Below are 72,089 nucleotides of genomic sequence, written 5' to 3'. Positions count from 1 at the left end.
CAGATCGATGGTGCTGAATAAATGGTGTCTGACCTGACTTGGAACTATGGCCCTCATTCAGAGGCGGTCGCAAGAAGAGATCGCTCTCTGAATGAGGGCGGCCGCTTCTTTTTTTTTAGTGCGGCCTCCTGGTCGCTAGCTAAGCTGTGGGTTACCAGCCACAGCTTAGCGACCGTCCAGGTTGATGGTCGCGATGGTCAAGACCATCGCGGCTTGCGACGAGACCCTAAGGTTGGGTCTCGGCAACCGCAAGCCCCAGGGAGCTTCCTGCTCTGATCGAGCAGGAAGCTCCCCACTAACATCACTGCTGATGTCAGTGCGGCCGCCAACAAAACGGCAGGCGTTCCTTAAGGAATGCCTCCGTTTGTGAAACCACCCCCCAGCCCACAAAACGGGCCGAGCTGTCGATCAACATCGACAGCCGGCCCTTTTGTAGTGAGCTCCGGAGCGAGAGAGTTTCTCTCTCGCTCCGGAGCTTGTGCTCACACAGTGCGGCCGCTGCACGTGCGCAGGGGATAAACATCGACCCAGTTACGAGCGCTCAGCGCTTGCGACCAGGTCTGAATGAGATCCTATGTCTGAAAACCGAGGTCGGACCCGGATTTTTGGTGGAAAAGAGGTATTATTCTGTAACCCATAGCAAACAGTTATTTGAATTAGTCTAGCAGATTTACTAGACTAAAAGTGCCCATACACAGTGCGATAAAGCAGCCGATCCGACGGATTGGTACGATATAACCGCTACATCGTACCGTGAATGGGCATGATATCAGACAGAACGCGCTCCCATAGGGTCGTACATCGCACCTCCAGATCTTACTGCAGGTTCATTTGATCTGGGGATGCGATGTATGATCCCATGCAGCTCTCTGCAAGTGAGGGAGGGGGGGTGCTGGCACATCGGGTGGTCGGCCACCCGAACACACCGTCTGTGGAGACCGCCCGATGTCGGCCGTCGGATCCCCCATCGCGTCGCAAGGTGCGTACCGCACGGTGTATGGGTGGCTTTCATTTATGTTCTTTGCTTACACATTACTTGTAGTAGGTTAGCAAATAGCCCTTTTATTTGGGTGGTTTTGCCCATTAATAAGAATTAATTTAAAATACGACCCTGTTTAGTGGTCGATTGTAAACCGCAACAGAATATTCTGATGCTATATAAGTAAAATATTAATAAATAAATGTGATCTGGTAAAAACAGAAAGTCTCCAACAATTCAACAGAGCTCATGTTGCCTCAATGCCACCATTTTGAGAGCTACAACAATGTTCATGATAAAGAACATCAATAATAAAAATAACAATTTGACTACGGACCAGTCGCAAGTCTGAGTCACCAATAACAGCTCAGGCTATCAATACACTAGGAACCAAGGTATGGAGTGGTGTCGTGGCTTCTTAGTAAATCATATCTGCTGACAAACAAGTTTAAAAACTATTCTAGTACGGAGCGCTGCCACTAGTAAAGGAATATAACAATTCAATCTATATAGTAATTAATTTAATAAATGAAAAATAAATAAATCAAATAAAACAAACAATAAGTCAAATTACATCAATATAAAAACACAGTACATAATATTTATTGAGCCTTATATCTTTTATTGGGTCATATTATGTACTGTGTTTTTAGATTGATGTAATTTGACCATTAGTGTTTATTTTATTTGTTTATTTTCAATTATTAAATTAATTACTATATAGATTGAATTGTTATTATATTCATTTACTAGTGGCTGCGCTCCGTACTAGAATACTTTTTTCCCTGTTGGTCTAGAGCAGGCCTGGCCAACCTGTGGCTCGCCAGCTGTTGTGAAACTCCATGTCCCAGCATCCACTGCAACTGTTTTAGCATACCCTAACAATAAAACTGTGGCAAGGCATGCTGGGACTTGTAGTTTCACAATAGCTGGAGAGCCACTGGTTGGCCAGGCCTGGTGTAGAGGGTCAGCAGCAGCACATGTGAGGGATTTTGAGGAAATATTACCATACACATCAGTATAGCGCCTCCTATTTTGTTTTTTGTCACAAATAGTTCAACCTGTTGCTGCCCAATATAAACACAAGCCCATAGTAGTGACACCGGCTGTATAATTAAGATCGAGATACACACGATTTCCCCTGTTTTCAGAGACCTATGATCTCACCATTTGACCCTGCTTTGCCATTTTCTTGATGTCTCCGATAATTTTTTTCTCCTGTTGCTCAAGTTTCCCCCTTTCCCGATCGAGCTCCCTCATGGCCCGAGTGAGCGCACGCTGGTTCTGCCGCAGCATCTCCTCTGGGGTTTTCCGGCGTCCAAATAATAAATCCATTTTTGCTGATTAGACCTGAGGAGAGAATACATGCACAGCTTGCTATGAGCTCGGTGAAGTTCCTAACGCAGAAGCCAGGATGGTCTGACACTGTAAAATTTTCTGAAAAATGACTTTCCTTTTAATGGATGAAGGTTTTATGACTAGCGTTCCCGCTAGGCTGTTTTAGCGGGGCGCGGCACCCTGCCCTCTTTCTGGAGGGCAAAAAGCACCCTGCCCTCCGGAAGGAGGGCAAAAAGAACCCTGCCCTCACAGCCTGCGGGTGCAGTGTCCCGCGGGTGGGGAAATGTGCGGTGACCCGGTCACCGCCGGAGAGTAGACGCTGGGCGCATGCGCCCGGCATCTATTCTCCCTGTCGGCAGCGCTTGGGGGCTGCCCGGCGTGTCCATAAGTGCCGGGCGCACCCCCAAGAGTGATGAAAATGGGACGCCTATTATAGAAACGCCCCCTTTTCAATGGCCACGCCCCCTTTTCAGGCACACGCGCACGGAAGTGACCTCTCTAGCTCCGGCGCCCTGCCTGCCGCCTGAGCTAGAGTGAACACTATTGACCGAGGGATCATAGTAACATTGATATTTTAAATGTCTGTAGTCTATTTACTGATATATGTTGGTGCTATGTCCAATTCTTAAATCAGTTTCTATTCGAATAATATTCAATTTCTTCTAAACAGAACACTGAACTACACAGGTTCAGGAGAAATGCAGTCTTGAAGTCAGCCAGCAACAGAACCTGTGTAATTCATGAATGTCCCAATTTAAAGGGAAAATATATATATATACATATATACATATACACACACACACATACACATACATACTGCAGCCTTAACTGTGTGGAGTTTGTATATTCTCCCTCTGCTATGCGTGGGTTTCCTCCGACACTCCAGAAATATACTGGTAGGTTAATTGGCTCCCAACAAAGTTAACCCTAGTGTGTATGTGCGTGTACATGTGGTAGGGAATATAGTAAGCTCCACTGGGGGAGGGACTGATGTGAATGGCCAAATATTCTCTGTAAAGCGCTGCGGAATATGTGTGCGCTATATAAATAACTGGTAATAAATACATTTTATAAATAATAATATAAAGCAGAGGTTCTCAAACTCCCACACAGGTCACCCAGCAGGAGCACAGGTGTACTCATTACTCACTGACACATTTCAAAAGATTCACAGATGGAGCTAATTATTTGACCAGTGATTCTGTGAGGAGACCTGGAAAACATGCACTGTTTGGGGTCTTGAGGACCGAGTTTGAGAACCTGTGATATAAAACATGTCACCCCCTCCCTAGCACTGACTGGTACAGTCCCCCCTGTAGAGCAGTTGGGGCTCCTGTGTCCCTGTAGGGGGGAGGCCTGCACTCACCTGTACCGGGGACGATGGATCACTGGCGGCGGTTGCTCCTCTTCCTCTCTCTTTCTTCCTGGTTTGGCCAGTGACGTCACCGTCACGAGTGGACGTGGGAGCGCCGCCGCGTCACGAGTGTTGTGGCTGACTGTGAGCAGATCGCGAGGTGAGACTCTCCTGCAGGGCTCCGGGTGCAAGGAGGACACGCAAGTATATTTGTTGTACTCATCACACGAGCCAAAGCCCCGTTTGCTGCCTATATCCGCCAGCAGGAAACGGGCTACAGGAAAATGGCCGCCGCCTCACAGGCAGTCAGTTTTCTCTCTAGTGGTGACACTCGTTGAGGGGCGTGAGTTTTTTTCCGGCCGAGTAGTAACTTTGTTGCTACAGTTCCCCCCTGATTAGCACCTTACAATGCCAGGCTGTCTGTCACCTGCCCTTGACAGTGCCCAGGGTTTGTTATACTATACCTAGGGTTTGTTATAATGTACCTGGCACATAATGGCCTACTCTTTTCCCATTGTATTTATATTTTAATCTGGGTTAAATTAACTCTTTGACATAAAAAAGTTAGCTGAGAATAAATGTATCTAAGGAAGAACAGAAGATCAAGACGGTCTCCGTGATACGGTGGACAAAGATTCCTGACCTTGGACGCCATGTGGCACTTGAAGGAATTGCCCAGATGGTATGGTGGCCACCTAGGGCCGCCTCAATGTATGGTCTCCGAACTCCAATTCTGAGAAAAAACGCTGCCAGACCTTACTATATTAAAAATCAAACAGTAATATATATCTATACATAGGCTTACCATACTATGCCTTTAAACTGTGACACTCATGAATTACACAGGTTCTGTGGCTGGGTGTCTTCAAGCCTGGATTTAACCTGGTTTTAATCAGCCACAGAACCTAATAAGTTTAATATCAGTAAATATCAAAGGTTTTTGCCATTCAGACCAAATGAGGGCACTCATCAGTTTGAACAGTTAGAAGGTTGTTGATGCTTCAACAGTATGCAAGCAGTAGTTATACTGCCTCTGCCTTCAGACCTCCCATATAGAGCACCAGCCAAATAGGATAACTGAGTAGGAAATTACACATGTACTGGGTCATCAAATAACCATCATTGTGTGAGGGTAAATGCATCAATCAACTAAATTAGACAACATACAAATAATAAATAAACAACATATCGTATAGAAGCAGAAGGTGCTTCATAAAATAATACAGCACTGGTCCCAGCAACCAGGAAGTAGCAGCGCCCAGAAGTACGTCACCGTGCATCCACATTGGACCAGAAGTCACTATTCACACAATGCCTGTGCGTTCCACGTATAGGAAACTCAGTTACCCTGTGTTTGCTAAGTAGCAAAAGGCAACTATAATCACAGTAACCGCACAGCACCCAATCAGCAAATATCATAAAGAAACTATGACTAATACAGCTTAGGCCAGTAGCGCTGAACTTAAATAAAGAGCAAGTACATATGATACACAATATAAAATATACCTAGGACCGGATGTCGTTGTCACACACAGTGTCTATGCATTCCACAAAGAGGGACGCCTTGGCACTGTGCGGTAGCTAAGCAACTATACAAAGTTGCTGTGGGAATAAAAATGGCTATAGAGAAGTAAGTAGTACACTATAGAACAGGCTGGCTAGCCAATATCACATAAGCTGCAGTAATTATAAAATCAGCGGCACTATAAGTACCTAAGGCATACATAACATAAATTACTGGATAAAATATACTAATATACTGTATGTGAAATAGATTATAAATTGCCTATGTTCAGGAAGGGGCCACTAATGGAATAAACTAAACATCATGCAGGTATTTAAGTCGAAAAGCGCCTACCACCTCAGCACAGTCTATATGCCAAAGCCCAACATCAATAGGAACAGTATGTGGGTTAGGGAGCCCTGGCGGAACCAAACTTAAACGGGCACATCAATACAAATACACAAAAATACAGCAAAGGTCGCAGAGAAAATAACCTAAGCATCAATACATAAATACAAAGAAACTAGTAAAATATTGTAACTGTACTTCTTAGAAAACATAAAATAAAACAGACAAAAATGAAAAGTCAAATAAAAATAAAATAATAATATATAAAGTGAAAAAGCCATGAGCCAAACACCCAAATTTGATCGCCAAGGGTTTTAATACGGAGCCCCTGGCGATCTACATTGATCAATTTCTCCAACCATTGGCTCAAATACCCCGCCATCTATGTCCATGATATTTCTGATTTTTGGGGGGACAAGATTAGTAGATTTGAAGTGATAACCACTGAAGTTTGACTTGCCACATTAGATATACAATCTCATTTCAGTCATTCCACATTTTGATGGTATTGAAGAAATACAAACACAACTTATTGAGGCCGCACACATCAAACCACCGATTGACTTTCTTACTACCTTAACTGACTTGGTATTAAAGAATAACTACTTCATGTATGGATCAGACTATTATGTCCAAATTAACGATACGGCCATGGGCTCCAATCTGCCACCAGGATACGCCAATCTTTATATGGCCAGCTATGAACGTAAATACACACTTGATGAGTTTAAAACTAAACTAATTTTGTATATGAGATTTATAGATGATATTTTTGTAGTTTGGTCTGGTACTGGGGATGATTTTTTTGGACATGATTAATCAGCTAAATTCTCTCCATGAACCAATTCAGTTCACCTATAATATTGATCAGTGGACCTGATACAGACCCGCTCGCTAGAAGCGTTTGCTCACACCCAGTGTATGCAAATATGTGAATGCAGGCAATCGCACGGCAAGGCATTAGCATGCCCACTATGTCTTGGCGTGCGATCGCTTTGTGTATGCAGATGCCCACTTGCGCATGTCATCTCCAGGAAGTGTATGCAACCTTTGGTACATCGGTTACCATCTGAAGCGCTCGCAGCACTTGTGGTTTACCATACCCTGCCGCAAGCACTGCGAGCACTTCAGTGAAAAATCCAGCCAGGTGACGTGTACAATGATGCTGCCTCTTAATTATGCACACCTCTGAAATGGCGTTAAGACGTTCAGGCATGCCTGCGTTTGCAACTCCACTCCCCCATTTCTACCGGCCAGCCCCCGTCACCACCCACAAACTGCTGGGTTGTCTATGCGAAGCGAGCGAACACTTCCCAATCTCTCGCAGTGGTTCGCGCATGCACACTGCGATGCGTACGCACACTGCGATGCGAACGCATGCGTAAAATGCGAAAATTGGCCAGCTACGAACGAACGCATTCTAGCGAGCGGGTCTGAATCACGTCCATTGTTCGGTTAACTTTTTTAATACAGCACTTTCGTCAGGCACAATACATAATTTATCTTTATGTATTGTGCCTGACGAAAGCTCCGTATTAAAGGCGCTGAAACGTTGCAAGACATGCCTGTCTAAAGTTTCTTCATTTGGAGTGGGGTGCCGCTTGTGTTTCCATTGCATGTTCCGGTTATTTAGCGGGCACCCCTCAAAGTATCTTTTGCCAAACGAAGGGAATGCCATTATTCGGTTTGTTATATATATACATATATATATATATATATATATATATATATATATGTGTATGTATGTATATATCTGTTTTGAGAGAGAAAGTGAGCGCCAAATAGTGTAGTAGTTTAGCAATCACTGTAGCAGACTCAGAATAAATTATGCGTACCATAATGACGCTATTAAAAAGCGTATCAGCAGAGATCTTTATTACTCCGTGCCGAGATGAGCCAGGATGGGAACTCATATAGCCTCTGCTTCAGGAGAGCAACATGGCTACTGACAGCCATTTCTATTCATGGTTCTTATGTGTGTATCAGACATGAAGTGGTATCAGGCATGAAATGGTACAGGAATGTGGAAGCAGACAGGCCATAAATCCTTTAGTAGGATACTATATAAACGAAGAACAAAGAAGCTTCCAGTGGCCTGACCTATGCCTGGACCAGAGACTGCAGCTGGTGGCCAGGATATTGTTCGTTCCAGCTCTATTCTGAGAGGAGGCTCCTGGATCGTGTAACCATCTTATATTCCGAAGCTAAGTAACTATTATTCTTCCATATCTTGTTATCTGTTGTAATAAATTATATCTTTTTTCAAGATACTTGGCTTGTGTGGCTTAATTAACCTTCTGTATCCAAGAACCTTATCTCGTTCCACCGGGAACATTAAAGTGGTGTCAGAAGTGGGATACAGAGAGTTAATAGTCATAAATCTGCTTGGAATGTGTAGCCGATTGTTTTAGCATTGCTGTGCAAACGTAGTGTTGTGCAAATGCAGGGTTGTGCAAACCCATGTAAAAAATCCTCTGTCTCATAAGTGAATGAGGGAGGTGTGACCTGATCAGTCACAGAGTGTATACTGTACGTCACAGTATATCTGTATGTTGTCTGTTTACTGTCTTTGTGTTTGTGTTTACGAAACTAACAAGAATAATGCATTTTAAGATTTTCAAGAAATATGCAAATATGTTAAAAAATTAATTAGGATTTCAGCTGGCTGATTTCCAGAAAAAGCATAATGTTGGTTTTTCACTGCCTGGTATTGATAAGAGTAAAAATAGTGAGATTTTGCATAGACCAATATATGTTGAAAGAAGTGTAAAATCTGTTGAGAAGAATGCAGTGATAAGAAAGCCTGTCTCACAGACAGAGAAAGTAAGCCTGAATTCACATTGTCCCAGAAATTCCATAGGGAGGGGGAGTGAATCCTCACAAGCAAGAGTTAAGATGTCAACTGGTGATTTACAGACATCTTGCGTAGATATTAGTGAGCTTGAAATACAAAGAGAAGTGTGTAAAGTTACGCAGAAAGAACTTGAAACATAAAATGTGATTGATTAGAGGAGTCATTTTTATGTTATGAAAATATTTGATGATTTGACATGTGAACAAAATGTTGAAATCCATGAATTCAAGGAATATGTCCAGAAGGTAGAGTCAAAATTGAATGTATGTTCTTGGCCATTCAAAGGGGTGTCGCTAAGTGAAGGGGTGGTGATGATGCCTTTTGCCTTGCCCAATGAGACAAAAGTGAAGGGGTGGGAATTATGACAACATTGTGACAACATTACTTTTACATGGCATGATCAACGTGTCATTGTTGAGTTTAACAATGCAAAAAGTGAACAAGATGTGTATTCTGATGAAACATCCATAGCAAATGATGTTCATGGTTTACTTGCTCATTGTGAAGGAGGGGTTGGTGGGTACACACTGACCAACCACAAGGGGCATACATGCAGTACAGATACACTGACTGTGGGTTTGTTTAGTGACAAAGGTGCAGATTTTGTGTTTGGTAATGAAATTCGCATCCCAGTGTATTTCCTTACAAAGCCTTACCAGCCAAAGGTTTTGAAGCAGCTGAAAGACACACAGTTGCTAATGACAACGGCAGAAATTCTCATGCTAATTGAGGAGATCAAAGCACTACTTGCTGGCCGAGTAAAATTGAAACCAATGTTTGAACTATCCATATTGGATTTCTTTATGATCGCAGCTCCACGGTGGTGGGAAGATTTCCAAGACAGAGAGCATTATGGGTTCATGGACTATGGTGCTACCTGCACGCACACATGACTTTTGTTGCCCATTGCTGAACCAAAGCAGCTTTCTTTACAAGCTGACAGCCGAAAGACAGAAGAAGGGGCTAGCGAACTTGTTGCATCTATGACTGTTTTCCAAGTCACTGACAAGACTGGAGACCCTGTAAGTCTTCACACTGAGAAATGGACATTTGACACAAAGTCTATATGCGCTGCTGTCCAAAGCTGGAAGATTGACGTGGGACATGCTGATACACACACCTACAGCTTCAATGGTGTGTGCACAAGGGAACTGAGCACAGAACATGGTGTGCAATTCACCGCAAAGACAGCACTGATGGAGCTAGGAGAACTGTTAAGCCATGACGGAGCTGACACTGCATTCGAGCAAGCTCAAATCAAAGGGATTCCTTATATCCAAACCATGGTCAGAGACTTTGTAAAAACCTGTTACATTTGTCAACAGCTGGAAATATGGCCTACCTTGCTTGTTACTGATAAAGGCCCATATACTGTGAAATAACTGCACAAGTCTAGCAGTTTGAATTCATCGTTTGCCACCAAGAAGATGGAGGACGAGTGTTGTACTGAACAGCTACAGAACACTGTCATTCAGGAGTGAAGTTGTCTTAAGCAGAGTGATACAAGATAAGAGACTTTCCTGAAGAGATGTGACACAGACTGATTTGTTGATATTATGGGATGTCTGAGAAGATTCAAGCAGACAAAGACACCCATTTTACAGAAATAACATGGAGTATATTGGATTTTCTATGCTTCATACCATTCACAAAACTGACAACAGTATAATTGAATGAGTGGATGTGTTGTTTTGGAAACAGGAATGTTCATACAGTCAGGTCCATAAATATTGGGACATTGACAGAATTTTCAGATTTTGGCCTCTGTTCACCACCACAATGGCTTTGAAATGAAACAAACAAGATGTGATTTAACTGCAGACTTTCAGATTTAATTTGAGGGTAATTATATCCAAATCAGGTGAACGGTGTAGAAATTACAACGGTTTCTATATGTGCCTCCCACTTTTTAAGGGGCCAAAAGTAATGGGACAAACTAAACAATCCTAAATCTAACTTTCACTTTTTAATACTTTGTTGCAAATCCTTTGCAGGCAATTACAGCCTGAAGTCTGGAACGCATAGACATCACCAGACGCTGGGTTTCATCCCTGGTGATGCTCTGCCAGGCCTCTACTGCAAATGTCTTCAGTTCCTGCTTGTTCTTGGGGCATTTTCCCTTCAGTTTTGTCTTCATCAAGTGAAATGCATGCTCAATCGGATTCAGGTCAGGGGATTGACTTGGCCATTGCATAACATTCCACTTTTTAGCCTTAAATAACTCTTTGTTTGCTTTTGCAGTATGCTTCGGGTCATTGTCCATCTGCACTGTGAGGCGCCGTCCAATGAGTTCTGAAGTATTTGACTGAATATGAGCATATAATATTGCCCGAAACACTTCAGAATTAATTCTGCTGCTTTTGTCAGCAGTCACATTATCAATAAATACAAGGGAACCAGTTCCATTGGCAGCCATACATGCCCACGCCATGACACTACCACCACCATGCTTCACTGATGAGGTGGTATGTTTTGGATCATGAGCAGTTCCTTTCCTTCTCTTCTCATCACTCTGGTACAAGTTGATCTTTGTCTCATCTGTCCATAGGATGTTGTTCCAGAACTGTAATGGCTTTTTTAGATGTTGTTTGGCAAACTCTAATCTGGTCTTCCTGTTTTTGTGGCTCACCAATGGTTTGCATCTTGTGGTGAATCCTCTATATCCACTCTTGTGAAGTCTTCTCTTGATTGTTGACTTTGACACATATACATCTACCTCCTGGAGAGTGTTCTTGATTTGGCCAACTGTTGTGAAGGGGTTTTTCTTCACAAGGGAAATAATTCTTTTGTCATCCACCACAGTTGTTTTCCGTGGTCTTCCGGGTCTTTTGGTGTTGCTGAGCTCTCTGATGCATTCTTTCTTTTTAAGAATGTTCCAAACAGTTGATTTGGCCACACCTAATGTTTTTGCTATCTCTCTGATGGGTTTGTTTTGATTTTTCAGCCTAATGATGGCTTGCTTCAATGATAGTGACAGCTCTTTGGATCTCATATTGAGAGTTGATAGCAACTGATTCCAAATGCAAATGTCACACCTAGAATCAACTCCAGACCTTTTTTTTGAAAACTGTTTATTGAACAGTAAAAGAGAAAATTTACATAGTATATAAATATGCAAAATATATAAAAACAAATACGTGTATCACGCAATGGTATCTCAGTTGATATAACAAGGTATGCAGTCTTGTAAGAGTTAAGTGTTACCAGCAGGTTTTTGCAAAAAGTTCCCATGTCATACTCGGGTCAAAAACTTATAATATCAGAAAGTATAAGTACAGATCTAAGCACTTAAACCCCTAAACCAGGCACCTATCCATATAGGAGGTAGAAAAGAATAGTAAAAGTGTAATTAAACGAGTAATTGAACAATTTGTCTCTGTAAGAACCATTCCGTATGTTCGAATACCTTCCAGATGTTATCTTGTAAGTGATCGGGTAGCTGAGCTATATATATTTCCCATTTTTTGGAAAAGGCCAAAATACCTCTTTCTATATCATACGTGGCCATCCGCCTCTCATGATATAACACTTCTAGCATAGCAGTTTTCCACTCAGCTAAGGTAGGTGCCGAACTGGAAATCCAATGTTTGAGGATCAAATGTTTAGCTACTGTGACCACTACAGTCAACAGGGATTTCCAAGGTTGTAAAGGATAGATTTTCTCCCAGGAGGAGAATTCCGCAAATAGGAATGGCGCAGCTGTTTTGGGTAACCGTATGTGTAACATGGAATTTATGTGCTCCAATAATTTGTTCCAAAATTTAGCTACTTTACCACATTGCCACAAATAAAGGGATAGCGAGGCTTCAGACTGACCACACTTAATGCAATTGCCAGAATCAGAAGGAACAAAATACTTCCTTTGGATGGGAGCTATATAAGTACAATTTAAAATACGGATGTGTACTTCCTGTAAACGGGCAGATTTAAGGGCTGGTAAAATCTTGTCTAAACCATCGATAATTGATTCAAATTCCGGTAAGTCGGTTAATTCTAATTGCCATGCCTGGATGGTGGATGACCACGTATGAGGAGACGCTTCGACTAGATGAGGGTATAGGTGTCTAATACGAAACTTAATTAGTTTGCATGGAGATAATATTGATAATAATACATCTGGGGGGCTGGAGGTAGTCAGAGGAGGATCCAAGGATTGAATGTAGTGGCGGAGTTGTAAAAACATGACAAAATGTGCCTGGGGGATATCATACTTCTCCCGCAAATCTGAAAAAGAAAGGAGATGGCCACCTGGATCAAATACTTCTTTAATAGACATTATGCCTTTCTGATACCAAGTTCGAAATTTCGAGTTAGTGAGAGAGGGGATGAAAGATGGGTTACCCCAGGAAGGTATTTAAGGAGATGAGAAAGGGCTCCTCTTTAAACTTTTATTTATAGTAATCCATGCCCTATAGGTGTCCCAGAATAATATATTAGATCTAATCCCTGAGGGAATTTGTGTAGTAGGGGTGTGAAGTAGAGCTGCTGGTGCATACGGATGGAAAAGGGCTTCTTCTAGAACAGAGTCAGTGAAGTTGCTAGTGCGTAGCAGCCAATCCGTTATATAACGAAAGAGGGCAGATCTGGCAAACCCCTCAATATGTGGAACACCAAGTCCACCTCTAGTTTTAGGTAAATAAGTGCGGGAACGGCTCATCCTGGATTTATGATAGTGCCAAATAAATTTAGAAAAGACCTGCGTGCATAATAGAGCATCAGCCTTCGTAATCATAATAGGTAGCATTTGTAGCAAATACGCCAACTTGGGAAATATTATATTTTTAACTACTACTACTCATCCTAATAAAGATAGTTTAAGGTCTTTCCAGTGTAGTAATTGGGATCGGATTTTATGAATAACAGGTGAAAAATTATAACTATATAATGATGAAAGTGTTGTTGGTATGAAGATACCCAAATATTTAAGTTTATGCGGTGCAACTGTACATAGTGAGGCAACATGAGGATGAGAGTTTAAGAAAGAGGGTGCATTAATTGAAAGTAGTTCTGACTTATCTATGTTAATACGGTAGCCTGCAAAGGAACCAAACATATCAACAATTTTTAGTATGGCTGGAATAGAATGCAATGGTCTTGAGATGAAAAGCAGCATATCATCTGCAAATAAGGACAGCTTGCATTCCTGGTGTCTAACTCTTATACCAGTGAAGTCTTGGCTTTGTCGTAAGGCTATGGCCAATGGCTCGAGGGCAGCTGCAAATAAGAGAGGGGAGAGGGGACATCCCTGTCTCGTACCCCTTTGTATGGGAAAGGAGGGTGATAAATAATTATTGGTTAAAACTTGCGTTTTAGGGGAAGAGTATAAAGAAGAAATTAAGTTAATAAAAGCGGGGGGCATGCCAAACCGTTTAAGAGTCTCGAACAGATGATCCCACGTCACCAAGTCAAAAGCTTTTTCAGCGTCTGAGAGAAGAAACCCGGGATCATCCGTCGGAGAGTCACGAAGGAACTGCAAAACAGCAAGAACTTCCCTGATATTAATGGCTGAACTACGGCCCCATATGAAACCGGTCTGATCCGGGTGTATAATAGAGGGGAGTATAATTTTAAGTCTTTCTGCCAGTAATTTAGTAAAAATTTTATAATCTACATTAAGTAGAGATATGGGCTTATAGGACGAGGGGAGAAGAAGGTCTCTACCAGGTTTTGGTAGCACTTTCACTATAGCTGAGTTAAAATGTTGCGGAAGGGGTTCCCCGGCTAGTAAAGAATTATAAAGATCAGTCAATGGTTGTACAATATGCGGACGAAGTATTTTGTAAAACTCCCCACTAAAACCGTCCGGGCCCGGTGACTTCATGGGTTTAAGCGATTTTATAGCTTGATCGACTTCATCAGTAGTGAATTTATTGGTTAAGTTCTCCATTTGTGTTAGTGATAGTTGCGGCAGAGAGACTCCACTCCAGAAAGATTGTTTCTGTGGTTCAGATATAGGTTCCTGAGAGTATAGCTTCTGATAATATCGATAAAAAATATCTGCTATTTTATCTCCCTTGAACTGAGTGTTTGAGTGTTCATCCCTAAGTGCTGCTATATTAGTATGACCCCTTTCTCCTTTTAACATATTCAATAACAAGCGGCTAGACCTGTTACCATGTTGAAAAAAAAGAGATCTACCAGACCGTTGATATCGGTCATCAATCTGGGTAAGAACTTGGTTAAAATGTTGCCTACATTCATAATAAGCTGTTTTATTAACCAAAGAGGGAGATGCTTTAAATGTTTGAAATGCTTCAGTCAGGGATGATTGAGCAGATTTGTACATGGCTTCCTGATCCGATCTATATTTTTTCATGAAAGAAACAATATCACCACGTAGAGCTGCCTTAGCAGTTTGCCAAAAAAGACTAGATCATTTTTATGGCCTTGATTATTAATCTCATACTCAGTCCAAGCGGCCTCCAACCTAGCCTTAAATTTAAGTGAGGAAGCAAGTTTAGCTGGAAACCGCCATTGTGAGCACGGACCCAGAAGAAATTTCCCCTGTAAATCTATCCATACTGGTGCATGATCTGAAATAGAAATGGGCTCGATGGCTGTGTCTAAAACCATTGGGGATAAAGAATTAGAAAGGAAGAAATAGTCAAGCCTGGAGAACGCATTATGGGTAGCTGAATAGCAAGAATATTCCAATTCATTCGGGTGTCTCACTCTGAAAATATCTGCTAAATTTAGTTGGGACGCCATATGCTGAAGCCCAACTTTGGGCTGGTTAGGACGAGTGCGTGAAGTAGATTTTCTATCCAGAATTGGAGAAACAACTAAATTAAAATCCCCGCCTAATATAATTTGTGTATCAGCGAAAGGGTATAATATATTTATTAAATTCAAAATAAAGTTTTTGTCATAACTGTTAGGACCATAAACAATGCACAATGTGTATCTTGTGCCATCTATGGTGACATCTGCCACGATATATCGACCATTTGGATCTATAATAGTTGAATGTACAGTATGAGCAATCCCTTTTCTAATTAATATAGCCACTCCACGTGCTTTGGTAGAGTATGAAGAAGAAGCCAGTACTTTTTGATGTAACATGTTTAACTTGTCATGTTCAGAGGGGGAGAGATGGGTTTCTTGGAGATATGTAATATCTGCTTTCAATTTATTTAAATAAGTTAATATTCGCTTCCTCTTCATCGGGGAGTGAATTCCCCTGACATTCCAAGTGCAGAATCTAAGTTTGGAAGTCATGACGAAACATAAGCATGGAATAATCTACGGATCAATAAGTAAAATCGATTTATATAACGTTTTCTATATGACCCCTTACGAGGGAAACTTAATTTTTGAGGATCACCAAGGAGACAGCATAGACAGCAGGAGTGACATGAGTAGCAAGAGAACTCAAAATATTTGAAAGATAGTCCCCTCATGCCTCACAAGCTCTAGTAATTTACCACTGCTGGAAAACACATTTGAAAATATCATATACAGAAAAAAACAAAAGCTAAAACAAAAATAACACCAAAATAAAATAAGAACATGGTAAAGAGAAGGTGAATTTACCATAACAGCGCAGTCACAGCCAAACATATAAACTATCAAGAAGTTAAAATTGACTAGATCAAAATCGGTGTATAGGAACTAACTAGAGAAGTTCCATTCAGAATGACCAAAAAATACTAGGAATTATCTAATGACGGGCTCCTTCAAATAGAACAAGAGAGCCACATGTAACCGAGATAAGTATAAACCTCAAATTATCTGTAAGCAAGAAAAAATTAGCTAAACAAATATCAACAGTAAATGGTTACTTAAGTGATATTGAGCTGAAGATCAATATGAATCCTGAAGGGCTAGAGACTTATCAGTCAGCTTGATCCATGTTAGGTGAACCGGTTGCTTGTTCCATTTCCCGTAGGTAGGCTTGAGCATCCGACACCTCTATAAAGTCCTTTATGCCGTCGGGCGCAAAAATACGAAGCCTGGCTGGGTACATAAGAGTAAATTTGATTCCCGCTTTAATCAGTTGAGAACATAGAGGTGACATATTTCTACGAGCCCTTGAGTCTTCGGCTGAGTAGTCCTGGAAAATCAGGAGGCGTTGGCCCTCATATTGCAAAGGTCCCTTCTGTTTTGCCGACATCCAGATAAGTTCTTTATGTTTGAAGTTTAGACATTTAAAAATTACAGCTCTGGGTCTGGAGTTATTAGAGTCTCTGAAAGGTCCCAAACGATGAGCTCAATTCCGAGGACAGGCCCAACAAGCCAGGAAGGTCTGACATCAAAAATCTGGTAAGGTCTGGACCCTTTACAGACTCCTTGAGGCCTACGAGTCTAATATTACTACGTCGAGATCTATTTTCTAGGTCGTCTACCTTAGCTAATAAATGTGTTTGATTAGACGTTAGGGACGAGACCTGTTGCTTCAGTTCAGAAATCTCATGGAAATTAGTTCCGATTCTATTTTCATTCACAGATACTTGATGTGTTATTGAGGATATTTGTGATTTTAAATCGGCTACAGCTCCCATAAACTTGTCTGCCTGCTTTTGAAGCATAGGTTCCACCGTTTCCTTTATGGCTCTGAAGATCTCAGCATAGGATAGTGATGGTGTCACGGAGGTAGAACTGGCATTACGGTCGGTGGTGTTAATTGAGGGGACCGATGTATCATCTGCGGTGTCCATGGTTTGATCACCCTTTCTGCCACCGCCCCTAGCTCTTTGTGTTTTAGGGGTATTTGGAGCAACAAATTTATCCATAATGCAGTCAGTATGTCAAGGGTAGAAAGAGCAAAAATGACATGTATTTGGAAGTCAATATCGCAGTAGGATGGCTGTGACAATGCTCGTCACGAAGCTTCACATAGCACTATTCAACGACTCTTAAATGAGGTGGGTTATACCACCATCTAGTGGTGAATAATAAAATTATATTTGCAAAAGGAAAAAGGAGATAAAAAAAAAATATATATATATATATATATATAATTACAGCCAAATGTAATATGATCCCTCATATAAGGAAGCCTGACCTGCAGAGCCCCACTTATCAACAAGGGACAGCAAACTTGGCTTATGGGGGCTGGGTGATGATAGTACCTGTGGCAGGGAGTGCGGGCAAGCACGCTTCAGATAATTTGTGCAGCTCAAAGCCTCCAAGCAGTGTCTCAGGCTACAGTAGAGATAATTTCTCCGGTGCTATTAGGAGTCGGCTTGTTGGTAATCCGCGCGGCCACAGATCCACACACAGCTATGCAGAGTGCAGGGTCATGCGTCTCCGCGTCTGCAGAGTGAGGTCGCGGCTCGAGAGATATTGACGAGCCTCGGCTGCCTCAGCGACCCCGGGGCTCCGGGGATAATGCAGAAGTCCGCGAGTACCACACAGTCGGGAGTGATAAATATGAGCCGCAACTCCGGGAACCACCAGCTCCGAAGACCCCGCAAGGTAGGCTATGTCCAGGCGGCGTGATGAAGGCGCGTTGCGGTCCAACAGTGTTCAGTGTCTCCCCAGGTCTGGCGCATCACCCGAGGATGGGGATGCCAGCAGTTGAGTAGGCCGCGATAGTTCCGCCACTCCGATCCTCTCTCGGGAAGCCAGGCAAGGGGACCACTAAATCACTGACTGTGTCTTATCAAATTTCAACCCTCAGGGTTAGCGCAAAACGGCAGATTTAAGCCTTTTATTCGTTTTAACTGCAGGAGCTGCGTGGTGGCACTTCTGCTCTGCTTGCCCTCCAGGCCACGCCCCAACTCCAGACCTTTTACCTGCTTAATTGATAATGAAATAATGAGGGAATAGCTCACACCTATCCATGAAATAGCTTTTTTGAGTTGATAGTCCCATTACTTTTGGTACCTTAAAAAGTGGGAGGCACATATTGAAACTGTTGTAATTCCTACACCGTTCACCCGATTTGGATGTAATTACCCTCAAATTAAATCTGAAAGTCTGCACATCTTGTTTGTTTCATTTCAAAACCATTGTGGTGGTGAATAGAGGCCAAAATCTGAAAATTCTTTCAATGTCCCAATATTTATGGACCTGACTGTATATACAATGTTGGGTTTTTAGAGCAGGCTGTATACAGTACATATGTTTTGTTAACCGGAAGGTGGTAAAGGTCGAACTTTTAAAAGTACGATACCTGGTGCACAGACACAAACATTTATGATAAGGTTGTGATGAAATGTTTAGTAGGAAGAGATATAGAGACAGGTAGAAGAGATAATTTCAACAGGATAAGTAAATGCTTATTTTGTTTTGTTGTTATGGTTTATCTCACACTGTTTCTTTGTTTAAGCCAACAGGTTGCTGGTTGGAGCAGGAGATGAGAGAACGTCGCTGGAGGTGTGCCTGAGATGACGATGGCCTGAGAGTGATTTCTTATACAGGAGAGAGACCAGGAGGACAACAGAGTTAACAGATCTGACAGCACAACCATTACATACATCTATGTGCATTGTGCAAGACTGAACTTGTGCCTTATATTGGTTAGATCCACACTCACCAATATTCTCAAGACTTTTTCAAGATTTCACTGATCTGAGTTTTACTTTGCTGATATTATCTTATAAGTAACTGATATATTTGATATAATTATATGTATTATTCACTGTTTTATTAGAGTATTCACATATAAAAGGGGATTGTTTATGTTTGAGTGCATGATGGGTAGGAAGATATTTTAAATACGGGATGTAGGAGCTCAATTGGTTAATACTGTCAGGGAATGGTGGGCTCTGTTAAACATTACACGTAATTGTAGTGATACCCCAGACATGATGCAATTAACACTTGATCCTGATAAGAGCAGAGATCTTTTGGCCAATGTATACACTGTGGTGGCTAATATGCCACACATTTTTCCAGATGTTGTGTATTACCTTAGTGGGAGAAAGGCATACAAATGGTTGCCCTATGGGGATTGGTAATTGTACATTGGGACGTTTGATACCCACCACATTCTTTATAGATGAGAATCAAGTTAATACCAAGCAGATTCCACATAATTTGTTAACCAAGAGAGCAGTGCGGCCTTTAAAACAGTATTATGAGGAAAGTTGGTTACAGTGGTTCAACCCTGTTCAGAAATAGGGGGTTGGTTCACTGGTTTACTGCATATGCTTATTTATGGAATCATGATTATAATATGTATGTATCTTGGGATCAAGGTATTATTTCTTTGTGTAGGGAAATGTTGTAATACGCTGGATTCTGTTAAATTGATGTTGATTAGGAGGAAAGATTCCTATGAGAACATGATATACATGTCTTCCACACCATAAGCCCAAGGGTGAATTGTATTGGGAGAGCAACATGGCTACTGACAGCCATTTCTATTCATGGTTCTTATGTGTGTATCAGACATGAAGTGGTATAAGGCATGAAATGGTACAGGAATGTGGAAGCAGACAGGCCATAAATCCTTTAGGCGTTGTCTACTGCGATGTACGCTTGCATTAAGTTTTAGAAGTCCCTATCAGTAGTTAACCAATAAAGTAGTTTGAAGTAGGTTTATGCCCATATTAGTAAGAGTTAGATGGGTATGCAAGTAGGATACTATATAAATGAAGAACAAAGAAGCTTCCAGTGGCCTGCCCTATGCCTGGACCAGAGACTGCAGCTGGTGGCCAGGATATTGTTCGTTCCAGCTCTATTCTGAGAGGAGGCTCCTGGATCATGTAACCATCTTATATTCCGAAGCTAAGTAACTATTATTCTTCCATATCTTGTTATCTGTTGTAATAAATTATATATTTTTTTCAAGATACTGGTTTGTGTGGCTTAATTAACCTTCTGTATCCAAGAACCTTATCTCGTTCCACCGGGAACAATAGTGCAGTATTTTTGTAACCTAAAAGTATTTATTTTGCACATATACAGACTGGAAAACAACATACATAAAAACAGAAAGAGGTTTCTTAGCTTATCCAAGATGATTTAGTCACCAGGTCCGTGATTCTACACCAGTAGTCACCTTTCTGGAATAAGCTCTTTGCAGGAAAAGAGGATAGTATGGCATCAATTCAACACGTTTCACCGTTCAATGGCTTCCTCAGGGGTATTCTATTGTGTGCCTCATATGGCCCTATATATACCTAGACCTATTAGGCCCTTAATCACATAACAAATGACCAATTTGGCACCAACCGGAAATGCGCTGTCCCTCGCAAACCAGAAGTCCACGCTTCACACTAGCACAGAGATCTGGTTCTATGGGAAAGTTGCACCCTCAGATCAAACATATACTCATCTATACTACCCCCATCAACACCCAATCACACCTACACTACAATCACCTATACTACCCACACTAAAGCCCCATTCACACCTACCCACATTAATACACTCATTCTTGCCGTACGGTGCTGCCACACAAAGCGCAGAGCATGACCTCATGTGCTCAGTGGATGTGGCCCTAAGTGGGTGCAATAAAGCCCCGTTACGGTGCTGCTACCAACTCTTATACACCTTCACACCTAATCTACTCCCACCTATGCTAGACACATTAATGTACCATCACATCTACCCTACTCCTATCAATACCACTCACACCGTTCATTATCAAATTTACCCTACTCCCATCTATACTTCCTACACTAATATATGCTCACACCTACCCTACTTCCACCTATACTACCCACACTAGTGCACCCTCACACCTACCTACTCCCTCCTATACTACCCACACTAATGCACCCTCACACCTACCCTACTCCCTCCTTTACTACCCAACACTAATGCACCCTCACACCTACCCTACTCCCTCCTATACTACCCCCACTAATGCCCCTCACACCTACCCTACTCCCTCCTATACTACCCATACTAATGCACCCTCACACCTACCCTACTCCCTCCTATACTACCCACACTAATGCCCCTCGCAACCTGCCCTACCCAGTCACATCACACACCTACCCTACACACATTAATGCCCCCCTCATACCTAACCTAGTCCCACCTATACCACTTACACTAATGATTCCACACATCTACCCTACTCCATCCCATACTACCCACACTAATGCCCCCTCATACCTACCTTACTCCCACCTATACCACTCACAATGGTACTTTCCCACCTACCATTCTCTCACCTATACTACACACACTAATGCCCCCTCACACCTACCCTACTCCCAACTACCCACACTAATGCCCTCACACCTACCCTACTCCCAACCCATACTATCCACTAATGCCCCCTCACACCTACCCTACTTCCAACCCATACTACCCACACTAATGCCCTCACACCTACCCTACTCCCAACCCATACTACCCACACTAATGCCCCCTCACACATACCCTACTCATACTGGTACACTGTTGCACCTACCCTACTCCCACCTATACTAATCACATTGGTACTCCTTCACACCAACCATACTCTCAATACTGGTACACCCTCACATCAAATCTATACTCCTCTATAGTATTCACATCAATGCCCAATCACACCTACCCTACTGCCACCTATAATACCCACACAAATAAACCCTCACACCTACCCTACCCTCACTAATACATGCTCACACCCGCCTATACTACTCACACCTACTCTGCTCCCATCTATACCACCTGCACTAATGCTCCTTAAACCCTCACTCTTCCCTACTCCCACCTACCCTACTATCACCTATACTACCTGCACGGATGTCCCGCACTCCTACCCTAATGCCTCCTCACACCTTACTCCCACCTATACTACTTACACTAGTGCACCCTTCTTCCACCTATACCACTGAGACTAATGCACCTATTATACTCTCTCCTATACTAGCCCCAGGCAAAATGAAAGTAGTGTTTTGTTTTTTGATTTGTGTCCTCCGTCTACATTTACCAATCATGTTGCTTTATATCTGCATTAAGAGAAAGAGGTACATATGTCTGATAACAAAATCTATGCTACTAGGTCAACTTACAGTAATGCATTTAGGAAAAAACAATGGATCACAATTTATTTTCATTTATATATGCAGATCACCCCACAAAAATAACTGCAGGATTTAAGTGGATAAGAGAGACTGAAATTTATCAGAGTACTTCACTATCATATCCAAGATGTGAAATAACCTTTAAACGAAGCAGAAACCTACTAGGTTTAAAAAAATAAAAAATGTTTTAATAAACGCATTGAGGCCGTGGCAACCAGGTATTTGCTTTCATTTTCTTAGGTGCCAGTCAGTATTTGATAGTTAGTAGCTATGGGCAACAGCAGCCCTGTGTTCCTGGTACCAGTTTTCATACAAGCCACTCACTCATCCAATATTCATTCTGTCTTGGACGAATAACAAGAGATATGGTAAGAACTTACCTTTGTTATCTCTGTTTCTACGAAGTCCATAGGGTCCACAGGGTGACCTTGGGGTATAGCTGGATCCTCGGGCACCACGGAGTTAAAGCTTTCAGCTGCTCCCAGGATGCACTTGGGTCCAACCTCCCCTATACCCCGCCCCCGAGCCACAGGCACCTCAGTTGGTAAGCAGCCCAGGCCGGAGGAGGAGACGAAACAGAGAGAAGGAAGACTGGAACACACAAGAACCATACTCACAGAAATGGGAGACGGAAAACCGGTGACCAGTCACAGAGCCCATATGAAGCCAGGTGCGTCAGGGCGGGTGCCCTGTGGACCCTATGGACTTCGTAGAAACAGAGATAACAAAGGTAAGTTCTTACCATATCTCTTGTTTTCTACTTCAGGGTCCATAGGGGTCCACAGGGTGACCTTGGGGATGTCCCAAAGCAGTCCAACTAAGGGCGGGGACGCTCCTGTGCTGATAGGAGAACCCGGCGCCCAAAGGATGCATCCTGAGAGGCAAAGGTGTCAAACGCATAGAACCTCAAAAAGGTCTGAATGGAAGACCAGGTGGCCGCCTTACAGAGCTGAACAGCAGAGGCGCCACGGCTAGCAGCCCAAGAAGGGCCCACGGACCGAGTGGAATGAGCCTTAATAGAGGCTGGAACAGGTAAACCCTCCTGCATATAAGCCTCAATAATAACAGAACGAAGCCAACGGGCTAGAGTCTGTTTGTTGGCAGGCCAACCCCTCTTGTGAAAACCAAAGAGGATAAACAAAGAATCCGACTTCCTCACAGAACTAGTCCGGTCCACATAAACCTGGAGTGCCCTTACAACGTCTAAGGAAGTCTCCCCAGCCGAAAGATCAGGTGACTGAAAGGCTGGTACAACAATTTCCTGATTAATGTGGAACCTGGAAACCACCTTAGGCAGGAAATCAGGACGAGTGCGAAGCACCGCTCTGTCCTGATGAAAAATCAGAAAAGGGGGACGACAAGAAAGCGCCCCCAAATCTGAAACCCTCCTGGCAGAAGCAATTGCCAAGAGGAAAACAGTTTTAAAAGTTAGCCACTTGAGCTCCACTGACTCCAAGGGCTCAAAAGGAGGACCCTGTAAGGCCCTAAGAACCACCGCCAAATCCCACGGGGCCACAGGTGGCACAAAGGGAGGCTGGATTCTCAAAACACCCTGGAAAAAGGTGTGTACGTCCGGCATAGCAGCGATCCTGCGCTGGAACCACACCGACAGACCAGACACGTGTACCTTCAGTGAAGAAAGACGTAATCCTAAGTCCAAACCGGACTGAAGGAAAGCCAGAATACGCGAAACTCGGAACACCTGGGGATCATAGTTTCTGGCCTCACACCACTGAAAGTAAGTGTGCCACACTCTGTGATAGATCCTCCCGGAAGCAGGCTTGCGCGCCCTCAGCATGGTGGTAATAACGGAGCTAGAAAAGCCCCGAGACCTCAGGACGGCTGTCTCAAGAGCCACGCCGTCAAAGATAGTCGACCCAGATCCGGGTGAAGACAGGGCCCCTGAGACAACAGGTCCCGCCGTTGAGGTAGGAGGTACGGAGCGTCGATGGACAGGCTCCGCAGATCGGACTACCACGGCCTTCTGGGCCACGCTGGGGCCACCAGGATCAGTGTGCCTCCGTCCTGTTTGAACTTGCGCAGGACCCGAGGCAGCAGAGATATCAGAGGGAACAAGTAAGCCAGTTGAAACAGCCATTTCACCGACAGCGCGTCTATCAGACTTGCGCCTGCGTCCCTTGTCCTTGACCCGTACACAGGCAGCTTGTGATTGTAACGGGACGCCTCCGACATCGCAGCTCGACTGCGAGTCCCTCCCTGATGATTGATGTACGCCACCGTGGTGGCGTTGTCCGACTGCACCTGAACGGCCTTTCCGTGAAGAGCGGTGCCGGACGACTGCAGGGCTCTGTATACTGCCCGCAGTTCCAGGATGTTGATGGGAAGAATCGCTTCCTCCGCCGACCAACGACCCTGAAGTGACAAGGAGCCTGTCACCGCCCCCCAACCCCGGAGACTGGCATCTGTCGTGAGCAGAACCCATTCTGGGATCCAAAAGGGGCGCCCCTCCAGGAGATGCGCTGTCTGCAGCCACCAGGCTAGGGACAGACGCACCTCCGAGGACAACACCAGCATCTGAGAGCAGATCCTGTGTGGCAATCCGTTCCATTCTGAAAGAATCAGCCCCTGCAGGGGCCTGGAATGGAACTGGGCAAACTCCACCATGTCGAATGCCGACACCATGGACCCCAAAACTCTCATCGCTGAGTGCACCGACACTCTGCCACTGCTCAGACAACTGTGAATCCGCAGCTGTAAGGAGGAGACCTTCTCTGGAGTCAGAAAAGTCCGTTGCTGACGAGAGTCCAGCAGGGCTCCCAAATGAACCATCCGTTGTGATGGGATGAGGGAGGATTTCTTCCAGTTGATCAACCAGCCGTGCGCCTTTAGACAAGCGACCGTCAGGTGGAGATGCTGGATCAGTACCTCCGGGGAGCTTGCCAGCAAGAGGAGGTCATCTAGATACGGTAGCAACCGTATCCCCTGGCTCCGAAGGTGAGCCGCCATGACCGCCATCACCTTGGTAAATACCCTTGGTGCCGTGGAGAGACCAAAGGGTAGAGCCCTGAATTGGTAGTGGTTGTGGAGAATAGCAAACCGCAGAAACCGTTGGTGCGATGTTGCTATAAGCACATGGAGGTAGGCGTCCTGGATATCCAGGGAGACCATATAATCCCCCGGTTCCATCGCCAGTATGATGGAACGCAAAGTTTCCATCCTGAATTTGGGAACCCTGAGAAACCTGTTCAGGGACTTCAAATTGAGGATGGGGCGATGAGAGCCATTGGGTTTCTGCACCAGAAACAGCGTAGAGTAATACCCCATCCCACGTTGAGGCTGTGGTACGGGTATAATGACCCCCGCCGTCAGCAAGGCCTCTATGGCTTCCTGAACCTGCAAGGCCTTGGTTTTGTCCTGAGAAGGACTTGTGCAAAAAAACTGGCAAGGCGGCCTGTGCCGAAAAGACAGGGCGTACCCCTGGGAGACCACTTCTCGCACCCAGGCATCCGTGGTGGTATTGTGCCAGCACTGGGCGAATTGAAGAAGTCGGCCTCCCACTCTGGGGTCCCCCAGAGGGAGGCCCGTCCCATCACGCAGAAGGCTTATCTTCTGGCTTGGAAGAAGGGCGCCTAGCACTCCAGGCTTGCTTCTTTGGCTTTGAGGCGGTCTTGGGTGCGGACTGCCTCGGGAAGGACTGACCCTTTGCCTTGCCCTGAACCCGAAAGGAACGAAACGCCGAGCTCCGGACCTTAGCAGGTGTAGTAGCTGAAGGGAGGAAGGCTGACTTGGATTTTGCCAGGGTATCTACTATTTTGTCCAGGTCCGGACCAAATAGTAATTCCCCATTAAAAGGTAAGGCCTCCAAGCCTTTCTTTGAATCCGCGTCTGCTCTCCAAGACCGCAACCACAAGGATCTACGAGCAGACACTGCTGCCGCCGAAACCCTAGAGGTCAACAGGCTAGCATCCAAAGATGCTTCTCCAATGTAGGAGGCGGCATCTCTCATCTGTCCTAACAACGCCCTCTGGACGTCCGGAGATTCATCCGTAAACGTGTCCTCCAAGGCGTTGGCCCACCCCTCAATGGCCTTGGCCACCCAGGAGATGGCCATGGACGGCCGGGCTACAGCCCCTGAGAGAGAATAAATAGACTTTAGACAAGTCTCCACCTTCCTGTCCGTAGGATCCTTCAGCGAGGATATAGACGGCAATGGCAAAGTAGCATTCCTGATGAGGCGTGTTACATGGGAATCGACTGCAGGCGGAGTTTCCCATTTCTTACAATGCGCTTCCGGGAATGGATAATTGGACGCCAAGCGTTTCTGTGGCAGGAAACGCTTACTGGGCGTCTGCCAGGCCACCGCCATGTGATCAGTCAACTGATCAGACAAGGGGAACGCTGTAGAAGTAACCTTAGCTTTTTTAAAACTAGGATACCTTGACTTGGGAGCGGGTGCCTCATCCTCAATCAGAAGAATAGCCCGCACCGCCTTAACCAGAGCCCGCACATCCTGTACCTCACCATCATCCGAGAACCCCTCAGAATCCGAAAGATGCGCAGCCTGTGCCATGACTGAGCGTTTAGACGCCCTGGAGGGCACGTCACTGCGCAACATCGACTGAAAAGCCGAAGATGCTGCCGCCAAATCCAGTGTGGGAAAGCGCATCCACCCAGGGTGGAGGAGCTGTCACAGGAGCCTGAAACGGCACCACAGCCGGCTGTGCCACAGGGGTGGACTGAATATACATTGGCAACCCCGCATAGGGACCAACAGGCTGAGACCCCGGGGGAGTCTGCAATAATTGTGGGACACCCGGGGAACGGGGGATGGCAGGCTGGGGCAACGCCCTAGTAGGGGCGGCAGTCGGGACCGACAGACGGTCCGCGATGGACACCAGCACCTGGGAAAACATCGCCCATGGTGGCTCCTGCGAAATGGGAGGTTTAGACGTACCAGGGACCGCCTGGCACCGTCCGCACAGGCCGTCCTGTGACAAATCCTCCCTATCCACTCCTGCAGAACAGCGCCTGCAGGAGAACAATGCTGGAGCCCCGGAGTGCTCAATCTCCTCCTCAGACATGACTTAGGAAGAAAACGTGCGCACTCACCAGTGTGCTGAACAACAGCCCACAATATGGCACCGTGTAGCACACAACTGTATGTGACGGACCTCACAAATACGTGATCTATATAGGTGAGGTCAGTAGAAACACCCTTCCCCCGCACACCTGTAGGGCTTGTAGGAGAAGGAAAGGGATAGGTACAGGCTGACAGTAAGTAGAAAAAAGACACAGACAGGCAGCACTAGCAAAAGTCACATACCATGCAGGAAGATATACTCACTGCACCTTTCCACTACAATCAACCTGCCCAGATTCAGTGTCTGGGAGGGCTATAGTGCTGTGTACACTGTCCTTCTGCAGGGAAGAGGTACACAGGGGGACCGGTCCGCGTGCTCCCTGAGAGTATCCACGCTGCCACAGAGAAAATGGCCGCTGGAGACCTCAGAGGAGGAGTGGCCGTGTAGCTGCAGCTCAGCGACGCCAGACTACGAGCTGAAAGGCGCGCTGAGCTGAGGGGAGGAGCCGCTAGACAGGGAAGGCTTCCTCCCCTGGCTAGCATATTAACCCCAGGGCTTGCCGGCATCCCGCTTGCCGCTTAATTTACCCTGGTGTTCTAGTGGTCTGGCGGGGTATGCCTCCGCTGGAGGGGGGGCCCGCCGCCACCGCTAGCGCCCCCGGTCTGTCCCCTAGACCGGGGGCATGGGACTGCATTTGAAAGGAACCCGCGCACCGCCGCTAATCAGCGGTGCGCGGCTTACCTGATCTCCCCGGCGTCTTCAGGCAGCAGTCCCAGGGGAAACCAGGGTCCGGCTAGTACAGACTCTGGCTTCCCCCGCCGCGATCCCCAGTTCAGTGCTGGCGTCGCGGCGCCAGCAGGGAGAAGGAGCGGCAGCGTGGGCGTCTGTACAGACAGCCCAGCGCTGCCGCTCTGTAGAAAAACTGTAGTAAAAAATAAATAAATAAATTTAACTAAGTTAAATAATATGAGATATGGTAAGAACTTACCCTTGTTATCTCTATTTCTACGAAGTCCATAGGGTTCCACAGGATACCTTTGGGTATAGGTGTGACGTCAGTCGCAGGGCACCAAAGAGTTAAGCTTTCAGCCTCCCAGGATGCACTAGGTCCCCCTCCTATACCCCGCCCCCGGGCCAAGGCACCTCAGTTAGTTACCAAGCCATAGGCCGGAGGAGGAGAAGGAAGAGAGAGAACAAAGATCTGGACACATACAAGAATCACATTCTCACCAGAGGGAGACGGAAAACCGGTGACCAGAGCAAAGCCCATCTGCAGCACAGGTGCGACAGGGCGGGAGTCCTGTGGAACCCTATGGACTTCGTAGAAATAGAGATAACAAGGGTAAGTTCTTACCATATCTCATATTTTCTACTTCAGGGTCCATAGGGTATCCACAGGATACCTTGGGGATGTCCCAAAGCAGTATCCTTTAAGGGTGGGGACGCTCCTGTGCAGAAAGGAGAATCCGCCGCCCGAAGGAAGCATCCTGAGAGGCGAAGGTGTCAAACCTGTAATACCTCACGAAGGTATGGACAGAAGACCACGTAGCAGCCTTGCAGATCTGAACTGCCGAGGCACCACGTCGAGCTGCCCACGAAGGACCCACAGACCTAGTGGAATGAGCCTTCAGAGAAGGAGGGACCGGTAGGCCTTCATGAAGATAAGCTTCAGAAATAGCCATACGGATCCAGGCTGCCAAAGTTTGCTTTGAAGCAGGCCAACCCTTTTTACGGAAGCCATAGAGGACAAACAAAGCGTCCGACTTCCTAAACGAAGAAGTGCGGTCAACATAAGTCCTTAAGGCCCGCACAACATCCAAAGAGGCCTCACCCACGGAAAGACCCGGTGAGTTAAAGGCCGGAACAACTATTTCCTCGTTAACATGAAACCGGGAAACAACCTTGGGAAGAAACTCGGGCCGAGTGCGGAGCACTGCCCTGTTCCCATAAAAAAACAAGAAAGGGGGTCTACAAGAAAGAGCCCCTAACTCAGAAACACGTCTGGCCGAAGCAATGGCCAGAAGGAAAACAGTCTTAGCTGTTAGCCATTTAAGATCCACTGAGCCCAGTGGTTCAAACGGCGGTCCTTGGAGAGCCCTCAGGACTACAGCCAAATCCCAAGGCGCCACAGGTGGAACAAAGGGCGGCTGAATGCGGAGAACACCCTGCATAAAGGTGCGCACATCCGGGATTGTAGCAATCCTACGGTGAAACCAGACAGATAGGGCCGAAACCTGTACCTTCAAAGAAGCAAGGCGAAGCCCATGATCTAGTCCCGCTTGCAGGAAGGCGAGAATCCGAGACAGACAAAACTCCCGCGGTGCATAACCTCTCGGTCGACACCACTGGAAGAACGTATGCCACACGCGATGGTATATCCTCGCGGAAGACGGTTTCCGAGCTCGTAACATGGTACGCACCACAGAGCTGGAAAACCCCCGGGACCTCAGCATGGCCGTCTCAACAGCCACGCCGTCAAAGACAGCCGAGTCAGGTCCGGGTGAAGGCAAGGACCCTGAGACAGAAGGTCCGGTCGTAGCGGCAACCGCAGAGGACTGTCCACGGACAGACCCTGAAGGTCTGAGAACCAGTGCCGTCTGGGCCACGCGGGAGCTATCAACAGGAGCGTCCCTCCTTCCTGTTTGAATTTCCGGATTACCCGTGGAAGAAGGGAGACCGGAGGGAACAGGTATGCGAACCGGAACGTCCACCGGACGGACAGAGCATCCACCAGAGACGCCCCTTCGTCTCTTGTGCGAGACCCGTACACCGGCAACTTGTTGTTGTGCCGGGACGCCATGAGGTCGATTTCTGGAAGACCCCACCTGTCCACCAGTAGTTGAAAAACGTCCGGGTGCAGGGACCATTCCCCCGGATGAACATCCTGGCGACTTAGAAAGTCCGCCTCCCAATTTAGCACTCCCGGGATGAAGACCGCTGATATGGCCGGAAGATTGCGCTCCGCCCAAACCAGGATCCGAGAGACCTCTACGAGAGCCGCCCGACTGCGAGTTCCTCCTTGCCTGTTTATGTAGGCCACGGTGGTAGCGTTGTCCGACTGGACCTGCACCGGGCGACCCTGGAGAAACCGCTGTGCCTGCTGGAGAGCATTGAAGACCGCACGGAGTTCCAAGATATTTATTGGAAGCTCCGCTTCTGTCGGCGTCCACCTGCCCTGGAACAAGTGTGGACCCGAAACTGCTCCCCAGCCCCGAAGACTGGCGTCCGTTGTCAACAGGACCCAATTTGGAACCCAGAACGGACGTCCCTTGTTGAGGTGGGTCGTCTGTAACCACCACGCAAGGGACAGGCGAACCTCCTGGGTGAGCACAATCGTCTGGGACTTCAAAGACTGAGTCAGCCCGTTCCACTTGGACAGGATCAGGTGCTGCAGAGGTCTGGAGTGAAACTGGGCGTATTCCACCATGTCGAACACCGACACCATGGAGCCCAGTAACCTCATCGCCGAGTGTAAGGACACCCGGCGGCTGTGCAGGCAACTGCGCACCCTTGACTGTAAAGCAGAGATCTTGTCCTCCGTCACGAAGATCCTTTGCTGTCCCGAGTCCAATAAGGCTCCAAGATGCAGAATCCTCCGAGACGGGATTAGAGTGGACTTCTGCCAGTTGATTAGCCAGCCGTGCCGTTGCAGCAGTGCAATGGTCAGGTCCAAGTGGCGTAACAGGAGCTCTGGAGATCCTGCCACCAATAACAGGTCGTCCAAATACGGCAACATGCGGACTCCCTGCAGCCGCAGAGAAGCCGCCATGACCGCCATCACCTTGGTGAAAACACGTGGTGCTGTTGCCAGGCCAAAAGGTAACGCCCGAAACTGGAAGTGGTCGCTGCGGATTGCAAACCTGAGGAACTGTTGATGGCGCCAAAGAATAGGGACATGCAGGTAAGCGTCCTGTATGTCCAATGACACCAAGTAGTCCCCAGGTTCCAGCGCCAGAATGATGGACCGTAGGGTCTCCATCCGAAACTTCGGGACCCGCAAAGACTTGTTGAGTGCTTTGAGGTTGAGAATCGGACGATATGACCCATTGGGTTTCTGTACCAAAAATAGATTTGAATAGAAACCCTGGCCCCTCTGGGAGAATGGAACAGCCACTATAACTCCAGCCTGGAGCATAGTGTGCAATACCTTCCGCAGCTCCGTAGCCTTGTTCCGGTCTGATGGGAGACCCGTGGTGAAGAAGCGAGCCGGGGGTCTGTGCCGGAAGGAGAGGGCGTATCCGTGGGAAACCACCTCCAGAACCCAAGTGTCTGTCGTAGTGGTCGACCAACACTGGGCGAACTGTAGCAGGCGGCCTCCCACCCTGGGATCCCCCAAAGGGAGGCCCGGACCGTCAGGCCGCAGGCTTGTCATCTGGCTTGGGGGCTGGACGTCTGGTACTCCATGCCTGCTTCCGGGGCTTGACCGATTTCTTAGGGCCAGCCTGTCGAGGAAACGACTGTGGTTTGGGCCTGCCCTGGGCCCTAGATGACCGAAAGGACGATGGTCCCGAACCAGAAGGAGCAGCGGCCGACGGGAGACAAGCAGATTTGGCTGCCGCCAGCGTGGCCACAATCTTATCCAGATCCGGACCGAAGAGAACTTCTCCGGTAAACGGCAATGCTTCCAGACCTTTCTTGGAATCTGCGTCCGCCTTCCAGGATCGCAGCCACAAGGTGCGACGAGCAGCTACCGCTGCTGAAGAAATTCTAGACACCAGAGTACTAATGTCTAGAGCCGCCTCGTTGATGTAGGTGGCCGAATCACGGAGATTGCCAATCAACTCCGCCTGTTCGGCCGGACAGTCGGATTCAAAAGAAGCCTCTAATGAATCCGCCCAGCGCTCCATCGCTCTGGCAACCCAGCAAATGGCCATAGCCGGCCGTGCTGCCCCCCCTGCAAGGGAATAAGCGGACTTCAGGCAGATTTCTACCTTGCGGTCCGTAGCATCCTTAAGGGAGGACATGGATGGCATCGGCAATGTGGCACTACGGACAAGACGGGTCACGTGAGAATCCACCTGTGGAGGGGATTCCCACTTAGCAAAATAATTATCCGCGAACGGATAAGCCACCGCCAGGCGTCTCTGCGGCTGGTATCTTTTGCCAGGTTGTTTCCACGCCTCCTCTAAATGGTCCACCAACTGACCCGAAAGAGGAAAGACTGTGGCATCGCCCTTCACATCTTTGAAAAAGGCATACTTAGATTTAGCCGCTGGGGGAACTTCGTCCTCAATCACCAAGGCTGTGCGGACTGCCCGAATAAGTCCAGGAATATATACTTTGGACTTAGCATCAGCGTCCTTAGTATGGAGAGGTTCCTGATCGTAAGGATCCAGAATCTCCCCATCATCAGACGTCCCTTCGTCATCCTCATAAGGAGCGGACAGAGACGCCACCGGCCTTTTATGAGGCCGCATCACAGACTCCCCTTGCAACACATCCGACAAGTGCTGTACAGAACTCGTCAGGGAGTTAACCCACGCTGGCTCCTGAGAACCCGGGAGCGGGGAAATAGGGAGACTGTGGGGTACCACCAATTGTCGTGGGAACCCCTGCATGGGTGACGACACCACAGACTGCTGGGACAAACCCCTCGGAGTAAACGCGGGCTGCGGAGCTAACTGGCCCACTAAAGCTGTTAACGCCTGAGCGAAACAAGCCCAGGGCGGCTCCTGTACCGGTGCTGTAACCGTAATAGGCCGCGCCATGGACAAACACTGCCGGCAAAGGCCCTCCGCGCTACCCTCCCCCTCCGCTAACGGTACTTTGCACGTGGTACACTGTAGCCGGAGGGGAAAATCACTTTCAGACATGATGGCACCACGTATGTGACCTCTCTCACCAATTAAGTATTAAATAGGCGAGAGACCACCCTGCAGCACCGCACCGCAAGGGCTTTAGCAGAAGAACAGGGACAGTAATAAAGCTGACAGTTTAGAGAAGAAAAGTTACAGGCAGCAGCGCTAGCAGTCACATACAATGCAGAGAAATAACAATTCCTGCACTAACAGCGCTGATTACTCAACTACACAGACACAGGGCCTGGTAGGACACAGCGCTGCATACACAGACCTGAGCCACAGCGGAGGAGAGGTATGCGGGGGGACCCAGACCACGATGCTTCCGTCCAGCGCTTCCAGCAGCGTTCACCATGCGTTCTGGAGAAGATGGCCGCCGAGGAGCAGAGAGGAGGCTGGCCTGGGGGAGGAGCGCTGACACAGGACCAGTCGGCAGCATGCAGAGAGGGCTGTGTGCAGCGGGGGAGGCGCCGGCTGTGAGACAGGGAAGGCGCGCTCCCCTGGCATGCATTTAACCCCTGGGACGCCGCAGCGCTACCGCTCTGCTGCGGTCCGCTGTCCCAGGGGGAAGTGGAAGCGCAGGTTGGTCGCCTGGCTCCACGCTGCAGCCAGTCCCCAGGGAGCCCCCTGCCTGGGGACTTAGGACCATGTGATCAGCGGGGACCCACCGCGGGACCCCGCTGCTTACCTCTGTCCCCCTTGAATCCGGCCATGGTCCGGAGCATCTGGGGTCACCGCTAGCTGTGACCTCAGACGCCCACCAGCATCCCCGGATCAGTACCGGTGTTCTGGTACCGGCGGGGTGTAGGGAAGACAGCATGGACGTCAGGACTGACTGTCCATGCTGTTCATCCAGATGTGCAGCGACAGCTGCATGAAGAAAAAGCTTCAGGGGCTCTTCTAGCCCCCACTCCAACAGGTGCACCCGACTCCGGCCGGGCACCAAACTAAACTGAGGTGCCTTGGCCCGGGGGCGGGGTATAGGAGGGGGACCTAGTGCATCCTGGGAGGCTGAAAGCTTAACTCTTTGGTGCCCTGCGACTGACGTCACACCTATACCCAAAGGTATCCTGTGGATACCCTATGGACCCTGAAGTAGAAAAAAAAATTAAAAGCTTTAGGGGGCTGCTCCAGCAGCCCACCCCGCAGGGTGACCCGACTCCGGCCGGGCACCATCTAAACTGAGGTGCCTGTGGCTCGGGGGCGGGGTATAGGGGAGGTTGGACCCAAGTGCATCCTGGGAGCAGCTGAAAGCTTTAACTCCGTGGTGCCCGAGGATCCAGCAATACCCCAAGGTCACCCTGTGGACCCCTATGGACCCTGAAGTAGAAATTGGGATTTTTATATTAAGCAACCCCCGCAGCAATAATAGTCTCAGGTTTCATGATCAATCCTACAATCTGGCTGGGAAGGTATTTAGCTCATTCGCCTTTAAAAGACTTACCCCCTTAAGGGGTATATTTACTAAAGTGCAGGTTTCTAGAAGTGGATATGTTGACCATACCAATTAGATTCTACTTAACATTTATCTAGCACCTTATAGAAGATAATAGCTAAATTCTGATTGGTTGCTATGAGAAATATCTCCACTTCTAACAACCGGCACTATACTAACTCTACCCCATAGAGTAAGTCATTGATCTTCTGTATTGTCTTGTATGACAGGCTCACAACAATCCGATTGGGGTAATTGCTTACACTCTTATTTCAAAACAATTTTCTTTTACTCAGCCATTTTGTTGTGGGTTTTAAGAAATTGTTGTTCTGCTTGATCCATATGCCAGGACTGCATGTCCCTAGGCACGGAGTTTACGATCTCTTGGTACATAGTATTGGGTATTTGTTAGATGATCTCCCTGCACATCTTGCTAACCAGGTCAACATTTTTATCAATGAATTGTTAAACAAAATTAAAAAAAAATTAAAAACAACAACTCACCCCTGACCATCTTATTATCGATTCAAAAAGTAGCAAAAAAAAAAAAGTCAGGTGTTCCAATGGTCTATTTTAAAACGTCAGGGCAAAACACTACAGGAAGAAAGACGATTCTAAAAAGGAAACAAGTTTTCTAAAAACTGGGTGCACACACTGCAAAATCAGCCAAATAGCCACATACCCTTGTGAGCGGCCTTAAATCTAGTATAACAATAAGTTCATGCAAAATGGGAAAATATAGTAAGGCGGCAATTATTACCCTGTGTGTGTTTATGTGCCTCAGGATTCAGGGGTCCCGGCCCGACCGGTATGAGTGGGGTCACATCAAATCGCAGCCAAATTAATGTATCTGTACTGACTACAGTTTGTATATACTGCTGTATCATATACTACATATCAGTGGTCCTCACTATCTGCCCATAATGCAATTAGCACATTATCCAGTGTTGTGGAGTGAGACCACGGCACACAGAACCAGGGCACTGACTGTACAAAGTTCTCCCCCCACTTACACTCCAGCCAGCTCCCAATATCACTGCAACCACCGTCTCCTCCAGCCCAGGCGGAGAGTCGGACATGAACCACGGACAACACATCAAAATACCAGAGGCCACAGGATCAGGTTTAAATTTTATTTATTTTTTGTCTTTTCGTTTTATTATTTAAAACCATACACGTCAATAAGTGGACTCTAAACAGTCTCATTCACAAGACCTAGGTCTCCATTACTGCACAGTAATCGTCATCTTACATGAACAAAAAAAAAGGTACCACGTTTTGTGAATGAGGTTTCCGAAACTGAAAAGTTGCCTCTGCCCCCAGCACGCAATAGTACATTATCAGGGCAAAGGGCAACATGGCTGTCACAAAGAAGGGCCCGCGTGGTATTGGCCTTAAAAACCTGTTTAAACTGATCGGGTCCTTTTAACCCCCGATGAGTACAGAGCCCATCGCCACCCAGGACCACCGTAAGCATCCTCCCATGGAACGTTGAAATGCAAGTCAGGTTTGAAGAGCCTGTTATTTGTCCAGCACATTAGCTGCCGTTGCAGCTTTGTGTATTAAACCAGACGAAGCCATTCATTAATAAATACGTGCACTTAAAAAAGCCTTGATCCCACACAAAAGGAGGGGGGGAGGGGAGGTGCTATGTGGAGTAATGACACGTAAATACACAGGGGACATACGATGGACAGTCCAATTCACACTGTACCTCTCTCTATCCCATTAAAGATTTGCGACTCAGCTGAGCTTGCGGAAGTTCATGTCATTTGACTGCCCTTTAAGAGAGCCTCCGGTAAACAGTTTTGGGGTCTATACGTAGTTTTGAAGTCTGTAAATTTTCCCCGGCAATAGAGCACAACTTAAAAGATTCCCCAAGAGAGAACCAAAAATGTGTGCACCAGTTCAAATCACATAACTAGAAATAAAAAGTTAATCACCACGGAAATAGACACTAACACAAGCAAAAAAAAAAAACATTCGTTAAACGGTACTAAATGTGTTATTTTTGTCTTTTAATAAAATGACCGTGTAATTGAGCAACAAGGTATTATGGAAATCAAATGATAAAAAAAAAATAATAATAATTTTGAAACAAAAAAAAAAAAAGTAAATAAAAAAAAAAACCTTTAAGGCCACCAAAAATTCAGAAATTATTTATGGTGTGTTGGTTTAAATTATTAAAAAAAAAAAAAAGAAAAAAAATTAATGTACACACTATATCAGTTCATAAATCATTAAGCATAAAAAAAAAAAATTCAAAAAGTGGGAAAACAAAGGATGTGAAATATTTATTAACCTAAAAGGATAAATGGATGCTCCATTAGAAAAAAGGTGAGGTACTGACGAGCCAGGTGGTGGAACGACAAGTACGGTTACATGTGCACACAGAGCTCCCCCTCCCAATACAAAGGGATAGCAGCCGGACCGGGAGATGCAGGACCTTGCATAGGTCATCCCGCAATGGTGAGCTCAGCTCAGATTTTGTGCGGGTGGATGTAAGGAGGGGGGGGGGGTCAGTTGGATGAAGACGCAATAAATGAGTAACAAGAGGGGAACATGGAAGGATGAGGGTAGAAAGGTGGGTGGGTTGGATGGCGGGTTTTGCACTCAAAGCTGCGTAGTTCTATTTCAGGCAGCGTTCAAAGTAGGTGGATCCTATGTAACCACCCCGCATGGACCGCTGCACATTCTGTTCAAACAGGCGTCTGTTGTTCTGGAGAACTTCAGCGGCTTCTTTATTTAACGGGTCTTCCGGGTTTGGCTCCTAGTACAGAGAAGAGAGTTTGTCAGCGCGCCGCCGATAGCACTACTTTATAATAGGGAAGGTGTGAAGTGCTTTATTCCCACCACTAATAATAAAATCCATGACGATGTTCTATTATATTTAGTTCTACACAACATAGAAGAAAAGCTACATTTTGATCATAGATCTGTAATATCAAGTCACATCCCATACTCACCAAGAAAAGATACTGCAGACCATAGATTACAGAGTTTATTGTGAGTACAGGCTTCCAGTCCTCCCTGCGGAAGAACGACAGAGCTATTTCAGAGGTACTTTCTGCAACAATCTTATAAAAAAATATACAAATCTAGGCTGTGTAGCATTAATATACAAGTCTATAGCCAACGACTGACAAGAAATAGATCGGACCACCTCAATACTCCCAACACCCTCTCCTTCACACAGCAACCCTACCACTGGGTGCACCATGGGACAACCACCTAACTGCTAGGAGGACAGGAACTCCAAGAAACCAACGTCGGCAGCAACTTGCTACCATACCCTGCTATACTGAGCGAAGACTGTCTACAAACAAGCTCCAAGAAGTATCATACAGGAATACTTACAGCAGGTGACAAGTATAGATACCGATCATATTAGAAGGTCTACTGAATGTTCTCAGCCTGTACAGTCTTAGTGACATTCAGGCCATCGAACCGCAGGGTTCTAAAGCAATCATACGCTTATTCTGTGTAGCATATGACGTGACTGGGAAATGTTCCTTTGCCATACTATATCTAAAAAGGTAGGAGAAGGGTTAGGATACCTACCGACAGCTGTCGGTATCCTAACCCTGTCGGGATGCCAGAGTCAGGATTTTTGACCGTTGGGATCTCAAGCGCCGACATCCCGCACCCAACCCATTATGAAGTATAGGTATACCATACTTACATAGTGCTAATTATATACAGTATAAGTGTTTTAACAGTGTTTATATGATTTAAGTGGTTTTCTTTTCTTTTTCTTCAGATGAGCTCATTTTACAACACTGCAGATAAAGAGCTCTTGGTTTCTATACTCTCAAACAACCACCTACTCCAAGCAGAAGCCGTTGTGATCTGACCCACATTGGCAACCTAGGAGACACGGCAGTAGGCGGGGAGGCTTGTAGTCATACATGGAAGCTAGCACTGGTTTCTTACATTTTAAAAAATCTACTATACAACAGGAATTTTTTTTTTTTTAAGAGACAGATTTCCCATTCACTCTAAAGCCGCGTATCCACTACGCAATGTTACTGACTGATTGCACGATTACGACATCGTAATCGTGCAATCTCTCAGTAATCGCGCACTATTATTTCGGAAACGACCAGCGATGTGCACTCCCGCTGGTCATTTCCGACATCAATTATCTACTGAACATGCCGGTCAATCTGCCGACAACGACAGATTGCCCATGTTCAGAGATGATTGATGTGCCTACACTGAATGGTCAAACGTTCAGTGTAGGAACAGCAACGACGGTACGATTACAATGTTGTAATCGTACTGTCCTGCCGCCATTGCCTGGTGGATGTGCGGCTTTACTCTGAGCCTAACAGCGGCCTAACCCTAATCCTAAAATCTGGTGTAGATATTCTGAATGTCGACAAACTGACTACATACCGGTCAGCCAGTGGGATAATCATATATTCCTGATCGTCCAATTTCAGGTATTAGGGATAAGCTATAGCTGCCCAGGATGTGTAGCTATGGACTCCATACAAGTTTCAATCTAACCTCTGAAGAATGACAAAATAAAAAGGGCTGGACCAAATTCTGGATAGTATACATACCGTAAAATATTTAGGCAGACATTACCCTCTAGGTCTATATTTGGATGATATACCATTGTCTCACACTTTACTTTTGGCGGATCGTGAGGGTAGCCTTGTCCCACCTGTAGAAAAACACAGTGTGAATGTTACTTCAGTGTGAGCGGCCATTTTGTGATGTTATTGTAGTATCGACCACAGACTCAGAGGATGCCCATGCTACTTACCTACGGGATGCAGCAATGGGCAGATATACAGTATGAATGAAGGAATACGCCAGGGGCAGAACACTCCCTGTCAGCTTCTCTCTAAGCGGTGAGATTTTAGGTACACATACTGACCGCTGAATAGAGTGTTAGCAATCTCATTTCTACATAATTATAATCTTACTAAATCTTATATATAAAATTCATTGTTGTTTGCCTGTCTGTCCGGTTATGCACTTGGACACCTCTGCACTAATTAGAATGAAACCAACGCAAGATTGTCCAATTGGATCCTGGCCAGGTTTTAGGGGGGGTTAGCATCCCGGTCGGACCTTCCGTTGGGGTACACTGGGCAGAACTTTGACCCGGGGAGCCTGTTCTGAGCCTTCCACTGGATGGATTGGGATGAAAACTCCACAAAAAGGTAACTTTGGATCCCAGAAGACATAATAGGTGGTTGATGTCCCGGTTGGACCTCCCATTGGTGTATGCTGGGCCGAACTTTGACCCGGGGATGCTGGGCAGAACTTTGACCCAGGGAGCCTGTTCTGAACCTTCCACTGATGGGTTTGGTCTATATTACATAATAAAACTTAATAACTGGAAGATTTACACCCGGGCAACGCTGGGTACTTCAGCAAATCATGAAATATATTACTGACCACACACAGTGATATTACCACATATGTACATTGGAAATTAAAAAAAAAGTTAGCAGGTGACTGCAATCAAACTGAATATGTGAACATATTCTGATGAATTAAATTCATCAGAATATGTTCTGCATTTCACTAGAGTACTGCTTTCCATATAAGGGAGCCACAGACGGGGTTTCCAGACCACCAACACTATTTGATCCTGGGTAACCCAAAATTGTAACTTTTAAAAGTAACCTCCATCTTCGTTTAATAATACTGCTTGGTACATTATGCGCAATTGTTACGCAGTTTGCATATTTGCACATAATCATGCAAATAATTAATGTCACAGAAGAAAGGTCATACAGAACCCACTCATGGCAGCAGAACTCCCAACATCAAGAGCACACAAGCATGGCAGCAAAGTTTTGGGGGTTGATAGCCTCCACTAGCCCAAGTCTGCAGTTCCAGCTTAGAGAGATTGGGAAAATGTTTCCTCCCACTCCCCCAGTAGTGTTCCTATTAGTTTGTTTTAGCAGGGCGCAGGATCGTGACCGTTTTTGAAAGTTTACAAATGCGTCCTGCCCTTTTCCAGAGCGCTGTGTGAGAAGTGTGCCAGTATACTTTGGAGATGCAGGCACATACTGTGTCCTCGATGTGAGGCTAATAAACATAACTCCTCCCCTGACAGTAGACAGGCGGAGCGGACAGTGTACCGTTGTCTAACATGGCACGTCATAGTTCTCCTGGAGTAAACCCTCCCTTCTAGGATTCCCTCTGGTAGGTGGACTTCGGCAAATGCTCCTCTGTGCTGATGACGTGTTCCCTCTTGTCAGATGACACAAGTTATTTTCACAAGTGGGCTCGCAAGGCAACTACAAGCTTCTCCAGCATCAGGACATCAGAGTCCCTTCTCCGCCCCAGCCCCCAACGATATCACCCCTCCTCCAGGGCCAGGAGCCGTAACGGTGCAAACCAATCTGGGGTCGGGCATCTACCTGACACCTCCCACTGTCTTAGGGCTACTTATGCAGGTACAACTGACAGCTGAATCTTTAAAGAGAGATCTGGTAGCATTCACTTAATTGCACAGCAATGTGCAGGGACGACCCCACGGATAGCTTCTTTGAACATCAGGAATAGAAAATAATTCTGCTTATTGGGATCAAATTTTGTCATCATTAAATATAAATCTTCCATTAAAATAATGAGGCATGCTATTGTAACAAATGAGTAATACAAAAAAAAGTTTAAATATGCAGGGACTCAAAGTACAATGTGTTAGGATAACACAATACCACTTACTGATGCACAGCTGTGCCCTTTAAATTTTAAAATGTGCTTTCCCAAGTGATCAGCACCTTGCCCCCAAAAATCCTTGAGTGAACCCTACTCAGTTCTACCACCCCTTATCTCTGCATTGTATATAACAGCACCAGGAGCATCGGCTTGGTGTCTCATACCAGAGTGATGATCGGAAACATGGCTGGGAAGCACAGAGGACAGCCAGAAGGACCATGTAATGTATCGAGTAAATAGCTGCATGACGGCAAACAAAAGTCACTAAATTAAATTCATCAGAAGGTAGAAAAATACATTGAAGGATTAAAAGGTTAAACATGTTTCTTGTGCAGGGAAAAGGCAAATTAGAAGCATTAGAAGACACAAGCATATACCATTATAGGTCATATAATAACCAATATAAGTGATCATCACAAACCAGCACAGTATATGTAATGTACGTATAACATGAAACGTTGGGGAACTCACCTTAAAGCTGAAGACAAATTTTCCACCCTTGTAAAAGCCCTTTAACATAGAAAACAAATATGCGAGTTACAAGCATGCACAGTAATATGACGGGTTCCATCCAGACTATGGCAGAAGGGTGCCGGTGAGACGTTAGCATACCTCAATCCTAATTAACATGTACCAGTCACCGTGAGTATTGCTGACCTAATACGCATGAAGGACGCGTTCAGAAGCCAGGGAATATGTGCACCCCTTACCCTCAACAAGGCTACAATAGAATAGGCACCAGCAGTTGTATAGTTTAGGCTTGATGGATCCTGAGATGTGCTCTGAATTAGCCTTTTGCCATCTTTGTTATATGTCCCAGAACATTGCTTATAGTTAATTTACCTATTTAACCTGAAATCTCCCATTCATGCTTAACGCTAGCAGCTCAGTATGTGATGAGCAGGAGGATTGAGCAGCAGACTACAGTGCTGATAGAGAGAGAGCAGCTTGTGGGCCAGACCATGACAGGAATGGGTGTGATGGGTTTGTGCACCGATGCTCAGACTGCTCCCAGTTCTGGCTACAATCTGTAGGATCTCGCTGTCTGATACTTGTACAGTATGGCACAGGGGCCTGACGCCCTGCAGCGCTGCCTGAATTACAGCCATGTAAGGTTTTAATCAGTATTACAAAATCCCATTACATACTATAAATGTGCCTCGGGTCAAGGTAAACATCACATATATGGTATATACAGCATGTACAAGTCGGGGACAAGTTACACGTCACACAGTATATACAGCGTGTACAAGTCGGGGACAAGGTACACGTCACATACAGTATATACAGCATGTACAAGTCGGGGACAAGTTACACGTCACATACTATATACAGCGTGTACAAGTGGGGGACAAGTTACATATATAGTATATACAGCGTGTACAATTCGGGGACAAAGTACACGTCACATACAGTATATACAGCGTGTACAAGTCGGGGACAAAGTACACGTCACATACAGTATATACAGCATGTACAAGTCGGGGACAAGTTACACGTCAGATATACAGTATATACAGCGATGGCGTACGTCATATATATAGTATGCACAGCGTATACAAGTGGGGGACAAAGTACACATCATATAAACTATATGGACAAAAGTATTTGACCACACCGGTAATTTATTGAATTGAGCTGTTTAAATAAAACCCGTTGTCACAGGTGTATAAAATCCAGCACCTAGCCATGCAGTCTCCATTCGCAAACATTTGTGATACAAAATGGGTCGTTCTGAAGAGCTCAGTGACTTCAGGCGTGGCACTGCAATAGGAGGCGTGGCACTGCAATAGGAGGCGTGGCACTGCAATAGGAGGCCACCTTTCAATAAGACGGTTTGTGAAATGTCATCCCTGCTGGATATTCCACGGTCACCTGGAAGTGATATTATTAGAAAGTGGAAGCGTCTAGGAACAGCAGCAACTCAGCCACAAAGTGGGAGACTACGTAAAATCACAGAGCGGGGTCAACGACTGCTAAGGCGCATGGTGCGTAAAAGTCATAGAAACACAGAATTTGACGGCAGATAAGAACCATCTAGTTTGCCCTTTTTATCTTTTGGTTTCCATGTGACCCTCAGTTCTTTGTAAGGATATTCTTATGCCTATCCCAAGCGTGTTTACATTGTTCTACTCTCTTAGCCTCTACCACCTTTGATGGGAGGCTATTCCACTTATCTACTACCCTTTCTGTGATGTAATTTTTCCTCAAATATCCTTTGAATCTACCTCCCCCCAGTGTCAGTGCATGTCCTCGTGTTTTAGTACTTCTCTTCTTTTGAAGAATGTCTCCCTCCTGCACCTTGTTAGAAACTTTCATATATATCATAAGTTTCTATCATGTCGATCCTGTCCCTTCTCTGCTCCAGACTATACATATTGAGTTGTCTTAAGGCGGGTATCCACTACCCGATTAAACAGAGCCATTACGACATAGTTACCGTTCAATCACTTGTTAATCGGTCACAAATCGGGCAGTATAATGTCGAAAACTACCAGCGATGCGCGCTCCCGCTGGTTGTTTTTTACTTCTATCATCGCCCGAACATGCTGGTCAATCTGCCAATAATGACAGATTGGCCGTGTTCGACTGCTCGTTCAGTGTAGGCGCAGCGCAGACTGAACGACTGCATGATTACAATGGCGTAATCGTTTCAATCTGCTAGTGGATACGCAGCTTTTGGTCTTTCCTAGGAAGATTTGTGATGTAGACCTTGCACCATTTTAGTTGCCATTCTTTGTACCGTCTCTAATGTATTTATATCCTTCTGGAGATGTGGCCTCCAGAACTGAAAACAGTATTCTAGTTGAGGCTGTACCAATGACCTACATAGTGGCATTAGTCACCAACGCTCTGCTGATTCCTTAGCTGAAGAGTTCCAAAATTCCACTGGCATTAATGTAAGCACAAAAACTGTGCGGTGGGAGCTTAATGGAATGGGTTCCATGGCCGAGCAGCTGCATGCAAGCCTCACATCACCAGGTCCAATGCCAAGCGTCGGATGGAGTGGTGTAAAGCACACAGACACTGGGACTGTGGAGCAGTGGAAAAGTGGTCTGTCGAGTGACGAATCACACTTCTCTGTTTGGCAGTCAGAAAGTCTGGGTTTGGCGGATGCCGGGAGAACATTACCTGCCTGACTGCATTGTGCCAACTATGAAGTTTGGTGGAGGAGGGATAATGGTACGGGGCAGTTTTTTAGGGTTTGGACTAAGGGGCTGATTCAGACCCGCTCGCAAGCGGGTCGATGTTTACCCCCTGCGCATGCGCCACCTCTGGCGTTCGCATGCGTGAGACCCGGCCAGCGACAGGCGCTCCGTCGCTACGGGTCTCGCACCAAAACGGGGAGGCTGTCGATTGTGATTGACAGCTCGCCCCGTTTTGGAGGCGGGCAGGGGGGTTGGCTGGACAAACGGAGGCATTCCCGAGGGAACGCCTTCCGTTTGTGGGCGGCCCTACTGATATCACAAGTGATGTCAGTAGGTGAACTTCCTGCTCTATTAGAACAGGAAGTCCACTGGGGCTTGCGGGAACGACACCCTACCACAAGGGTCTCGTCGCAACCATCACCTGGCCGCTCGCAAAAGCTGTGGGTGGTCACCCACAGCTTAGCGAGCGGCCTGGAGGCCGGCTCCATAAAAAAAAAAAAAAAAAAAAACCTGATTCAGAGAAAGCGCTCTGAAAGAGGGTCCGGCTCTGAATCAGCCCCTAAGTCCCTTATCTCCAGTGAATGGCAATCTTAATGCTTCAGCATACGAAGACATTTTGGACAATACTATGCTTCCAAATTTGTGGCAACAGTTTGGGGAAGGCCCTTTTCTATTCCAACATGACTGTGCCCCAGTGCACAAAGCAAGGACTATAAAGACATGGTTGAGGAGTTCGGTGTGGAAGAACTTGACTGGCCCACACAGAGCCCTGACCTCAACCCCATCGAGCACCTTTGGGATGAACTGGAATGGCCTTCTCGTCCAACATCAGTCCCTGGCCTCATAAATGCTCTACAGAATGAATGGGCACAAATTCCCACAGAAACACCCCAAAATCTTCTGGAAAGCCTTGCTGTTATAGCTGCAAACTCCATAATAAAGTATACGTATTTGAATACAATGTCATTACAGTCCCTGTTGGTCTAATGTTCAGGCGTCCAAATACTTTTGTCCATATAGTGTATATACAGCATGTACAAGTGGGGGACAAGGTATATCAGATACATAGTATATTCAGTGTGTACAAGCGAGGGACAAGGTACACATCAGATATATAGTATGTACAGAGTATACAAGTTGTGGACAAGGTACGAGTCACATATATAGTATATACAGTGATGTGGGGGAGAAGGTACACACAAATACAGCATACATATAGAACATACATACTTAGTGGCACGCGAAGGTATGCGTGTGCTCGAAAAGGGGGGCTTAGTCATGAGAAAAGTAGTCATGTCTAAGACACGCCCACTTCTCATCAGTTATGGACATGCTGGGATGCCCCAAGCTCTCCCCTCTATGTGAATAGTTACCGTGCACATGCAGCATGATGTTTTAGTGGGGCACTGCCAATAGGGCAGGGCACATTCTGCCTTTTTTTTTTTTTTTTTTTTTTTAAATCAGGCAGGGCGCGGCGCCCCGCTAAAATAGCCTAGAGGGAAGCTATATACGGTGTGTTGTGGGGGCAAGACACACCATATAGGAGTATATATACACTCTGTTGTGGGAATATATATATATATATATATATATATATATATATATATATATATATATATTCCTGACGAAAAATTTGAAGTAAATTTGAAACGTTGAACGAGCAAGAGGCTGGGAATCCTCTTATTTTTCTCCAGTATACTGAGAGTGCCGCCCATATCTATTTGTTTGTTATATATATATATATATATATATATATATATATATACATACATATATATATATACATACACACACACACATATATATTTATATATATATATACACACATATATATATATTTATATATATATATATATATATATAATACATACACACACAGATACACACATACAGTCAGGTCCACAAATATTGGGACATTGACAGAATTTTCATATTTTGGCCTCTATTCACCACCACAATGGCTTTGAAATGAATCAAACAAGATGTGCTTTAACTGCAGACTTTCAGATTTAATTTGAGGGTAATTACATCCAAATCAGGTGAACGGTGTAGGAATTACAACGGTTTCTATATGTGCCTCCCACTTTTTAAGGGACCAAAAGTAATGGGACAAACTAAACAATCCTAAATCTAACTTTCACTTTTTAATACTTTGTTGCAAATCCTTTGCAGGCAATTACAGCCTGAGGTCTGGAACTCATAGACATCACCAGACGCTGGGTTTCATCCCTGGTGATGCTCTGCCAGGCCTCTACTGCAAATGTCTTCAGTTCCTGCTTGTTCTTGGGGCATTTCCCCTTCAGTTTTGTCTTCATCAAGTGAAATGCATGCTCAATCGGATTCAGGTCAGGGGATTGACTTGGCCATTGCATAACATTCCACTTTTTAGCCTTAAAAAAACTCTTTGGTTGCTTTTGCAGTATGCTTCGGGTCATTGTCCATCTGCATTGTGAAGCGCTGTCCAATGAGTTCTGAAGCATTTGACTGAATATGAGCATATAATATTGCCCGAAACACTTCAGAATTCATTCTGCTGCTTTTGTCAGCAGTCACATCATCAATAAATACAAGGGAACCAGTTCCATTGGCAGCCATACATGCCCACGCCACGACACTACCACCACGCTTCACTGATGAGGTGGTATGTTTTGGATCATGAGCAGTTGCTTTCCTTCTCTTCCCATCACTCTGGTACAAGTTGATCTTTGTCTCATCTGTCCATAGGATGTTGTTCCAGAACTGTAATGGCTTTTTTAGATGTTGTTTGGCAAACTGTAATCTGGTCTTCCTGTTTTTGTGGCTTAACAATGGTTTACATCTTGTGGTGAACCCTCTATATTCACTCTAGTCAAGTCTTCTCTTGATTGTTGACTTTGACACATATACATCTACCTCCTGGAGAGTGTTCTTGATTTGGCCAACTGTTGTGAAGGGGTTTTTCTTCACCAGGGATATAATTCTTCTGTAATCCACTACAGTTATTTTCAGTGGTCTGCCATGTCTTTTGGTGTTGCTGAGCTCTCCAGTGCGTTCTTTCTTTTTAAGAATGTTCCAAACAGTTGATTTGGCTACACCTAATGTTTTTGCCATCTCTCTGATGGGTTTGTTTTGATTTTTCAGCCTAATGATGACTTGCTTCACTGATAGTGACAGCTCTTTGGATCTCATATTGAGAGTTGACAGCAAACTGATTCCAAATGCAAATGTCACACCTAGAATCAACTCCAGACCTTTTACCTGCTTAATTGATAATGAAATATTGAGGGAATAGCCCACACCTGTCCATGAAATAGCTTTTGAGTTGATAGTCCCATTACTTTTGGCCCCTTAAAAAGTGGGAGGCACATATTGAAACTGTTGTAATTCCTACACCGTTCACCTGATTTGGATGTAATTACCCCCAAATTAAATCTGAAAGTCTGCAGTTAAAGCACATCTTGTTTGTTTCATTTCAAAACCATTGCGGTAGTGAATTGAGGCCAAAATATGAAAATTCTGTCAATGTCCCAATATTTATGGACCTGACTGTATGTCTGTATATGTATATGTGTGTGCGTGTGCGTGTGTGTGTGTATAATATGAGATATGGTAAGAACTTACCCTTGTTATCTCTATTTCTACGAAGTCCATAGGGTTCCACAGGATACCTTGGGGTATAGGTGTGACGTCAGTCGCTGGGCACCATAGAGTTAAGCTTTTCAGCCTCCCAGGATGCACTAGGGTCCCCCTCCTATACCCCGCCCCCGAGCCAAGGCACCTCAGTTAGTTATCAAGCCATAGGCCGGAGGAGGAGAAGGAAGAGAGAGAAAAAAAGATCTGGACACATACAAGAATCACATTCTCACCAGAGGGAGACGGAAAACCGGTGACCAGAGCAAAGCCCATCTGCAGCACAGGTGCGACAGGGCGGGAGTCCTGTGGAACCCTATGGACTTCGTAGAAATAGAGATAACAAGGGTAAGTTCTTACCATATCTCATATTTTCTACTTCAGGGTCCATAGGGTATCCACAGGATACCTTGGAGATGTCCCAAAGCAGTATCCTTTAAGGGTGGGGACGCTCCTGTGCAGAAAGGAGAATCCGCCGCCCGAAGGAAGCATCCTGAGAGGCGAAGGTGTCAAACCTGTAATACCTCACGAAGGTATGGACAGAGGACCACGTAGCAGCCTTGCAGATCTGAACTGCCGAGGCACCACGTCGAGCTGCCCACGAAGGACCCACAGACCTAGTGGAATGAGCCTTCAGAGAAGGAGGGACCGGTAGGCCTTCATGAAGATAAGCTTCAGAAATAGCCATACGGATCCAGGCTGCCAAAGTTTGCTTTGAAGCAGGCCAACCCTTTTTACGGAAGCCATAGAGGACAAACAAAGCGTCCGACTTCCTAAACGAAGAAGTGCGGTCAACATAAGTCCTTAAGGCCCGCACAACATCCAATGAGGCCTCACCCACAGAAAGACCCGGTGAGTTACAGGCCGGAACAACTATTTCCTCGTTAACATGAAACTGGGAAACAATTTTGGGAAGAAACTCGGGCCGAGTGCGGAGCACTGCCCTGTTCCCATGAAAAACCAAGAAAGGGGGTCTACAAGAAAGAGCCCCTAACTCAGAAACACGTCTGGCCGAAGCAATGGCCAGAAGGAAAACAGTCTTAGCTGTTAGCCATTTAAGATCCACTGAGCCCAGTGGTTCAAACGGCGGTCCTTGGAGAGCCCTCAGGACCACAGCCAAATCCCAAGGCGCCACAGGTGGAACAAAGGGCAGCTGAATGCGGAGAACACCCTGCATAAAGGTGCGCACATCCGGGATTGAAGCAATCCTACGGTGAAACCAGATAGATAGGGCCGAAACCTGTACCTTCAAAGAAGCAAGGCGAAGCCCATGATCTAGTCCCGCTTGCAGGAAGGCGAGAATCCGAGACAGACGAAACTCCCGCGGTGCATAACCTCTCGGTCGACACCACTGGAAGAACGTATGCCACACGCGATGGTATATCCTCGCGGAAGACGGTTTCCGAGCTCGTAACATGGTACGCACCACAGAGCTGGAAAACCCCCGGGACCTCAGCATGGCAGTCTCAACAGCCACGCCGTCAAAGACAGCCGAGTCAGGTCCGGGTGAAGGCAAGGACCCTGAGACAGAAGGTCCGGTCATAGCGGCAACCGCAGAGGACTGTCCACGGACAGACCCTGAAGGTCTGAGAACCAGTGCCGTCTGGGCCACGCGGGAGCTATCAACAGGAGCGTCCCTCCTTCCTGTTTGAATTTCCGGATTACCCGTGGAAGGGAGACCGGAGGGAACAGGTATGCGAACCGGAACGTCCACCGGACGGACAGAGCATCCACCAGAGACGCCCCTTCGTCTCTTGTGCGAGACCCGTACACCGGCAACTTGTTGTTGTGCCGGGACGCCATGAGGTCGATTTCTGGAAGACCCCACCTGTCCACCAGTAGTTGAAAAACGTCCGGGTGCAGGGACCATTCCCCCGGATGAACATCCTGGCGACTTAGAAAGTCCGCCTCCCAATTTAGCACTCCCGGGATGAAGACCGCTGATATGGCCGGAAGATTGCGCTCCGCCCAAACCAGGATCCGAGAGACCTCTACGAGAGCCGCCCGACTGCGAGTTCCTCCTTGCCTGTTTATGTAGGCCACGGTGATAGCGTTGTCCGACTGGACCTGCACAGGGCAACCCTGGAGAAACCGCTGTGCCTGCTGGAGAGCATTGAAGACCGCACGGAGTTCCAAGATATTTATTGGAAGCTCCGCTTCTGTCGGCGTCCACCTGCCCTGGAACAAGTGTGGACCCAAAACTGCTCCCCAGCCCCGAAGACTGGCGTCCGTTGTCAACAGGACCCAATTTGGAACCCAGAACGGACGTCCCTTGTTGAGGTGGGTCGTCTGTAACCACCACGCAAGGGACAGGCGAACCTCCGGGGTGAGCACAATCGTCTGGGACTTCAGAGACTGAGGCAGCCCGTTCCACTTGGACAGGATCAGGTGCTGCAGAGGTCTGGAGTGAAACTGGGCGTATTCCACCATGTCGAACACCGACACCATGGAGCCCAGTAACCTCATCGCTGAGTGTAAGGACACCCGGCGGCTGTGCAGGCAACTGCGCACCCTTGACTGTAAAGCAGAGATCTTGTCCTCCGTCACGAAGATCCTTTGCTGTCCCGAGTCCAATAAGGCTCCAAGATGCAGAATCCTCCGAGACGGGATTAGAGTGGACTTCTGCCAGTTGATTAGCCAGCCGTGCCGTTGCAGCAGTGCAATGGTCAGCTCCAAGTGGCGTAACAGGAGCTCTGGAGATCCTGCCACCAATAACAGGTCGTCCAAATACGGCAACATGCGGACTCCCTGCAGCCGCAGAAAAGCCGCCATGACCGCCATCACCTTGGTGAAAACACGTGGTGCTGTTGCCAGGCCAAAAGGTAACGCCCGAAACTGGAAGTGGTCGCTGCGGATTGCAAACCTGAGGAACTGTTGATGGCGCAAAAGAATAGGGACATGCAGGTAAGCGTCCTGTATGTCCAATGACACCATGTAGTCCCCAGGTTCCAGCGCCAGAATGATGGACCGTAGGGTCTCCATCCGAAACTTCGGGACCCGCAAAGACTTGTTGAGTGCTTTGAGGTTGAGAATCGGACGATATGACCCATTGGGTTTCTGTACCAAAAATAGATTTGAATAGAAACCCTGGCCCCTCTGGGAGAATGGAACAGGCACTATAACTCCAGCCTGGAGCATAGTGTGCAATACCTTCCGCAGCTCCGTAGCCTTGTTCCGGTCTGATGGTAGACCCGTGGTGAAGAAGCGAGCCGGGGGTCTGTGCCGGAAGGAGAGGGCGTATCCGTGGGAAACCACCTCCAGAACCCAAGTGTCTGTCGTAGTGGTCAACCAACACTGGGCGAACTGTAGCAGGCGGCCTCCCACCCTGGGATCCCCCAAAGGGAGGCCCGGACCGTCAGGCCGCAGGCTTGTCATCTGGCTTGGGGGCCGGACGTCTGGTACTCCATGCCTGCTTCCGGGGCTTGACCGATTTCTTAGGGCCAGCCTGTCGAGGAAACGACTGTGGTTTGGGTCTGCCCTGGGCCCTAGATGACCGAAAGGACGATGGTCCAGAACCAGAAGGAGCAGCGGCCGACGGGAGACAAGCAGATTTGGCTGCCGCCAGCGTGGCCACAATCTTATCCAGATCCGGACCGAAGAGAACTTCTCCGGTAAACGGCAATGCTTCCAGACCTTTCTTGGAATCTGCGTCCGCCTTCCAGGATCGCAGCCACAAGGTGCGACGAGCAGCTACCGCTGCTGAAGAAATTCTAGACACCAGAGTACTAATGTCTAGAGCCGCCTCGTTGATGTAGGTGGCCGAATCACGGAGATTGCCAATCAACTCCGCCTGTTCGGCCGGACAGTCGGATTCAAAAGAAGCCTCTAATGAATCCGCCCAGCGCTCCATCGCTCTGGCAACCCAGCAAATGTCCATAGCCGGCCGTGCTGCCCCCCCCTGCAAGGGAATAAGCGGACTTCAGGCAGATTTCTTCCTTGCGGTCCGTAGCATCCTTAAGGGAGGACATGGATGGCATCGGCAATATGGCACTACGGACAAGACGGGTCACGTGAGAATCCACCTGTGGAGGGGATTCCCACTTAGCAAAATAATTATCCGCGAACGGATAAGCCACCGCCAGGCGTCTCTGCGGCTGGTATCTTTTGCCAGGTTGTTTCCACGCCTCCTCTAAATGGTCCACCAACTGACCCGAAAGAGGAAAGACTGTGGCATCGCCCTTCACATCTTTGAAAAAGGCATACTTAGATTTAGCCGCTGGGGGAACTTCGTCCTCAATCACCAAGGCTGTGCGGACCGCCCGAATAAGTCCAGGAATATATACTTTGGACTTAGCATCAGCGTCCTTAGTATGGAGAGGTTCCTGATCGTAAGGATCCAGAATCTCCCCATCATCAGACGTCCCTTCGTCATCCTCATAAGGAGCGGACAGAGACGCCACCGGCCTTTTATGAGGCCGCATCACAGACTCCCCTTGCAACACATCCGACAAGTGCTGTACAGAACTCGTCAGGGAGTTAACCCACGCTGGCTCCTGAGAACCCGGGAGCGGGGAAATAGGGAGACTGTGGGGTACCACCAATTGTCGTGGGAACCCCTGCATGGGTGACGACACCATAGACTGCTGGGACAAACCCATCGGAGTAAACGCGGGCTGCGGAGCTAACTGGCCCACTAAAGCTGTTAACGCCTGAGCGAAACAAGCCCAGGGCGGCTCCTGTACCGGTGCTGTAACCGTAATAGGCCGCGCCATGGACAAACACTGCCGGCAAAGGCCCTCCGCGCTACCCTCCCCCTCCGCTAACGGTACTTTGCACGTGGTACACTGTAGCCGGAGGGGAAAATCACTTTCAGACATGATGGCACCACGTATGTGACCTCTCTCACCAATTATATTAAATAGGCGAGAGACCACCCTGCAGCACCGCACCGCAAGGGCTTTAGCAGAAAGAACAGGGACAGTAATAAAGCTGACAGTTTAGAGAAGAAAAGTTACAGGCAGCGCTAGCACAGTCACATACAATGCAGAGAAATAACAATTCCTGCACTAACAGCGCTGATTACTCAACTACACAGACACAGGGCCTGGTAGGACACAGCGCTGCATACACAGACCTGAGCCACAGCGGAGGAGAGGTATGCGGGGGGACCCAGACCACGATGCTTCCGTCCAGTGCTTCCAGCAGCGTTCACCATGCGTTCTGGAGAAGATGGCCGCCGAGGAGCAGAGAGGAGGCTGGCCTGGGGGAGGAGCGCTGCTACAGGACCAGTCGGCAGCATGCAGAGAGGGCTGTGTGCAGCGGGGGAGGCGCCGGCTGTGAGACAGGGAAGGCGCGCTCCCCTGGCATGCATTTAACCCCTGGGACGCCGCAGCGCTACCGCTCTGCTGCGGTCCGCTGTCCCAGGGGGTAGTGGAAAGCGCAGGTTGGTCGCCTGGCTCCACGCTGCAGCCAGTCCCCAGGGAACCCCCTGCCTGGGGACTTAGGACCATGTGACCAGCGGGGACCCACCGCGGGACCCCGCTGCTTACCTTTGTCCCCCTTGGATCCGGCCATGGTCCGGAACATCTGGGGTCACCGCTAGCTGTGACCCCAGATGCTCACCAGCATCCCCGGATCGGTACCGGCGTTCTGGTACCGGCGGGGGTGTAGGGAAGACAGCATGGACGTCAGGACTGACTGTCCATGCTGTACATCCAGATGTGCAGCCACAGCTGCACTGAAGAAAGCTTCAGGGGCTCTTCTAGCCCCCACTCCGACAGGTGCACCCGACGCCGGCCGGGCACCAAACTAAACTGAGGTGCCTTGGCTCGGGGGCGGGGTATAGGAGGGGGACCCTAGTGCATCCTGGGAGGCTGAAAAGCTTAACTCTATGGTGCCCAGCGACTGACGTCACACCTATACCCCAAGGTATCCTGTGGATACCCTATGGACCCTGAAGTAGAAATATATATATATGGTAAGAACTTACCTTTGTTATCTCTGTTTCTACGAAGTCCATAGGGTCCACAGGGTTGACCTTGGGGTATAGTTTGGATCTGGATCCACGGGCACCATACAGTTAAAGCTTTAGCTCCCAGGATGCACTTGGGTCCTCCTCTATACCCCGCCCCCGAGCCACAGGCACCTCAGTTGGTAAGTACCCTAGGCCGAAGGAGGAGACTAAACAGAGAGAAGGAAGACTGGAACACACAAGAAACCATACTCACAGAAATGGGAGACGGAAACACCGGTGACCAGTACCACAGCCCATTTGAAGCCAGGTGCGTCAGGGCGGGCGCCCTGTGGACCCTATGGACTTCGTAGAAACAGAGATAACAAAGGTAAGTTCTTACCATAGCTCTTGTTTTCTCCTTCAGGGTCCATAGGGGGTCCACAGGGTTGACCTTGGGGATGTCCCAAAGCAGTTCAACTAAGGGCGGGGATGCTCCTGAGCAGAAAGGAGAATCCTGCGCCCGAAGGATGCATCCAGAGAGGCAAAGGTGTCAAACGCATAAAACCTCAAAAATGTCTGAAATGAAGACCAAGTGGCCGCCTTACTCAGCTGAACAGCGGAGGCACCACGTCTAGCAGCCCAAGAAGGGCCTACAGACCGAGTGGAATGAGCCTTAACCGAGGCTGAAACAGGCAAAGGTTCCTGTATATAAGCCTCCCCAATAACAGAACAAAGCCCACGGGCTAAAGTTTTTTGTTGGCAGGCCAACCCCTCTTATGGAAACCAAAGAGGATGAACAACGAATCGGACTTCCTAACAGAGGCCGTCTGTTCAACTTAAATTCTGAGAGCCCGGACCACGTCCGGCGAAGCCTCGCCAGCCGTAAGACCCGGAGCCTGAAAAGCTGGTACCACAAGTTCCTGATTTATGTGGAACTTAGAAACCACTTTAGGCAAAAACTCAGGACGGGTGCGAAGCACAGCCCTGTCCTGATGAAAAATCAGGAAGGGGGGCTACAGGAAAGTGCCCCCAACTCGGATACCCTCCTGGCCGAAGCAAGAGCCAAGAGAAACACAGTCTTAAGTGTTAACCACTTGAGGTCAACCGACTCAAGAGGCTCAAAAGGAGGTCCCTGCAGGACCCGAAGAACCACTGCCAAGTCCCACGGAGCCACTGGAGGCACAAAGGGAGGCTGGATCCTCAGCACACCTTGGAACAAGGTGTGAACGTCAGGCAGTGAGGCAATCCTTCGCTGGAACCACACTGACAGGGGCAATACATGAACTTTTAGGGAAGCAAGCCGTAAGCCCAGGTCAAGACCTGACTGCAGAAATCCCAAGATCCTAGAAACTCTCAACACCTGAGGGTCATAGCTTCTAGACTCGCACCATTGAAAGTAAGTGTGCCACACTCTGTGGTAAATCCGTGCAGAGACAGGTTTACATGCCCTAAGCATGGTACTGTTGACAGAGCTTGAAAAGCCCCGGGACCTCAAGACGGCTGTCTCAAGAGCCACGCCGTCAAAGACAGTCGACCCAGATCCGGGTAAAGGCAGGGACCCTGAAACAACAGATCCCGACGTTGAAGCAGAAGGTACGGAGCGTCTACAAACAGGCCCCTGAGATCGGAGTACCAAGGACGTCTGGGCACGCTGGAGCCACCAGCAGAAACGTGCCCTCGTCCCGTTTGATCTTTCTGAGTACCCGAGGGAGCAGGGAGATTGGAGGAAACAGATACGCTAGGTGAAACGACCATTTCACTGACAACGCATCCACTAGGCTTGCGCCCGCGTCCCTTGTCCTTGAGCCGCATATGGGCAACTTGTAACTGTGACGAGAGGCCATCAGGTCCAATTCCGGCAGTCCCCACTTGTGCACGAGAAGTTGAAACACCTCTGGTTGAAGCAACCATTCCCCGGGATGCACGTCGTGACGGCTGAGGAAGTCTGCCTCCCAATTGAGGACTCCCGGGATGAAAGACTGCCGATATTGCTGGAAGATGGCACTCCGCCCAAGTCAGGATTCGGGACAGTTCCGACATCGCAGCTCAACTGCGAGTTCCTCCCTGGTGATTTATGTATGCCACCGTGGTGGCGTTTTCTGATCGCACCTGAACTGCTCTTCCGAGAACGGTGCCTGACGCCAGAAGAGCACGGTACACTGCTCGTAGCTCTAGAATGTTTATGGGAAGGCGGTCTCCTCCGCCGACCAACGAGCCGGTCACTGCCCCTCAACCCCGAAGACTGGAATCTGTCGTGAGCAGAACCCAGTCCGGAATCCAAAAGGGGCGACCCCGGCTGAGATGAGCTGACTGCAGCCACCACACCAAGGACCGGCGCACTTCCGGGGACAATACCAGCATCTGGGATCGGATCAGGCGGCACAACCCGTTCCATTCCACAAGAATCTGCCCCTGCAGGGGTCTGGAATGGAACTGGGCGAACTCCACCATGTCGAATGCCGACACCATGGACCCCAGGACTCATTGCTGAATGTATTGACACCCTGCCACTGCTTAGGCAACAGTGTATCCTCAGTTGTAGGGAGGATACCTTTTCCAAAGTCAAGAAAATCCTTTGTTGACTGGAGTCCAGAAGTGCTCCCAGATGGACCATCCGTTGAGATGGGATCAGAGACGACTTCTTCCAATTTGTTAACCACCCATGTGCTTGAAGACAAGCAATTGTCAGCTGTAGATGATGAAGAAGCACCTCCGGGGAACTAGCCAGCAGCAGCAGATCGTCCAGGTACGGCAGCAGCCGTATACCCTGACCCCGAAGGTGGGCAGCCATGACTGCCATCACCTTGGTGAAAACCCTCGGAGCCGTGGAAAGACCGAAAGGCAATGCCCGAAATTGGTAGTGATGGTTTAGGATAGCAAACCTCAGGTACCGCTGATGTGCCGGTGCCACGGGCACATGGAGATAGGCGTCCTGGATATCGAGGGAGACCATGAAGTCCCCTGGTTCCATCGCCAGGATGATGGACCGCAATGTTTCCATCCTGAACCTGGGAACTCTGAGGTACTTGTTCAGAGACCTTAAATTCAGAATAGGGCGATGAGACCCATTGGGTCTCTGCACCAGAAACAGATGCGAAGCTTTGGACTCGTCCAGCGAAGGACTCGTTCAAAAAAATTGGTGGGGCGGCCTGCACCGAAACGACAGGGCGTACCCCTGAGAGACTACTTCTCGAACCCAAGCATCCGTGGTGGTACTGAACCAACACTGGGCGAATCTGAGAAGTCGGCCTCCCACTCTGGGGTCCCCCAGGGAGAGGCACGTCCCGTCAGGCAGCAGGTTTATCCTCCTGTTTGGAAGAGGGGCGCCAAGCATTCCATATGCTTCTTGGGTTTGGATGAGGCTTTGGTCGCTGAATGTCTCGGGAAGGACTGGCCTTTGGCCTTACCCTGAACCCGAAAGGACCGAACGGCAGTGCTCCTCACCCTAGCCGGCGCAGAAGCCGAAGGGAGGAAAGCCGACTTGGACTTAGCCAAGGTATCCACTATTTTGTCCAAATCCGGACCAAATAGCAAATTTCCATTAAAGGGGAGAGCCTCCAGACCCCTTTTTAGAGTCCGCATCAGCCCTCCAGGACCGCAGCCACAAGGATCTCCGAGCAGACACAGCCGCAGCAGAAACTCTAGAGGTTAACATGCTTGCGTCCAATGACGCTTCCCCAATATAGGAAGCGGCATCCCTCATTTGCGCCACTAATGCTCTCTGAACATCCGGAACATCGTCCGTAAGAGAATCCTCCAAGGCATTGGCCCAGTTCTCAATGGCTTTAGCCACCCAGGAAATGGCCATGGACGGGCGCGCCACTGCTCCGGAGAGCGAGTAAATGGATTTCAAACAAATCTACACTTTCTTGTACGTTAGATAGTTTAAAGAAGGAAATAGACGGCAATGGTAGCGTAGCGGTTTTAACCAAGCGAGTGACATGTGAAACCACCGCCGGTGGAGTCTCCCATTTCCTGTAATGATCCTCAGGAAAGGGATAATGAGAAGCCAACCTTTTCTGCGGTTGGAATCTCTTGCTGGGTAATTGCCAGGCCGCCGCCATATGATCCGCCCACTGATCGGACAGAGAGAACACGTTAGAAGTAACCTTTGCTTTCTTGAAGTCAGGAAACTTCGACTTAGGGACCGATGCCTCCTCTTCTATGTTGCGAATAGCCCGCACCGCCCTAACTAATGCTGGAACATTAATAGAGGACCTAGGCTCAACCTCCTGTCCCACAGCACCCAAATCAGAATCCTCATGGACCTCTCCATCATCTGAAGAGGGATCCGATTCTGATACCTGCGCAGTGAGTAAACTCACAACAGGCCGCTAGGTCACCTTCTGTGGCACATCACCCTGCAAAAATGACTGAAAAGCCGAGGATGAGGCCGCCAAACTCTGTACCGAGTTGGAGAGAACATCCACCCAAGGCGGAGGAGCCGACAGAGGGAAGCTCTGAAAAGGCACTACAGACTGTTGTGATACAGGGGGAGGCTGGACATACACAGGCAGCCCCGAATACTGTCTCACAGTCTGGGCCCCGGAGGGAGACCGCAATACCTGCGGAATATCCGGGGAATGGGAGATAGAGTGCTGGGACAATGCCCCAAAAGGGGTCACTGTAGGGATCGACATCTGCAATAGATGTCAGCACTTGTGAAAACATCGCCCAAGGGGGGTCCTGCTGCATAGGGGGAATAGAGGGGCCTGGTGCCAGCTGGCACTGCCCGCAAAGACCATCCTGAGATAAATCCCCCCCATTAACACCAGAACAGCGTCTGCAGGAAAGCAACACAGGAGCCCCGGAGTGCTCAGTCTCCTCATCAGACATGATACAGTAATTATGCAATAACACCCCCGCACTCACAAGCATGCAACACAAACAGGCCCAAAAATATGGTACTGTGTAGCACACAACAGTATGTGACTGACCTCACAAATACATGATTTATAAAAGTGAGGTTAATAGAAAAACGCCCCTCCCCCACACACCTTCGGGCTGTAGGAGAAGCAAAGGGATAGATATAAGCTGACAGCAATTAGAGAATAAATACAGACAGCAGCACTAGCAAAGTCACATACAATGCAGGAAGATTGTACTTACTGCACCAATCGCTACCCTCAACCACCCAGATTCAGTGTCTGGGGGGAGTTATAGCGCTGTGTACACTGTCCTTTAGGTAGGGGAGAGGTACACAGGGGGACCTGACCATGCACCTGCCTGGGAGCCTGCGTTATATCCTTCTAAAGATAGCCGTCGGAGAGCTCTGAGGAGTGGCCAGCAGAGGAGCAGCTCAGAGACGCCAGTACACATGAGAAAAGGCGCGCTGAGGGGAGGAGCCGCTAAACCAGGGAAGGCAGCCTCCCCTGGCTAGTATTTAACCCCAGGGATGCCGGTTCCCCTCCGGAACTTATACCCTGGTGGTCCATCGGAGCGCGGGGTATGCCTGCATGAGGGGGAGCCCGCCGCCGCTACTAGCGCCGCCGGTCTGTCCCGAGACCGGCGGCAACTGACTGCGTTTATCCCCGCGAGCGGCACTAAGAGCGCTGCTCGCGGCTTACCTGTTCCCCGTAGAGTCCGGCAGCAGTCAGAGGGAGGTCCCGGAGCCATGCTAGGACTAACTCCGGGGTCCCGCTGCGATCGCCAGATCAGTACTGGCGTCCCAGCGCCAGCGGGGTGTTGGAGCGGCAGCGTGGACGTCCAGAAGGACAGTACTATGCTGCTGCATTAAGTGTAAAACCAGAGAAAAAAATAAATAAAAATTTTGTTCGGTAAAAATAAAGCTTAGGGGCTGCTCCTGCAGCCCCACTGCACAGTGCAACCGACTTCGGCCGGCACCAAACTGAAACTGAGGTGCCTGTGGCTCGGGGGCGGGGTATAGAGGAGGACCCAAGTGCATCCTGGGAGCTAAAGCTTTAACTGTATGGTGCCCGTGGATACAGATCCAAACTATACCCCAAGGTCAACCCTGTGGACCCCCTATGGACCCTGAAGTAGAAAAAAAAAAATATATATATATATATATATATATATATATATATACACACACATACATACATACATACACACACACACATACACAGACTGTGTTGTGGGGACAAGATACACACCATATGCAGTATATATACACTCTGTGTTGTGGGGACAAGGTACACACCATATCCCAGGGCTTGACAAATCTTCTAAAATCTAGGAGCCAGGATGAAAGCGTAGGAGCCAGACCACTGTCCCCACCAAAAAAAATTACAGGAGTGAGGAGCACAGTTCTGTGTGTTATGCAACTGTTATACACACTATACTAGTCCACAAAATGGTCACAGCTGAATGGTTACAGTCAAATGGAGGCTCTCTCACTGCTCTGCACAGCTCCCCTGCTCCACCCCCCAGTAATAACGGACCACATTTCACATGAAATAATGGTGCCAGAAAGTACAACAAAACCCCCCTCCCCTCGTGGTCACACCACAGACCCTACTACCGGAGAGCTCAATGCAGCCGGAGACAGACAGCTGGGACGTACAGGAGATCAGCATAGACTGCGACAGACAGCAGGGATCAGAGCAGGCCAGGATGGAGAGGAGTCGTCAGCGCAGGCCAGGATGGACACAGGCACAGCAGTCACCACAGGTGACACTCAGCACAAGCACTCCTGTGCATGATATGAACACCGCAATACTATAGGCCCGAATCTCCGCCGATGGTGATGAGGATCTGCTTCCTCCCTCACTGCAAAATCTGGTAGCCATGGCGACTTGGCCCCCGGGATTTGTCGAGCCCTGCCATATACAGTATATATACACTGTGTTGTGGGGACAAGACACACACCATATACAGTATATGTACAGTGTGTTGTGGGGACAAGGTACACACCATATACAGTATATATACACTGTGTTGTGGGGACAAGGTACATATATAATATATAGAGCGTGTTGTGGAGACACACATTACGCAGTACATAGTGTGTTGAGGGGACGGGATGTAGTTACGAGACCGGCGACTGCGATGCCGCCGGTCTCAATACCGACAAGGGACTTAAGATAGGAGACGGTATTTTGATGCCTATCTTAATAAAGACGCCAGAACGCCAAGCTGAACGAGGTAATAACCCAGGGAGCCCTTAGCGTTTGCCTCAAGGGCTGGGGGGGTGGAGCGTTAGGTTTATGGAGCGTAGCGGGGTTAGGCACCCCTAGAGGGGAGGGTTAGGCACCACTGGGGGATGGTTAGGTTTAGGCACTAATGGGGAGGGCTAGGGTTAGGCTACAAGGAGGGAGGGTTGGGGGGAGGGTAAGTGTACTTACCCGACCCGTCAGGATACTGCTGTCGGTATTCTGACAGGAGGCATCTCGACAGCCGGCATTACATACCAATTCCGTGGAGACAAGGTACACACCGTATACAGAGCGTGTCGTGGAGACACGCAATATGCAGTACATAGTGTGTTGTGAGGACAAGGTATACACCATATATAGTATATAGAGCGTGATGTGGAGACACAATATGCAGTACACACTGTTGTGGGGACAAGGTATACACCATATATAGTATATAGAGCGTGATGTGGAGACACAATATGCAGCACAGCCATGGCCAAAAGTTCTGAGAATGACACAAGTATTGGTTTTCACAAAGTTTGCTGCTTCAGTGTTATTAGACCTTTCTGTCAGATGTTACTATGGTATACTGAGGTAACATTACAGCATTACATAAGTGTAAGATGTTACTATGGTATACTGAGGTTACATTACAGCATTACATAAGTGTCAGATGTTACTATGGTATACTGAGGTAACATTACAGCATTACATCAGTGTCAGAGATTACTATGGTATACTGAGGTAACATTACAGCATTACATAAGTGTCAGATGTTACTATGGTATACTGAGGTAACATTACAGCATTACATAAGTGTCAGAGGTTACTATGGTATCATGAGGTAACATTACAGCATTACATAAGTGTCAGAGGTTACTATGGTATACTGAGGTAACATTACAGCATTACATAAGTATCAGATGTTACTATGGTATACTGAGGTAACATTACAGCATTTCATAAGTGTCAAAGGCTTTTATTGACAATTTCATTAAGTTTATGCAAAGAGTCAATATTTGCAGTATTAACCCTTCTTTTTCAAGACCTCTGCAATTCGCCCTGGCATGCTATCACTCAACTTCTGGGCCACATATTGACGCTTCTACCCGACGTATGAACGGGGGTTTGGCGGTATGCGCCTCTGTCATTACCGGCGCTGCTATCTACAAGATAGCTATCTACAAGATAGCAGCGCCGATAGCCTGGGCAATGTATGAACGACCGTTTGGCCTGCTGTAGCTGTCGTTATCGACAGCTGTCGGATCTCACGATACTTGCGAGATCCCGTGCATGCTCAGTGGAGCCGTCCGGGACTAATACACAGCGCATCAGCACTAGGTTGATGCGCTGCGGTCTCTAGCGGGGAGCGCCGGAGGGGGGAGTTATCGCTCCCCCTCTCCGGTCGATGAGATGTTCACACATCTCATCTGTAGTGCTTCCTGCTTCGCCTCTGTAAAGAGGCGAAGCAGGGAGCGATATAGTGGCGCGTTAATACATCTACCCCTTTGACACTTATGAAATTAATTGTAATTTTACCAAAGTACACCATAGTAACATCTGACAAAGGTCTAATAACACTGAAGCAGCAAACTTTGTGAAAAACAATACTTGTGTCATACTCAAAACTTTTGGCCATAGCTGTACATGGTGTGTTGTGGGGACAAGGTACACACCATAAATAGTATATAGAGCATGTTGTGGAGAGACACAATATGCAGTACACACTGTTGTGGGGACAAGGTACACATCATATATAGTATATAGAGTGTGTTGTGCAGACACACAATATGCAGTACACACTGTTGTGGGGACAAGGTACACACCATAAATAGTATATAGAACATGTTGTGGAGACACACAATATGCAGTATACACTGTGTTGTGGGGACAAGGTACACACCATATATAGTATATAGAGCGTGTTGTGGAGACACACAATATGCAGTACACACTGTTGTGGGGACAAGGTACACACCATATATAGTATATAGAGCGTGTTGTGGAGACACAATATGCAGTATAGTGTGTGGTGGGGACAAGGTACACACCATAAATAGTATATAGAGCGTGTTGGCAGACACACAATATGCAGTATAGTATGTTGTGGGGACAAGGTACACACCATAAATAGTATATAGAGCGTGTTGTGCAGACACACAATATGCAGTATAGTATGTTGTGGGGACAAGGTACACACCATAAATAGTATATAGAGCGTGTTGGCAGACACACAATATGCAGTATAGTATGTTGTGGGGACAAGGTACACACCATAAATAGTATATAGAGCGTGTTGTGCAGACACACAATATGCAGTATAGTGTGTTGTGGGGACAAGGTACACACCATATATAGTATATAGAGCGTGTTGTGCAGACACACAATATGCAGTATAGTGTGTTGTGGGGACAAGGTACACAACATATATAATATATAGACCGTGTTGTGCAGACACACAATATGCAGTATAGTGTGTTGTGGGGACAAGGTACACATCATATATAGTATATAGAGCGTGTTGTGCAGACACACAATATGCAGTATAGTGTGTTGTGGGGACAAGGTACACACCATATATAGTATATAGAGCGTGTTGTGCAGACACACAATATGCAGTATAGTGTGTTGTGGGGACAAGGTACACACCATATATAGTATATAGAGCGTGTTGTGCAGACACACAATATGCAGTATAGTGTGTTGTGGGGACAAGGTACACACCATATATAGTATATAGAGCGTGTTGTGCAGACACACAATATGCAGTACATAGTGTGTTGTGGGGACAAGGTACACACCATATATAGTATATAGAGCGTGTTGCGGAGACAACCTGATGACTAGGCCCTGTGGAAACCGGATAACGGTCTCTATGGAGCATACATTTGGGAGATACAGATGTGCACCTGCTGAGAGTGATCATGATCTGCACCAGTAGCTCCCAGTACAGCAGAGGGGAGAATTTACTTGTGAAACGGGAGGTAGGAGACATCAATATTGGGAGAGAAAATAGAAGACTGATCCATTAATAGAAGCAATCCTGTATATGAGCTTTCATTAGTGCCCCATCTCTCTTGCAAGTTAGTTCTATTGGCAGCAGAAGCCTGGGAATCGGGACTGGGAGATACATCAGAGCACCAGTTATTACCCACTGAGATGCACTGGAACCTGACACGTAGGTACTTTACTCCTTTACTAGGTATTTCCAGTGTAGTAGAGTACAGCCATTAGTGAGCCTGGGGTGTATGTGCTGCTTTTACTGATTAATAGATCTGACCACCTGCCAGTGTGTGAGCTGCAGATGACGACCAGCATGGCAGGAGGACGGCATACACCACGTATTCAGGACAGCTAACTGCTACCGCTCAGCATCCAGAACTGGGTCCACGCTACCCTGCGCCCAAATAATGCTTGTGATCCTCCATTATCTATAGACAGCTGCGTAAACCAGGAACCACACCGCCTGCTCGCCCGCCGTAACGACAACGGGAAAGAGAGATTTGTGAGTAAATGAAAAGTCAGTAACCAGCCGTCTCCCCTTAACGTCAGAGGAATTAAATGGCGAGTTACTTTTCTCATATCGTTGCACTGTTGTGGGTGGATAACCTCTGTAGGTTAGATAGTCGGGGCTTATGCACAGCGCTGTCACGCATTAGCGGCATATTGACAGTTATTACAGTTTTACATCCGCTGAGTTATCGGTTAGATGTAACGTGACAAGTAGTCTTCTATGTAAAAATGTATACCTTGTATAGGAATTCTGTTTCATTCTTTAGTGTTTAGGTCTAGCTATATTAGTTTTATAAAAATAAAAAAAGGTTTCGATTATTCTAGTATTGTTGTGTTGAAACCTTTATCAGTTAGTAATTATAACACAGGCATTTAGGGCCTCATTCAGAGGCGGTCGGAGGATGCAAGCGGTCGCTCAGAAACTGGGCGGCCACTTGCATCCTGACCGGCCGCCTCTGTTGCGGTCATTAGGTTGTGTGTTAACACCCACAGCTCTAACGACCGCTCCGGCGATGGTCAGAGACCATCGCGACCATCGGGGCTTACGACGAGACCCTAGGGTAGGGTTTCCCATGTCGTAAGCCCCGGAGAGCTTCTGGCTCTGTCTGAGCCGGAAGCTCTCCACTGACATCACTAGTGATGTCAGTGGGGCCGCCCCCAAACGGTAGGCGCTCCCACGGGAAAGCCTCCGTTTGGGCTGCCACCCCCCGGCCCGCCTTTCAAACGGGGCGAGCTGTCAATCAACATCGACAGCTCGCCCCCTTTGGATCGAGACCCGCTACGACCGGCGCTGTCGGTCGTAGCGGGTCTCACGCATGCGCACGACGGCGCCGGCGTGCGCATGCTCTGTGGGGGGGCCATCGACCTGGTCCGAGCGCATCGGCGCTAACGACCGGGTCTGAATGACCCCCTTAGTGTGGTGTTTGGTCATCCGTTATACAGCTATACAGGTGTTATGTACGTGTACAGCATGGCATATGTAAGGTGTAGCGCTGAACGAGTATATGAAATACTGGTCTGTCTGGTGCAGAGGACTGTGGGCACAGCTACTAGTAATCACCACTTGACTTAGACTACCAGCAGACCTCAGATCTGGCAGAGGGGTGCACAGGCATAGTGGCAGTAATGTAGTGCCAAGTAGTAGCCATTGGGTGCAGATGGAGAACCATAGCAGTGGGGTAAGTAAAAAGACAGGCCAAAAAAAGTGTCTCAGTAATGAGCCAGAGATGATACCCATATCAGTGACTAACCCCCCCAACCCCAGTGTCTATGACCTCACTGTAAAGGTGCACATCCACGAGCAGATTAGGTAACGACAGTACGATTACGACATCGTAATCATACAGTCGTTCCCCATCCGCTGCAGTCCTTACACTGAATGATTAGTCGTTCAGTGTAGGCACCCTCCATCATCCCTGAACATGGTCAATCTGTCGTTATCGGCAGATTGACCGGCATGTTCAGCCGATGATGGATGCTGGAAACGGCAACGAAATTATTGTGCACGATTAATGAGTGATTGCGCGATTACAATGTCATAATCGTGCAATGGCTCATTAATATCTACTAGTGGATACACGGCTTAACATTGCCACCACCCCACAGTGAGTACCCTCAAACTGCCAGAGGCAGGATGACAGATTGTTATGTTCAGTGGTTCACTGGCTGAGTAGCCCACACCCAGCTATGCAAAACCCCTATTGCAGACACCCACTACTGTGGCAGAGAAGTTTTGGGATCACCTGTGTTACCACTCTATACAGTCCATGTCCATGTCATCAGTTATGACTGTCAGGAAACCACAGAAACATTTTTCTATATTTGAATTATGTCCACCACAAAGTAACTAAAGACATGGCCACTATTACATATTCAGAGCACTTCTCATTTCCATAGCTTGGGGTCCAGCTAGCGAACCCCTCACTCATTTCATGGGCAGCCTAAATATAATGCAAAGTAACCAGGATAAGTGCCCGGCATGGTGCAAGACACCTAGGGTTTATACAAGGAAAATCCATTAACAGGCGGCTCTTAGTGCTCATTTTACACGGGCACCAACAAAAGGGTTTACCAGTCCCAGTCGGGGTCTTCCGTGTTCGGGCTTACGCAGTCGGTATTCAGTCAGACGGCTTCCCGGCCGTCTGCATTTCATACCCAACGCGTAATAATTTGTTAGCTTGAAAATAGTAGTTGTCCTCCCCATGCTCTATTTAGTGAATGGCAATGACCATTAGAGACACTTACCTCATCGGGGCAGATGACTAGTTTGAAATTAAGAAGGTCGTCATGGTCTGAAAACTCTATTTCACATGTTTTCGGCAAATTCAGTTCATTAATATCTGCAAAGCAAAGCACCAGGTATATGAATGCTGTAAACACTGTGTGGATTGTAATATCGCTGTTATTATTCCCCGGTCTACCAATTTAATACGACACTGCAGGCAAGATCATAGCAAGTACTGAAAGCACCGTCACCTTTTGTGGAGGTTCTCATTTTTATTTGTTATAAACATCGGATTCAACCACAAAAAAGAAGAAATCTTATTAGCATCTCAGTAAGCTTACATGCTCATTTGTTCCTGTGTCACTGCAACCTGATCCCTCCACCATACAGAGGATCCTGTTGATAAGGCACAAGTTACGCTTCACTTCATAGGTGCCAAGTAGTCAGACTAAAAGATGATCTTAGAACATTTTGTTTTTGCTCCTTGTTACATATTATGGCTGCATCCAAAAAGGAAACAAAAGTCCGCTCCATCTCCCCGAGGTCTACACGGGTTTCCCACAGCCACATTGGGCATGTACATATTTGGGTGGTGAAACCCAAGCATCCTGGGCGATTTGGTGATCTAACCAAATGACTGGGTCTGGAACGGCACCATAAGCATGATCGGAGAGGTACTGGATACGAAGTCTGATGAGGTCCATTATCCGATTGTGTTTAGCGCCTGTCATATGATTTCTATACTGCACTGTAAAATGACAGAATCGATTTGGCTTATATGGACATCCATTTTTCTTTTTCTGATTGGGTAGCACGGTTGGTGCAATGGACAGCATTCCACTGGGGCACGTACTGTAAAGCAGGGTAGAATACGTGCGCACTATTATACAGATAACTACCGAATAAATAATAATTAAAATGCCTATATTAAATTGAAGGAGACAAAAGATCGGATGACAACACGGACATTAGAACATAGCAAACAGACAATGTCATGTAACCAAGACAACTAAAGATGTACTACCAGCGTTGGTGCAAACAGTATCGTCTTCATTCTAGCACCCTGCAACTGTCACAACCTGTGCAGTTCCTCTTTCTTGCCTGGGGCGTTGCTCTCTGCTCTGGTGCTTCTAGCACACTCAGATGATGCAACAAACTGCTGAGACACAGACCAGAGTGTGCTAGAAGCACCAGAGCAGAGAGAGACACACCTGGCAGGAAAGACGAACTGCACGGGTTATGACAGGTGAAGGGTGCTAGAATGAACGCTACAATAATGTCTTTCCGTCAAGGCTCAGTCACTCCACTGGTGGTCATATCCTCGTCCTGGAGAGTGCAATTCACATGACACTCATACTGCCAACTGGGAACGATGGGATGCAAGGGGCGGCAGTGTAGAAATGTTTCCGTGACCAGGGGCTTAGAGCTATATATACCAAGCAGTGGCTTTTGTAAATCGCCGCTCCCCAGCAGTTGGGAGCTGAAAACGTAAAGCTGCACTAACATTCAGTGGGGGGAATTCAGTCGAATGCGATGTTCAATAGGGAGAATGAGTTCTCGGAGCTATTCAATTGTTCACATCACGCCTGGCACAGGAGACGCAGGTTACCGTGCCTAATGCCAGGGGTGTAGTCGCAGGAAATGGCATTCCCCGACTTGAGTGCCTGGCCTGATGCTGTTAATGTATGCGGTAAGCCTGCAACTAACATCAAGGCACTAGTGTGGTGGGATTTCTGCTCACACCCTCTAGTCAGGGGTTTACCACGCAGCCAGTTGAATAGGGCACTCATTCCCGTCACTATTCAACATCGCATTCAATTGAATTCCCCCCCAGCGTAAAGCCGACCAGGCTTAGTAATTAAAGCCATTAGACTTTCTAGAAGCTCATGGAAATTAATCTTTAACCCTTACAATAAATTCAATAGCCTATATCAGTGTTGGCTAACCTTGACACTCCAGCTGTTGTGGAACTATATATCCCAGCATGCCCTGCCACAGTTTTAGCATGCCCTAATAGCAAAACTGTAGCAGTGCATGCTGGGTTATGTAGTTCCATAACAGACAACCGTATAAGGAGCTCTATATATAAAATTGAGAACCCGACTGAAATAAATAAAAATCATTTTATTTACTACATATAAAAGACAAATTGTTGCAAAACACGCAATAGTGCATAGCAATTTAACATTGCAGCAGTAGATACTGTAATTTAAAAAGATTTCTGTCTGAATCAGAGACTTAAATGCATGCTACCTTATTGCAACAACTAGTGTGCTTTTGTAACAATTTATGTTTTAAGCGTAATAAATAAGAGTTTCCTAATTTTATATATATATTAAGCACAATGTATGCGGTTGTGTGTTTTCTATACAGTTGTGGTGTGTTTTGTAATGGTTACATTTTCAGAGCCAGGAGTCTGATCAATAATCAGCATTTGTGAATGAATATAAGTTATTTGGAATATACCCCGAAGGTCTAGTTTTATTTTGGGATTTACTAGAGAGCGCCAAGGGCTTTTTCCCTATTGGAACCAGTTGTCTTACCTGCAATTGCTCCATTTCACAGGCACAAAATCAGACACACACAAAACCGATAAAGGCAATAGGTTTTTTTACTACGAGACAAGAGACTGAGCAATTTGGAATGAGACCTTTTTGTGTGTGTGCAAACGACTTACGTTGGGAGTTGAGGAATGTGAGAGGCCAGGAAGGGTGCTGGTTTAGGTGGCTAAATGAAGGGGTCAATTGTGAATTCAAATGGAAGGAAACCAGTGCCATTCACTAAAGTGTAATAGAGGTGATCGGTAAATTTCGGAAGAGTCAGCTGCATGATCTCTGGGATATATAAAGTATATCACAAAACCACTGTTTGATGCCAAAATCCCAGTCTCATCTTTAGATGTACAAAGGTAATGTCATTGGGTTTCTAGGTTAACTGCCCAATCACTTCTATTAAACTTCAAATATCAGGTATTATTAGAAAATTAAATAGATTGGGCTATTCTGCAACTAGCTATCCATCTTATCACTATTACAGAGGGCGATGTCATGCCCCTACTCTCAGACAGGGTTACTGTAAGTTGCCCCTCTGTGCCAAGCAGGGATAAGACTCGGTGTCATAGTGAAGCCAGTGGGAGGAATTGGTCATTAGGACAGTGTTGGCTAACCTTGACACTCCAGCTGTTATGGAACTACATAACCCAGCATGCACTGCTACAGTTTTGCTACTACGGCATGCTAAAACTGTGGCAGGGCATGCTGGGATATATAGTTCCACAACAGCTGGAGTGTCAAGGTTAGCCAACACTGCATTAGGATAAGTCACTCCTGTGCCAGCCCTCAGCAGCATCACAGATCAGCCCTCTGTGGGCCCAAGGGTCCACCAATAGAGGACCCCGCCAAGTATATTGTGCAGCTCACCACTGGCATATAACTCACTTCAGTGAGGACAATAGGGAAGAAGCTGTGTTAACGCCTGTAAGTGGCATCATGGGTGAGGGGGAACCCACGTCTGTGTGGTCTATACATGCCAATGAGGAGCAAGCAGGCACCATAGTAGGAATGTAAGAGAAAGCTCAGCTCACTGGTGAATTCATTAGATAAGCATCTAAGAGGCCAATTCAATCGGTCGGCATGTGCCACCGGAACACTAGTAAAGGCACCACACCGCAGACGCAAAATCGCACACGTACCTCAGAAAATGGGAGAAGTTGCTCTATCATAATAATCCATGACATGGGCAGTCTCTGCCCATAGCGGATACTTGGAATGCCCCCAGCATTAGCTATAGCATGGGAGCTGCGGCTACCACCACCACAATGGCACCACATCTGAGGAGGTAAAGATGGAAATGGTGCCTGGGGTATTCCACAGTAGCTGTGCGGCTCTTACCCCGAGTACCACGTCAGAGACACAAGGGAAAAAGGTGGGATTCAACACAGCACGATGTGCTGCCGGGCAACACAGCGCACACGTCGGCCAGTTACGGTAGTCCCAGCATCGCAGGTTTTCCTGCCAACCTCTATGGGATGTGGGGCAAAACTTGCAATGCAGATGGATGGGATTTGCAAATTGAGAACTGAATTCCCCCCCCAAAAGTTTCACATCCGTGCCCCCCAATACCCCCATCTCAACGACATGGGCGCCGCCACCATTGATGGGGAAAGCCACATCATGGAGATAGCAGCCAGCACCATCCCGTGATACAAAGCCCTGTTGCTAGGGGCAATTTGGGGGGATAGGGTGGGCTGTCTGTCTCTCATGCTGTTGGGGAACTACAAGTCCCAGCATGAGGCTTCCAGGGGCTGCAGGTTCCCGGGTTTGGAGGGGGGGGCAATATAGCACTCCCCCCCCCCTGGTGTTGGGCAATGTGGCTCCCCCCGGTAGCGGGCCGGCAGGTAGGGCCGCACTCCCAGGGCCAGGCCCCGCTCCCTCCTCCTGCTCTCACCTTTCTGGATGCGCAGCTGCGCCGCGGACGCCTTCTTGCTGCTGCCCTTGGTGCCGCCGCCGCCGGCCGACTCCTCCTCCTTCTTCTGCTGCTTCAGGGAGAAGAGTTTGATCATCGTTGCTGGATCCCCCCGCGGGCCGCCCTCAGCCCTCCTCCGGCTCTCCCTGTGTCCCGCACCGGGGGCAGCTCCCGGCCTCCCTCCGTCCCTTCCGCCCTCACGTACAGGCCAGGCCGCAGCCGGGGGCTTCGGGAGACGCCGCTGTTAGCACTAGGCCGCCGCCGCCGCCGGCTGTTCCGCTCTCTGGCTGGTGCTGCCTCTCCCCGGAGCCCGGCAGCGGAAACACTCACAGAGCCTCTCTCCTCCGCCCGGCCGCCCCAGCACACTGGCTGCTGTGCTGTGCTCGCTGCTACTGCGCAGCTTCGGAAACGCTCGGCGCACGCGCTCGGCAATCTCCGGGTAAACGCTCGGAGCGCGCGCTCGGCCATCTCCGGAAACGCTCGGCACAGGCGCCCGGCCATCTCCGGAAACGCTCGGCACTGGCGCTCGGCAATCTCCGGAAACGCTCGGGAAGTGTCGGACTGGCGCCGCTCGGGAAACTCCGGAATCGCCGACACCAAAGCGCCAAGAAATTGCCTGAAGTGACGCAGTTTACTTCCAGGGGGCTGATATGTTGCTGTGCACACTGGGCCTGATTCAGCGAGGATCGCGACTGCGGATACCCACGCAATCGGCCGATTGTTGCGTTCTGCGTATGCAAATAAAAGCACTTGTCCCTGATATTTGTGTATTAAATTTTATCATACACATAACCACTCCCATTGGTGTAATCCCAAAAAGTACCATGATTCCTTTTAAATATAGTCAATAGATATTGGATGACCCAAATAATATATTAAATA

The 72,089-nt window shown here is 47.5% G+C and overlaps 2 protein-coding genes across 2 annotated transcripts in view; both read right to left on the bottom strand.

Annotated features, from left to right (window-relative positions):
* Positions 1-3,867, bottom strand: part of CHMP2A (charged multivesicular body protein 2A) — an 11,419-nt gene extending 7,552 nt beyond the window's left edge. Inside the window, exons 1-2 of the mRNA XM_088442957.1 lie at positions 3,684-3,867; positions 2,147-2,329 (exon numbers count right to left, since the gene is read on the bottom strand). Of these exons, the coding sequence (XP_088299083.1) occupies positions 2,147-2,314 (168 nt within the window). The 5' untranslated portion in view covers positions 2,315-2,329; positions 3,684-3,867. The remainder of the gene's footprint in view (positions 1-2,146; positions 2,330-3,683) is intronic.
* Positions 3,868-35,684: 31,817 nt separating this feature from the next.
* Positions 35,685-71,634, bottom strand: UBE2M (ubiquitin conjugating enzyme E2 M). The gene is made up of 6 exons (XM_088442955.1): positions 71,190-71,634; positions 66,764-66,858; positions 41,727-41,765; positions 39,134-39,237; positions 37,532-37,595; positions 35,685-37,335 (listed from the first exon to the last, which is right to left on the bottom strand). Exons 1-6 carry the CDS (start codon positions 71,302-71,304, stop codon positions 37,195-37,197), a joined length of 558 nt encoding a protein of 185 aa, XP_088299081.1. The 5' UTR covers positions 71,305-71,634; the 3' UTR covers positions 35,685-37,194.
* Positions 71,635-72,089: the final 455 nt, after the last annotated feature.

This window comes from Taudactylus pleione, unplaced genomic scaffold (assembly GCF_031769625.1).
Source record: "Taudactylus pleione unplaced genomic scaffold, aTauple2 ptg000318l, whole genome shotgun sequence".
In the NCBI taxonomy this organism is placed as follows: Eukaryota; Metazoa; Chordata; class Amphibia; order Anura; family Myobatrachidae; genus Taudactylus; species Taudactylus pleione.
Note: the sequence above shows the minus strand (reverse complement) of the source record. Positions and strands in the feature narration are given on the sequence as shown.

Coding starts and splice junctions, on each gene's coding strand:
- UBE2M (XM_088442955.1), bottom strand. CDS start 71,304: ATGATCAAACTCTTCTCCCTGAAGCAGCAGAAGAAGGAGGAGGAGTCG. Junction 39,238..41,726: donor AATTTGTCTTCAGCTTTAAG/GTGAGTTCCCCA, acceptor GTTTTTCTACAG/GTGGGACAAGGCTACCCTCA. Junction 37,336..37,531: donor GTCTGCAGTATCTTTTCTTG/GTGAGTATGGGA, acceptor TCTCTGTACTAG/GAGCCAAACCCGGAAGACCC.